The 72,089-nt window shown below is 41.3% G+C and overlaps 2 long non-coding RNA genes and 1 pseudogene across 2 annotated transcripts; 1 reads left to right on the forward strand and 2 right to left on the reverse strand.

Annotated features, from left to right (window-relative positions):
• The first annotated feature begins 8,658 nt into the window (after positions 1-8,658).
• On the forward strand, positions 8,659-22,405 carry LOC123594138. Its single transcript, XR_006710679.1, has 3 exons — positions 8,659-8,806; positions 9,743-11,204; positions 11,797-22,405. It is a non-coding gene; the product is annotated as an uncharacterized LOC123594138 (long non-coding RNA).
• Positions 19,628-21,059, reverse strand: LOC123594139. Its single transcript, XR_006710680.1, has 3 exons — positions 21,044-21,059; positions 20,975-20,980; positions 19,628-19,735 (listed from the first exon to the last, which is right to left on the reverse strand). It is a non-coding gene; the product is annotated as an uncharacterized LOC123594139 (long non-coding RNA).
• A 27,595-nt stretch (positions 22,406-50,000) lies between the features above and the next one.
• LOC123594054 lies at positions 50,001-53,035 on the reverse strand (annotated as a pseudogene).
• Positions 53,036-72,089: the final 19,054 nt, after the last annotated feature.

Here is a 72,089-nt window from a genome sequence, read left to right on the forward strand (position 1 = left end):
GCCAGAGTTTGAGAGCGCCACTATCTACAAATCACACTACCCGCAAAGCTCGAAAACGCTAGGGACTGCCTGTGGTTAAACTGAAGGTGGCGTGGAAAGTCTAGCGATACAAGTATTTAATTCCTATGTCCCAGGGGCCTTAGTTTTCATACTCCTACCCGAAGCCGAAAGTTCAGTATGAAGGAGTGGCTATTTGCAAGTAATCCTAAAGTGTTCGCACTGGGGGCAGGCTCACCAGAAACAGGCAGGGCCTGAGAACAGTGATCTGCAAAGTTGTGGAAACTGTTCTTTCTTGGGTTGATGCTTTGGGCATTTTTGGACACACTCAACACGTACAGCTGCATGTAGCAGGCGGCCCATGATTCCGTCCATTCGCACTGTATGCCCAGCTGTAAACCCAGCAGATGGGTGTCATCGCAAACGTGACTCTTTCTTACGGGTTGCCCTGACCTCTGGTGATTTAATCTGGTTCTTGGTCATCACTAAGCACACAGGCTGCTGTTCTAAGACAGAGGCACTTTAGTAGCTCCTGGAAGAGCCCACAAATCTCCCTTCTTACACTCTCAAAGCCATATGCAAACAACATTCTGTAGACCTAAAAGTAAGGGGATCGTATTGCACTGAAAGTGTTATTATTATATATCTTATATCTTAGTTATTATTATTATATAATCTTATACATCTTATGTATCTTATGTATATTAATATATATCTTATATGTTATATATATTAATATCTTAATTATATATCTTAAGGATTTAAAGGGGGCCAGTGTCTTCTGCCCACTTTTGGCACCTTCCATTTTCCATTAGAAAATGGATCTTAACTCATACCCTGTTTTTGATAAATACTAATTAAAAATTTGCCTGAAAAAAATTGCATTGGCCTTCTTTGAATTTTTTTTTTCTTGAGAAGGGATATTTTGGATGGGTCATGTTTGTTTTAAAAAACCATCCATGGAAGTTTCCTAAAATATATGTACTTGTGGCAAATAGAGACTTTCAAAATCATTCATAGAGTAGAGCTAGAAATGTAGAAACAAAGGAACTTAAATTCGGAAGGGTTAGGCTTAGCAAAAAGAATGTGGCACTTGGGTTTGAGCCCACCTGTATGACCCTGTAGAAGCTAATGTTCAGACTCAGTTTTTTCATCTGAAAAATAGGGCAAAGAAGATCTGCTTATAACACAGCACTTGTTCCGAGGGAGGATTAATTAAAATACTATACGGGAAAATGCTTTGTAAATGGCAAACTGCTGTTCAAATGTAAGGAATTGCTCTTATCATCACCGTTCAAGGTCCTAGAGGTTATATAGCTAGCCAGTCCGTTTGTCTAAATCAATCAATCAATCAATCAATCAATCAATCAATAATAATTCACTTACGTCTTCCCCCACTAGATGGCAGGCGAGCCACTTGGTAAAATACTGTCCAGGTTCGGGATCTAGGAACCGCAGCAATATTCGGATTTGCGAGGCAGTGAAGCAATGGACAAAGGGTGAATTAGACATTGTGAAAAGCGGAGACAGCCTATATTGTTAAAACAAATCTCATTGCAACGCCATTGGTTTTCAGTTCACCAAAATTTTAATCTATGGAAATAGGGTCCTTTTCTTTTCACTACGAGAAAAAGGACAGCTAAGCAAATAATTTCTACAAATAGGGAAATGTTTAGCCTGCTCAGAGTTGTAGCTAACAGACTTAATGATTATTTATAACACCGCTTTACAGGTAATGGTTTCATCCATATCAGGAGTTGACAAAGTGCTTCTCTAAAAGGGCCGGATAGTAAAAATTTCCGGCTTTGCAGGTCCGTCCATTTCTGTTGCATTGACTTGACTTTGCTTTTGCAGGCTACAAGCCTGAAGACAGACAGACAGTAAGAAAATTAGGGGGCGTGACTGGGTTACAATAAGCTTTAATTATGGATACTGAATTTTGAAATTCTTGTAACTTTTACTTACCACAAAATATTGTTCTTCTTTTGATTCTTTTTGACCATTTAAAAATGTAAAGCTCAAAGACCATTACAAAACATGGCAACAGGCCTGATTTATTCCCCAGGGAGTAGTTTGTAGCCCCTTAATAATCTTAACTATCAGATTGACAGTCTCCTCGGTTAACGTAAATAAACTTTTTACTATTTTCATAATAAATGTTTCAATGTGGGTTTTTTTTTTGCGTGTACAAATTACTAAGAAAACTTGTGATTTTTTTTTTTTTTTTTTTTTTGCCTACTTCTCAATATAGGCTTGTGTCTTGTTTGTTAGACTGACTATAAAAAAAGGACTTCAAGTAGCTGATGCATTATCAGACTTGCCAGGAAAAAAACCCAAACAAACAGGACACCTAGTTAATTTGAAGTTCACTTCTTTGAATTTCACTTAAAAACAATGAATAGCTTTTAATATCCAAGTTTTGTATATTGCATAGGACATAGTTACATTGACAAAGTATTTGTTGTTTACCTGAGATTTAGTTTTAACTGGGTGACTTGTGTTTTTATTGGTAAATCTGGCATTTGTCCTTGTACTTACGGACTTTGCCCATCACTTATATACTAAGGCCTTAAAAATAGCCAAACATCTGAAGGCAGAACTCCAGAAGTGAAGTACGTCTTTAGGGATCTGGGGGAAATGTGCATTTCCACCCGCCTGGTTGTTTTGAGTGTAACTTACCACACTAAAACAACCGTGTGGCATACCCATTTTTCGCATCCTTTTTCCAGGAGTATTTGTTTCCATTCTAGCTGCGGGTCTCACTTGAACAAGCCATGTTAATTGCTTCGGAAGAAACCCGAAGTAACCTGGTGAACTGACACTTGCTAAATCCTACCCCAAATCTGAAGTTCTTTCGGATTTGCCGCTTGCCCCAACGATCAGGCGGACCAGCGACTTTGACCGCTAAGGAATAACCCTGCGGAGTGTCATCACTGGCCTCGAGATGGTTAATCCAGAGTGCGTCTGGGCCGCCGCCACTGTTTCTGGGACGGAGCGGACTGACTGGGACGCGGGGAAGGGGATGGGGGCGGATTGAACCGCGTAACCGAGGAAACGTCCGGAGCCAGCGACCAGGTGGGAAGTGACAGCACGCGGTCTTCCCATCCCCGCGGGGGACGAGCCCACACAGCGCGGAGCGAGAGGACATCCGGCAGCGACTAGCAACGAGCGACGGGCGCGGCCGCAGGGGAGGGCAGGTCTCTCCTGGGAGCAGCAGGTGGACAAAGGCTGCGTCGCAGGGCACTGCTTCGGTCGGCACTGCTGCGGGGACCCGGCGCTCCGTCCCCACCGGGGAGCAGATTGGATCTTGACCGTCAGGAGAGGAGGTGGCGGGGCCCGAAGCAGCCAGAGCAGTTATAGCAGCGGCCTTCCGGCCTTCCGCTTTAACCCAGCCGATTCCCCGGGGGGCCGCCACGACGTGCCGGAGCCCGGGCCTCGGCTTCCAGCCCCGCCTCCGCCCCTCCCCCACGCCCAAACTGCAGCGGCCCAGGCTTCCGCTCCCATCCCCTGCTCGGGGCGGCCCTTTACCTCTTCTCCAGCTGCGACTAAGGCCATCTCATATCCCGCACTCCAGTCACCAGGCCCGGGCCAAGGGCAAAGCCGGGGAGGCACCTCGGGCGCGAAATTTAAGGCGGGGGGGGGGGGGGCGCACCAAGACACACGGTAATTAAGATAAAAATTTTAATGCGACATCTTTAAAAATTCAAAGTTAATGCAAAAAGAAAAATCCATGATGAACAAAACATCAACATGTGAAATAAAGACACGATCTGACCCCGACTCGGCAAGACTTAGCCACGCTGGCCTCATCCGAATCCTGGGCTTTGCGAATCAACTCCGAAGTGATCCGCCCCCCCCCCCCCCCCCCCCGTGGTCCCCAATCCTGGACCTCGGTCCTACTTCTCATTTGCTTTCTTTGCAGTGAGTTCGGTTTGGAGACACTGCGGCTTCATCACCTCGTGCCTCAAGGAGCAAAGCCCAGTTCTTGGCTCACCGAGGCCATTGGGGCGGTGCGACGTTTGGAGGAGACTGAAGGCCAGAGCTTATGCGAGACCCCCAGGTTGCAAAGCTCTGCCTTCCAATCGCCAAAACACTGCAGAAGTAGGACACAAGAGGAAGCTGTGCTCCCTTAATCGGGGCTTAGGAACCCATGCGGAATTGGGTTGAATATATGTGTTTTGAAGGAACCACGAGTAACTGGGAAGCGCTTTTGAAATTAATTTGCAGAAAGAGGGATGCTTCTATGCTCCGGGCCACCTTGTTCGGCTCAAGCCTGCCAGGAGCCTTTCCTGGTATTGCGATTCAGTCTGAATTTGCAATGATGCAGGCACCTTGAATGACGATGACACTCCATAATTTACAGTGCATCTCCCTTGTCATACCTCATATAACTCTTCTCAGCCAGGAACCAGACACAGTGCTGGGCACTGGCTCAAAGTGGCTTTCAGTTGTCATTATCCCTCAGAACCAGTTTCTGCCGAGCTCGTGTGGTTTGCGGTCGTTATGGCTGAGAGACAAATGGCATGTGTAGCCCAGGCCTAGGGGACGGCCCAGTTGTATTTCAGGTTGGGACGTGGCTGGCCACTAGGTCGGTGACTGCCGGATTCCTTGCTGGGTTCCCGAACTAAATGTTCCCTTTCGTCTCAGGCAGGCCGGTGAAAATGAGGTAAAGGGGAAGAGCAAATGAAAGAGATCAGGAAACTATTGTTCACATTTATGTGCCTTTTCCTAAAAAACAAGAAAAAGAAAAGAAATCTTTCGAAGCTTTGGGTGTGTCCAGTCCCTCAAAAGATCGGGGAAAAGGGGGAATTTGTCCCATCACTTGCCAGATTCCTGGCCTGTTAAGACAAGTTTGCTTACTTTGAGGAGCTATTAAGTCAACATTCTGCTTAATACAAAAGGGGAAGAAATTGAGAAAGGGCAGGCTTGTGGGGGAACCTTGTCCTGCGGGGGGCGCACCGCAGATGGGTGTTGGCGTTTCTTCCGTCTCGGTGTAGCTGTTCCACGCTGTAGCCAGCAGAGGGCACTGTTGCCACATGGACTCCATTTGATTTTTTTGGGGTGGGGAGAATTTTCAGAGCTATAAAAAATACTTGGATCCAGTAAGAAATATGCGTGATTTTCCATGGAATATTAATGTGAAAAATAGATTGTTATTAATAACTTGTGGATGTCTATTTGATTAATGACCCATCAAGCCATGGAAGGAAAGTGAAGATGTTTCCTAACTGTCGTTATCAAACATTAAAATAGCGAGAACAAAATAGCAACGTGATAATAAATATCAGCACGGTGCACATAAATTATTTAGGACACAAATAGGTCTTTTTCTTGTGGGAATGTGTGTGCTGAGACATAGTAACAAAGAAGAACAGGTCTGCTTCATCCTAAACATCTCCTTAATTTTTTATTTATTGCAAACAAAGCCTTTCGTTAATACCGAGACAGTTAAATGTAACTCCATCTCACAAAAGAAATCTGCCATCTGAGGCCCTCCGTGACTTGCCTCAACAGACTTTCAACTCTGTGTTTTACCATCCACTTCAGCTACCCTGTCTTTCAACCTCGTCTAATTTTCCCCAGCGTTTTCCTGCCTCTTACTTCCCACTCGCTTGCTCTCTTCTCCACATGCTGGAGATCCTACCCATTCTTCAAAGTCCGATTCAAATACTGACTTTTGCGTGTGTTGCAAGGCATCCACAGATGATGACACACACAGGGAACCAGATGGCAGCACGGTGAAATGTCATCAATGCTGCAATCGGAGTAAATTTGGGAAGGAGGCTCTGAGAGCTCCGATCCCTACTTCAGAGCCAGCCAGTGCTTCAGACACAGCCGGAGAGATCAGGGAAAGCTTCCTGGGAGAGGTGGTTCTTGACCTAGCGTTGAAGGTTAAGGAAATCCGGGTGATTGAAATAGCCCCTTAATGGCTACCGCGGAGATTACAGAGGCAGAAACGGAGAGGCAGTGAAAGATAAGCCTGGGAAAGTAGGCAGACAGCGCCACACACAGGGAGGTTGGACTTTATTCCAGAAGCCATGGAGACTCATGGAATGATTTCAAGTGGCGGCAGCACTGGCTTAGACACTTATATTAGAAACGTTGCTCTCTGGGGCGCCTGGGTGGCTCAGTCGGTTAAGCACCCAACTCTCGGTCTCAGCTCAGGGCGTGATCTCGTGGTTCACGTGTTCGAGCCTCGCATTGGGCTCTGTGCTGACAGTGTGGAGCCTGCCTGGGATTCTCTCTCTCTCTCTCTCCCTCTCTCTCTCTGCTCCTCCCCTCAAAATAAAGAAACTTCAAAAAAAAAAAAAGAAAGGTTACTCCGGAGGCAGTGCGGTCAGTAGGTTTGAATGGCAGGCGGACGACTTAGGAAGTCACATCTTTCTTCAGATGAGGAACGAGAAGGGCCCGAAGCAGGGTACATAAAGTAGAAATGGACAAAAACAGGATTAGGCCTCAATAACACATTGTTTGTAACTCTTAGGGAATGTGTGACTTTCTACCTCATAGCGCGTTATCTTCACCTTCCCCGGAACACTTAAGTTTCTTGAGATCAAGGTTTTTTCTCCATTCATTTCTGGATTCTTCACACTATGTGGCCCTTGTACGTGACAAGCACGAGCTGTCTGAGGAGAATGCATGTCAGAAACTTGTTATCATAAGGGTTTACTTTTGAAATGCTCTCTTAGGGTTCTTCGGTCTCAAAAGTCAGTTGCATGACAGCTTGGTTTATCCTCCTGGTAAACGTGTTGTGGGTAGTTTATCAATTTTGGAAGAAAATAAGATTTCTCATGGAAATCTCCCCATCGGTTGCCATTTATGGGTATTATACTCAAAAGGTGAAATGCTTCCGGGGCTCTGTACTTTTTGAGTTCACCACTTGAGTGTGTGTGTTTTAAGATTTTTGAAGGGGGAAGATGATAGTTCTGCACAGCTTGTATGAAAGCAGCAGCCCCCCCCCCCCCCCCCCCCGCCACCGAGAGACCAAATGTCCCTTCATAACAGAAGCTTCAAAGGAGCTCAATCCTGTTTGGCTGTTCAAATCCTCACAGGGTGTGGCACTTTTAGAAATCCTTTATTCTTCCCCGTTGTTGAAATGCTGACAGAATCAACATCCTGAGACGCTCCTGCCCTTTCGGGCACTTGAGCGACGTGAGCCTCAACTCAAAGCTCAATCGGGCTTTATTTCTCATTCGACAGCATATCAGGCCTCTTTGGACTCACAAGGGCTGGAAGCATGATGGTATGCCCTCAACCCTTTAGATAAATGTACTTTGGAATAATACCTTGAGAAGAGGAACACTTGGTTATACCGTTATTTGATAGCGTCCTAACCGCCTCGAAGCTCTGCACAACTCGCAGAACTGAAAGGTGACGGAGGACGTTTATTTCAGACGCTTTATTCTTCACACTGGCCTGGTGCCAGCGTCTTACAAAAGTGACATGTCCCTTAGCAAAAGGTCAAAGGACACAGGGTGAAAGGCTGACCCAAAGTGAATTTTGTGGGTAGAAATGTATTTTCTCATTTGAAAGTTGGTCGAATGAAGTTTTACCCAGTGATTCGGTTACGCACAGAAGTAGTCAGTCTCCCTACCCTGGGTTATCAGTTTTTATCCTCTTGTTTGCTCCTGATTTCCTTTCATAAATCTCCATCTCTTGTACGGTGTAGAAAAGAGTTGCTATTAGTATTATGAAGCTGAGCTGTCCCCAGGTTCAGATAATCTCCTTTTGGATAAAATTGCCATAAATCTTCTGTTCCAGTTTGGTAGGGAAAAAGGAGACCTGGAAATTGGTCTCATACCTTTAAATTGATACTGGGATTCAGGCTGTGTGATGCCTTAGTATTTAATCTATTGATTTAACGGGGGGAAAATACTTCATTAAAGTGATTCCCCTCCAGTGATCAGTTGTTCTTTAGTTGTATTTTTTAAAAAGTTTATTTAATTTTGAGAGAGAGTACGAGTGGTGGAGAGAGGGAGAGAATCCCAAGCAGGCTCCGTGCTGTCAATGCAGAGCCTGACGCGGGGCTTGATCCCACGACCATGAGATCGTGACCTGAGCTGAAATCAGGAGTCGGACGCTTAACCTGAGCCACCCAGGCGCCTCTCTGTAGTTGTAATTCTTAATCTTGTATTTAACCTGAAAAGTCACTGACAGAGACGTGATGGTACCTAAAATGTAGCCATGAAATACGAGATTATTACCTCATGCACACATGTGCATGCGCACACACACACTTTTTATTATGAGAGTGTTCAAATCTACAGAGAAATAAAGTAGTGAAGTGAATGCCCACTTGCCAAGCACCTGGATTTAACAATTGTTAACATTTTTGATAAAATAAGTGACTAGTTTATATGTGTATTTGCTTCAGTTCTCCACCCTCAAAAGTGAGTATTCGCCTATCTTACCGCGGTTCCGTTATTATACCTAATAAAGTCAAGGGCAGTCACCTATTCTAGCTGACAGCCTACTCATATCCAGATTCCTCCAGTCGTGCCCAAACTGTGATTGACTGTGAATTATGAGTGACGCGATTATTGGCAGATCAGAGATCTGAGAACTTGGTACTGTCCCTCAGCTGACAGAAGTCAGAAGTATAGACCGGTAGCAGAACAGAACTTAAGCCAGAAAAATATAGAGTAATTAATTATTCATTACTCTCCCCTCCTCGAGCTATAGTGACCTCCGGAGAAAGCTGAGCCATCAACTGGGAATCCGCGTGGGGCTCGGAGTCTACCAGAACTCCTGTCTCCCGTACAGAGGGGAAGTGCCATCGAGAGAGGCCTGACACTCTTGTAGCTGGATGGTCAGTCATTCCACCATCATTCGTCAAGGAATCCTTCCTTTCCTCAATACCTTGAAATAATACCACAGAACTATAAAAATATTGGAAGAAAATACGTGAACATATTTTTATCATCTTAGGGAGGCGAAGGCTTTTCAAAGCAAGGCATGAAACGTTTGATTACATAAATATCTGAACGTCTTTATGGCAAAAGACAAAATTAAAAAGTAAATGGCAGGCTTAAAGAAAATGTTTGCAGCATAGAGTTTAAAATAAGAGTTCCGTAGGGGCGCCTGGGTGGCTCAGTCGGTTAAGCATCTGACTCTTGATTTTGGCTCAGGTCATGACCTCATGGTTCATGGGTTTGAGCCCTGTGTCAGGCTGAGTACTGAGGGTCTGGAGCCTGCTGGAGCTTCTCCCTCCCTCTCTCTCTCTCTCTCTCTCTCTCTCTCTCTCTCTGCCCCTCCCCTGCTCACACACACACACACACACACACACACTCTCTCTCTCTCTCTCTCAAAATAAATAAACTTTTAAAAAAACGAAAAAGAAAGGAGAGTTCTCTAATATGCTAATAGTGCCTACAAATCAGTAGGAGAAAAATTTTTGAGTGGGCAAAGGATATAAATGGACAACTTAAAGATGGAGTAGAAATGGCTCACCATATGGAAAGATGACTAAAGAAATGAAAATTAAAACTGAGATACCTTGCTATTCACCTTCTGTTTGGTGCAAATGACAAAGATTGGTAATATTTCATGTTGGTGAACATATGGGAGAAGAGGGCTCTCCTCCACTGTTGGTAAGCATACAAATTGGTCCAGCCTCTGTAAGGGCAGGTTGGCATATATTATTATTATCCCAAGTTCATGTTCTCCTCGCTAATGTAAAAGCTACTTAGGCAATCTGCCTCTGTTCCTGACTTCATTTCCTATTTTTGTGTCTGCTCTCTCCTAGCTGGTGCTATTTGTGCTTCTCATCCCAGCCAGGCAGACTTGACCTTCACTCCTGACTTCCGCGATCCCTTCACAACTGCAAGTCATTTTCCTACAAAACTGGAGTTTGCCTACTCTGCGCCTTTGAGAGTTTTGGAACAGCATGCAAGTTCACGTCGCCATCACGTTATCCTGCTGACTGTCTCATGTGACGAGACCGACACCCGGGTCGCTTGCTTCTGCCCTTGTTCTTCTGCCTGTTGTCCCCTCTGCAGCCATTGAGCACACGCACGTGTTGTCACGCAAAAGCCGTTTTGCTGTTTTTATTTGTCTTGTGAATGTTGTCATTTGCTTCGTGCGTATCACGAATTAGTGTCGTGTACTGCTCAGTGATCTAAAACTGTCACTAATTAGAAATTTGCGTTGAGTCTGGGTAGGAATGGCACGCAAGCAGAAAAGCAAGAGTGCAGATGCTAGAAGAGCAAAGAGGGCAAGAAAAGTGATGTTTGCAGCAAACGAAATGAAAGTTCTCGAAATGCTCAATAATGGTGAAACCAAGACCTCTCTAGGGCCCTTTTTTTCCTTTTTTTGGCATTAATAAATCTATGATTTGCACAATAAAAATAAGAAGCTATTAGGGCCAATCAATCGAGGGGCACACTAGAATCATCAAGAACATCATACATAACGTGAAATGCCAACACAGAGACCATGGAAAAGATGTGCACGTGTGGCTTCTACCCCAGGGAGAGCTGCATAGGCCTCCTCCTGTATGCGTAATCTGCCAGCGAGCATCACAAAAACGCAAGTTTCAATTTTCATCTGGACAAAAGGTTACAACATTCACTGTGAGTAAAGGGTGGTTGGCTAGGTTTAAGAAATGCTGTGGTCTGTCTGAAAAGAAATGGTCGGCAGAGGAAGCAGATCGTGAGGCTGCTGCTGGCTACCCTGAATACCTGATGGAATGGATTGAGGGAAATGGCTATTTCTTCAGTGCTGACGAAATGGCCCTGTTCAGGAAGTACATGCCTACTTGCACACCTTTTGCAGAGGATGAGAAAAAGACCAGAGGCTTCAAGCCTGGAAAGGACAAGCTCAAAGTTCTGTTTTGTTCCAACGGTTCTGGTGATTGATTAAACCCACATTGCTTCACAGATTGCGAAGTCCTTGCCCTCTTAAAAGAGAATGCTAGAAACACTTTTCTGTTTACATGAAGGGAAACCATAAAGTAGGGATCACTGAGAAACTCTTTTTGGGCCAGTTTTTGAAGTCTTCATTCCTGAGGTTACACAATATTTAAACCAAAAAAAACAAAAACAAAACCAAAAAACCTTGAATTCAAAGTTGCTGCTTTTGGACACCTGCTCCTACTGCCAAAAGTGCAATAGTAAATGCTGATCCTTGTGTTCCAGTCACCTCCACCCCCCAGTACAACTCCACTCCTTCAACCCAAGCATCTGGGAGTGCTGAAAATTGTTTGTGACGTACTGTACTTGGCGTATATTTGATTACCTTGCAGATCGTATGAGAGAGACGCCAGAACTGACTGTGAAAGTAGCTTGACAAAATTTCCCCATTTGTAATGCTTTAACAATAGTGGAAGAATCAATGCGAGAAATAACACAGGCAACCCTTAATGGAGCCTGGCACAAACTTGGGAATGAGGTTGTAATGGACTCTGAAAGTTTTCTCCCAGTGGTAGACGAAATTGAAAAGGTTGTAGCATCTGCAAAACATTTGGGTGGTGAAGGATTTGAAGACATTGATTTAAGTGACATTTTGCTGAAGTGTTAGATTCTCACCCTCAGAAGATAGTTGAGAACTTTTTCAGAGATGTGATCACATCAAAAGTTGATACCACAGGTCAGCATAGGTTAACATCCAGAACTCAAAGAATGTAGGAGCAGCTGTTCCACAAGTCAAATTGCTGTGATGATTCAGAGGAAAGAGATCTTTCGATGGAATATTTATTGACTTGAAGGCAAGATTTAAACGATTACCCACAACCCTATAAAACAGTAATAAGAAACCTTCAAATGAAGGCCAATAAGTCTTTCTCTCTGTTTGCTTCAACAGGGAAGAAGAGGCTGGACCTTCGGGCCATGTCATTCAAACCCATTCTACAAACAGCAGGCAGAAAGGCCACACACAGATAGTCGAACCTTGGGGTTCAGACTCCAACAGCTCTGATGATGTGGTGATCCAAGTGCTGGAGGATGAAAGTAGAACGGAAGGTTGAGCTTACTTCTCTCCAGACAAAACCCAATTGTCTTGATTCTTTCCCTATCACTACTCTGATGACCAGCATTTTCGCTGACGCATGATTGTCCTGACTTTGAGATCAGAGAGAAACAGAAATCGGTTGCCCAGTCATCACTATTACTGATGTGAAATTGGTAAAATACCAACAAGATTCACTTTACTTAGTGTCTTATTTCAGCGAACAGACCAAGTGTCTGGGCTGTCATAATACCCACTTCCCTGCTGCAATTCCCCCCCGAGGCTCATAAGTCCCCCCAACACAGATTCCTCTACAGTGAGGGTTCCAGGAAGTCAACTCCAATACGTAGGGAGGGGGGACACTCTATGTGGTTGGACAACTTGATTTTGTACTCTTGATACTGACATTTATTTTAATCTTACTTAAGCCTAACTTGCCATCTTGACAGAAAGAATCTAGACTCATTCGTTTGGTATCAGTTAATTTGTTTTCCAGCAGTTGTAGATGTAGCCATTGGTCAGTCTTTAAGGCAGTGCGTTTAAAATGCATTCTGGGATTTACTCTTGGTATCTACTCAAGGAGTAAAACCTGCCAGAGTTCATCTCCATTGACCCTCTCTGTTGTCCTATCTGGTCTTCCCAGTGATTTGCATATTTAAATACCCTCTGGGAAAGGGATATCGAAACTTCTTCCCGAAAGGTGGTAGAAATCCAATGATCCACACCACCCTCGGCGGCTGAAGGTTTGAATGATAGCTTACCTATATCTGAGTTTGAAGTGGTCAGAGGAAAGGGAAGAAAATCCAAGAGTTAAAAGGGCTTGCTTGCATAGTTACAGTTGAGGTATCAGGCATTCCCCAACAGGTTCAAAAGAGGCAGATGAGAGTTGAAAACTCATTTTCAGGTGCTGTGGGTCTAGCGGCCCGCCACAGTGCCAGAGGAGCTCACTCCCTTGCCTTACAGTAGTTCTCGACACATCAAAATCACGTTGGGGGGCTTTGAAAAATACAGATTTCTGGGACCTGCCCCTGGATGTACTGAATCAGGGATGGGGTCAGCACCTGTATATTTTTAAAGCTCCTCAACCGATGTTTTATACAGCCATGGTTGTTAACTGCTGCTCTCAGTCTGAACAGAATTCTAGTAGAAAATGTAATACAAATGGTAGTGGGCCCAGCAGCCAGGAAACCCTGATCCTAAATTTCGGCTCCACCACTGACTCAATGGATGGTCTTATTCAAATCACCCTACTTTTCCCTTATCTGTCAAGTGAAAGAGTAGGACCACTTGGTCTCTAAGGTCCCTCTCTCTCTGCACCTCAAAAGAAAGGTGCATCAACCTCATTGGTTGATTGTGAGTGTGCCTGAGCCCTTTCATAGAGACCAAGGTAAGTAGCAGCATTACCGTACTGTGTTCCTGTTATTTTAAAAATCGTGCTTCTGGTTCAAGTTTTACCATGTTTTAGTGCCTTCCAGAAAAGAGAGTTAGGCATAGAAAAACGAGAAACAAACATGGCATCAACTTCCTGAAAAGAAAGACAGAGAGGACCTCCTATGAGTTTCTTATTTGTGTTAATGGCGATTTTTCTTCTTGAGTTACAGGGCTTGGGGAAAATAATAATGCATAGATATTATGAGTAAAACATCTTAACATGTTGTATCTATTGTTTTCATAAACCAAAGCAGAGAACTCTGTATGGTTACTGTTTCAAGGTTCCATGGATAATTGGTACATTCTGAATCATATCTAGAGGTAAATATTTTTAAGTCGATGACTATTTTACCAGTAGAATCAGTGGTTCCATATGCCTTTAGAGAATGTGGTTTCCTGAGAATTTTACCATTTCTTGAGATTACTGCCTTGCCATTTTATTTCTCTTAAATTTGACCAGAATTAGAGAAATCAAATTTAAGTTGAACAGCATCAACCAGGAACCATTACTATAAAAATAATGCAATGGGAAACCAACTATTATATCAGTTTAGTTGTCACAGAAATGCCTAGACTTTGGCTTGAGAGGTGGAAATGTTTGTCTAGGGACCAGGCCATTTGAAATAAAATAATTGAGATAAATCTAATTCTTGTTTAATGCAATATCCAGTTAACATAATCTAAGAAGTCTCATTGATGACGATAAAATCTAGAACATTTCAATATGGCTGAGTTTAACAAGTCAGCAGAACTTACAGGTGGATTTGAAAGTTGGTATAGACCTAAGCGGTAGAAATAGAAATGAATGACAACATTGCCATGCAAATGGTGTTTCTTTTTTCTTTTTAAAATTAAGAATAGTCCCCAAAATTGACAAGCTGAAATTTCTTTTAGAAGATTGTATGCACAGTTTGGGTGAAAAGAATCTTCCTCTTGTCAAATGGTTCAGGTAAATTGTTGTGTTCACTATTATGGAATGCATGGAGTTTTCCTTCTTTACAGACATATTTAACCACTGGAAAAAGAAAAGAAAAGGAAAAGGAGGTGGGGAGAAAGGGCAGCCCAGGTTGATGAAACTTGTAGAGAATATTAGAAAACTGGTATTACATTTAAAAAGAGCCCTTTGTTTGTTTAAAATCTTTTCCGTTCAAAATGCAGACAAGGCTCTTTAAACCACACATTTGGATTACACAGCTGCCACCACCTGAATGCTAATAAAGGGCTTCTACGGCGTGTATAGCCAAAGAGTGTGCGAACCACGTTTGTGCTATGGAATATATTGATCACTGAACTTTACATAGAGTTACCTTTTAATGGTCTTCATGTCAATGTGCTATGGTTGTTTATCTAAGAATTCAGAAATAAATTGTGGCATGAACAGAGTGTATATGTTCTTGGGAGCCATAAAATCACATAGAAAATAGATGAAAGCCCAGATAGGACATTTCACTAGCGCGAACAACAAACGTTGGGAAATTAAATAGGAATCTAGTGTGCTTGAGACATTGCACTTCATCCCGTGATATAATTAACCCATTTTTGCAAACACCTAGAATTAACTCCTGATTTCCTGGCAGGGGCATGAGGAAGGCCGTGATGAGAAGAACCCGGGACATAGATAAATGAGGGCTTTGCCATTGGCTTCTTGTCTGCGTGGGGTGGGGACTCCCTCTCTTTGCGTGAGTGGCGCTTGGTCCCCGCAGGATCACCCTTGAGCTATTGGGGTGCGGCAAGTCAGCGTGGGGCCTAGGTTTGGGGATCAGAGTTGCTTTCAATCCTGTCCCTGCCAATTACCAGCTATGTGACTGTGGGCATGCTTTTTAACCATTTCAGACTTGAGTTTCTAATCTGTAAAACGGGGTCGAAAAGTACCTGCCATTATAGGATTGCTATGAGATTATATGAAATGCCTAGTACAGTGCCTGGCACATAGTAAGCGCTCAATAAATTGTTGCTATTATTATTATAACAAGCATTATAGAACTAAAGATGATAGTTTACTCATGTTTTTGCAGTATTTTAATATTTTGATATTTTATCTAATTTCCTTCAAAAAATGGTATGCATGATGGTTTTAAGAAGAGAGAAGGAATAACAATTGATTTTCAATATTTTTCTTTGCTTGTGAAAGATACCTGAAATGATAATTCCTTTGCCCCTGTGGTGCTCCTTGACTGCAGCTCCATTTATATGTGCTTTATTTATCAAGTGGTTATCCTTGCATGATATTTATTCATATACGGATGACTTTTAATGACTTTTTTCACATGGATATATTCCTATTCTCTAGAAAATAATCCATCCACTTGGTTCCACTTTTAAGATAATTAAGTCACTCTGTGTTAATAGGAGCTAACAATAAAGCTCTATAGGACCTACTTTGCTTAAACCACCAAATTATTAGCTCAGCTGCCTTTGAGAGAAAATTGGATATCTAAGTACTCTTACGAGGGGAGGACAATTCCGCATAACTCGCTTCTGAACATCTTTGCTATTTCATGCATTCTGTGATGGCATTCAAGAAACTTAGCATCATGCTTTCCAGAATGCTGAGTATTCATCATCATCCAACTGCTGGAACTGTTGGGTAACAGAGCTGTCACTGCCTCAGTTCAAGCCCCCGTTACCACTTAGCCTGGATGATTATAGTGGCTTCATAACTCACATCCCAACTCTTTTAGTGTTTGAACCTGGGAGTCTTTGATGTTCTAGTATATTATGTCTGGTAGTCTTCGGCACTTGGCTGCTTGACACATTTTCCTCGTGTACAATTCGGATGCTGGTACTTCCTTGTTCAAAAATCTTCAGTGGCTGCCCATTGTCTATGTATTCCACTACTTAACCTTTAAATCATGACCCAGGCCCAGCGTATTGTAACCAGTTGTGCCGGCCGGTGTTCTCTTTCCTACAGTGTATGTGATCACCCGTGTCTTCCTCAGCCCTGCCTAAGTACTAAAGATCTTCAGCTTACAACTCAACCCTGATCTCTTACATTTGTTGCTTAAGCTCTGGTGGGTAAGAGCAGAAATTAGACTTATTACCTGAAGCCAGAGTGCCTGAGATGAGACTTCAAAGCTGTAGCCTCCTTCCTCTTCTCCCCCATTATTACGAACACCTAGACTTGGCTCTTGATTAATTGGCGGTGGCATGATGAGTGTCCTAATGAGAAGAATATGGGACACAGAGTGAAGGCTTTGCCACTTATTCTCTGCCCTGGGCTGGGGACTCCCTCTCTTTGGATGAATGGTGCTTAGTCCTGGAAGGATAAGCCCAGTGTGTAAAAGTGACTTTCTTCTTTAATATTCTTTTTAAGCTTCCAGCCTATCGAGTTAGGGTATCCTCACTGAACCCCAGCCCCGTTTGCCTGGGGTCCTGAATGCTACCCATTCAATTTTGGCTCTAAATACAAATATTCTTGTTGTGCCCCTGAAATAATTAAGTGGAGATCTAAACTCCATTCTCAGGTTCTTGCTAGCCACCTATCCTGAGCATCATCACATACATGGTATCTTTATTTACCACCGGGCTTCAAATTGCTCTACACACTCTTTTGCATGTGAATGCTAGCCTGGGATGTACTTAATATACTTACTATACCCTAGATTTGGCATCTAGAGCAGGAACTGGCAAACTAAGGCCTTTGGGTCAAAACTGGCCCAACTTTTTTTAAATAAAAGTTTTATTGCAACACAACCATGCCCACTCATTTATGTATCACCCATGGCTACATTATAATGATAGAATTGAGTAGTTGCAATAGAAACCATATGGCCCACAAAATCTTAACTATTTACAGAAAACATTGGCTGGCTGACTCCTATTTAAAGTCAAGTAGTTCTCCAAGCTGGATGTTCCTTCATCTTTGATAATTCCTCATTCACATCCTGTCAAACAATACAAGGCTAGTTCACTGGGACTATGAAAATAGGTTCCAACCCATTCAAACTACTTGCTTTCGCTTGAATTTCCCTGCTTCCTCTTTGTCATCTTCCTAAGATGTCCTTTCTCTGTGTTTTGCTTTTTAGTGAGAGATGCCATAGTTATAAAGACTACTAGAGTAGCCTTATCATATGTCTTTAAATGTCACATCAGGTCCATATGTGAAAGTCTTTCAACATTGCCAATATCTTTCAACACGACCTTCTAGTATCTCTAAGATTAGGCCTTTTGATTCGTTAGTATCTCTAACATCAGGTTTTCTGAGCTTCACAGTTTCCAACATCTCCAATTGCCAGATCTTCTAAATGTTACAATGCCCACATCTTCTACTCTCTGGCCTGAAGCATCTCCAATGCCAGGGTTTTCTAATCTCCTCATCATCGGGGACATTAAAACTCTAGGTCTTCTACTTTCTCCAATAATCAATCATCAAGTTCCAGGTCTTGTCTCAGGGTCCAGAGTTCTAAGTTCCAATTTCTCTATGTTCCCAATCCTCCAGTGTCCCATATATGCACGTCTTCTAGAGTCCACGTTTTATTGTGTCTTAGTGCAGCTCTTCTAATATCTTCTAGCTCTCACGTCATTTGGTTCCTACAATTTTTAGTGTCTCCTAAATTCTGATTTTACAATGTCTCATTATCACCAGTTCTTCCACTGCCCAAGTCTTTCAATATCTCTTAAGAACCAGATTTTCCAATGGTTAGGTGTTCCAACATCCCCAATGTCTGGATGACTTGGTCTTTTGACATCCTGACATCTTACTGTCCAAGTCTCTTAATGTCTAGGGCTGCCAACGTCCTTGACTTCCAGCATCATGAAAATTATAGCTTCCAAATTCTGTGTCTTAACATGAATGTGTCAATATCCAGGTTTCCCAAATATCTCCCAATACCCAGGGCTTCCAATTTTAGGATTTCTAAATGTCTAGATCTTCCATTGTCTATATCTTCCAATGTTTAGGGCTTCCAAGGTGCAGGACTTACAATGCCTCTAAGTATTCAGGGCTTCCAGTACCCATGAATTCCAAACATTTAGGGTCTCCAAAGTCTCCAACGTCCAGAATAACCAATGTCCACAAAATCTAAGGTTTCCAATGTCTCCAATATCCTGTGCTTCCAATGTCTCCAATGTCCAGGGTTTCCAATGGTGCCAGTGTCAAGGTCTTCCAACAACTCCAGGTCTTCCAGCAACTACAAGTCTTCCAACAAATTCTAAGTCTTCCAACAACATCAAGGTCTTCCAGATAATCCACGTCTTCCAGTAATTATAGGTCTTCCATAAAACCCATATCTTCCAGGAAAATCCACGTCTTCCAGGAAAATCCACGTCTTCCAGAAAATCCATGTCTTCCAATGGTTTCAAGGTCTTCCAGACAATCCACATCTTCCAGCAATTTCAAGGTCTTCCAGCCAATCCATGTCTTCCAGAAAAAAACTGTCTTCCAGCAAATCCAAGTCTTCCAATCAATCCAAGTCTTCCAGCTGACTTATGTCTTCCGGAAAATCCAGGTCTTCCAGTCAATTGATGTCTTCCAGAAAGAAATCCAGGTCTTCCACTCACTCCATGTCTTCCAGAAAAATACACGTCTTCCACCAAATCCGTATCTTCCAGAAAAGTCCAGATCTTCCAACCAATCCATGTCTTCCACCAAATCCAGTCTTCTAGTCAGTCGACGTCTTCCAAACAAAATTGATGTCTTCCACTAAATAAATCCAGGTCTTCTAATAAAGCCACGTCTTCCAGAAAATTGATGTCTTCCACTAGATTCAGGTCTTCCAACAAATATATGTCTTCCTAGAGATCCACGTCTTCCGGAAAAAAAATCCATGTCTTCCGGGAACCTCCAGGTCTTCCAGCAAATCTACGTCTTCCAAACAATCCAGGTCTTCCAGACAACTCGGGTCTTCCTGAAAATCCACGTCTTCCAGGAAATCCACGTCTTCCAGTGACCTCCAGGTCTTCCAGAAAATCGACGTCTTCCAGAAAATCGATGTCTTCCAGCAAATCCACGTCTTCCAACAAGGCTGTGTCTTCCATCAAATTCATGTCTTCCGGCCTACCCACGTCTTCCAACAAATTTGTCTTCCAGAAAATCCACGTCTTCCAACTAAACCGCGTCTTCCAGAAAATCCACGTCTTCCAACTAAACCACGTCTTCCAGAAAATCCACGTCTTCCTGCATCTCCAGGGCTTCCAGCATCTCCAGGGCTTCCAGCATCTGCTCGTCTTCCAGCATCTCTGTGTCTTCCAGCAACTCCACGTCTTCCAGCATCTCCACGTCTTCCGACAACTACCCAGTCTTCCAACAGGGGGCTCAATATCCACATCTTCCAACGTCTCCAGAGTGCCGGTCTTCTAACATTGGGTCTTCAGTGTCTACAATATCCAGGTATTCTAACATGTTCCATAGTCCAGGTCTTCTGACCTTTCCCCAGGTCCAGACCTTTTTAAAATTAGTCTTCCCAAGTCCAAGCCTTTCTGTGTTCAGAGCCTTCTACAGACAGGCCCTCCAACACAAGTAATCCTGCCTACAGTAGATTTAGCCTCAAAAAATTTAATAAGGTGTTCCTTCTTACAGACCAGATTTTATGGATTAACTGTATTGCAGCTTAATAGTGTTTTCTGCTATTAGTAAATATGTATTTATGCTTTACAACTTTTTAAGATAGTGTTCATAAAACAGCCTCTGGAAAATAAACACACTGATGGGATTGCTGTGAGAAATTTTGCTACTTCCCTAATGCTTATAGGTTTCATATAGTCAACTATGTTTAGGTGCAAGTGGAATTCTTATTTAATGAAAAAAAAATCCTGTTTAGAGACTGTTTATTAGAGTTAACATACAGTGTATTTATCCATTTCTTTTAACACCAGTTTTTGTTTGGTCTTATGTGACCAATTAATAATAATAGTAATCATAATAATAACACTTGACATAGCATTTGCTACGTCCAGGCACTGTTCTCAGGTTGTAACATGCATCAACTCATTTAATCTTCCCAAGAACCCATTGAGGTAGGTGCTGTCATCTCCGTTTTACAGATGAGGAAACTGACACACAGAAGTGAAGTAACTTGTCCAAAGGACACAACTAATAAGTGAAATGAGAAAGCTGGGATTTGGACTCAGCTAGCTTGTGACCAGAGCCCATGATCCTAACCGCTATGCTATAATATCTGCTGCTGAAAGTCAAGATGAGAATTATGGGATCCAAAGCGTGATTGCTCCCGTTTTATGTGCAGACTATTATCAGATCTTATGTCCAAATGGTCTCACTTTTTCCTGTCACTATCAGAACATATTTGTATCCACAGATCTCATTCCTCAACTATTTACTATTATTCCCTTGCCCATGTGTATGGAACTAGGCACAAACACTTCCTGATACCGTTTTCAATTTGGGCAGAAATAAGGAAGCACTGAGTTCAAGAGCCGTTTGCTTTAGAATCATATTCATAAGTCCATGCTTTGAATCCTGGTGCTTGGAATTTGGCCCTCCCATCAACTTCAATCTCTTACCACTGACCATTCTCCAGTTTTACCTTACTATATAGACCACTTATCATTAGTTTGTTTCTGACCTCCAGGATTTACCTGTTTCTTCACATATCATTGACCTCCTGGATTCCTGACTACTGTCTTGTGTTCAACTAATGGTAACTACAACTCCCTAACCCCCAGCATGCTGACCTAGAGAACTAACTACTTGGTTCTCCACGTCTCACCTCCTAACAGGTGCTTCCAGCAATATTGCTACCATGCCTCTGGGTGGCATGACAAGCATTAAAGCTACATAATGAAATTATGGTTGGTCAAGGGATCCCTAAAGATCTAGAATTGTCTACATGGTAATACAAATGAATAATAATTATTATTAAAATTGAAATACCTTCCAAATGTCTAATGATTTATTTTGCAAAGTGCTATCATTTCATCCATCATCCATGTCTTCATTCATTCAACAAATGTTTATTGAGCGCCAACTGTGTGCCAGGAATATTTTCATGGAGCTCAAAATCACCTAGGGGAAACCGACAGTGTACAAATAATTGAACAATTATCTATCAGTTGTTGCAAGACCATGAAGGAAAAGTAAGTATAGGATGTTGTGAGAGTCTGGAAAGTTAAGGAAAGCATTCCTGAGGAAGTAACATTTATGGTGACTGAAGGATCTATTTTCTCGTTTGATTAGTAAGATGGGTGTTTTATATCAGGTTAGACAGCAAGTACTAGCGATGGGCATGGGATCCATGTATTTTGACTTCTTTTTTTCCCTACTACTCCATGCTGCCTTAAAAAATGTATGTATAGTAAGTATAGTTTTGGCACTATATGTCAAGGGATATAAAAATGTTGGTCCTCTTTGACTTCATATTTTCATCTCAGTGAATCTATTCAAGATTTCATTTAAAATTATTTCATTTAAATGCGGATAATTCATGCACAAAGATGTTCCTCACGTAGTAGTTGGTATAGTGAAAAACAGAAAAACCTAAGGGTCTCACTTTAAGGGCATGATTAGGTAAATGTGCTATTTCCATGTGATGGAATATTCTTTCATTAAAATATCTGTGGTATGTTGATATTATATAATGTTAAGTGAAAAATCAGCACACAAGATTATATAAAGTGTGACTGCAATTATCTTGAGTATATATAATCAGAGAAACGACTAGAAGTAAACATATTGGAGATTGTGAACTAATTATCTCTAGGTGGGTACGTTTATGTGTGACTTGTGTGTACTTCTTGGTGTTCTTTTTTTTTTCTCCCAAAGTTCTTACAGTGTGAAAGTATTTTATATTCAGGAAAAATATTTAAATGATTGTGCATAAACGTTCATTACTTATTCATCTTATTATACATGTAATCAAGTTTTACTGTTGAAAACACTTCAAAATGAAAGAAACCAAATTGAAAAAAATTAAGATCTCAAATAAACTCAATACTTAGAGATAATTTCTATAAGGTTTTTGGTGTCTATTTTTCCACCCTCTTTCACAGGTATGCTTATTCTCTTTTACAAAATGGAATCATACTTATATTTAACCCAGTTTTCCCCTTAACAATAAATTATAAACGTCTTCCCATGTCAGTGACTGTGAGTCTATGTTCTAATTTTAATATGTAACTTTAGTATCTCCTATTGGCGGGCATCAGGTTCTTTCTAGTTGTCTTGTATTCTAAAAACTGCTGTGCAGAACACAAACTGTGTCGTCTTCCATGGTGGCCCTGTACGTGCTTGTGTGCAAATTTTTTCAGGTATCACTTAGGATAAATTCTTAAAGGAGAGTTGCCGAGTTAAGGGATATGTACATCACAATGCTTATCAGAGCAAAAAGCCCATAAGCAGTCAAGATGTCCAAGAATCGGGGGTGGTTAAATAAAATTATATGGTAACTCTATGACGGAGTACTATGCAGCCATTTAAGTTTCTACCACAGAAGAATATTCACTGAAATAGGAATATGTTGACAAGATCTCATTAGTGAGAGGAACAGGTCACATGGAAGTATGTATAACAGTCAAATCTTTAGAAAGCAAACTATATAAATGTCCTCTGAAAAATGACCAGAAGAATATACACTACTATGTCAGTGGTAAAAGTCCCAAGGGGAAAATGGGTAAATTGTGGTATATTTACACAGTGTAATATTATACAACAGAGAAATGAACTACTGCTGAACATAATAATATGGGTAGATTGTACTTCTATAATGTTAAATTAAGGTATCAAGTCCCGGAAGAGCACATATAATAGGATGTCCTTCCTATATTATTCAAAAACAAGTGAAACTAAACACTGTGTTATTTAGGTACACATATATACTTGGGATTTAAAATATTTTATTAAAAAGCAAAGGAGAATCGATAAAAACTTCGGGATAATGGTCATTGGGACTGAGGAAAGGGGCTGGAATAGGAGAAGATCATCGAAGTGGATTGAAGTTATCGTCTGTATTCTAGCACTCAGGTTCAAGGGGTGGGTGGGTGTTCCTTATATAATTAAAAGCATACCATTGACTATTTAAGAATTGTACGATTATGAAAATTAAATCCAATAAGTTAATGGATAAAAATAAAAGCGGGCCATGCATAGATCGATGAGACACTGAGCGTTGATTACTCATAATACAATTCGGTGAATTCAAATTGCATGGTATTTCTTAAGCAGTCATCTCTGGGTGGCTGGAATACATGGGCTTTTTATTCTCTTGTAGTTCTTTATTCTCTAAATTTCCTATAGGGAAAATACAATTTAACAATAATTGAAAGACAAGCCCCAAACTACATAGAGGAAGATCTCAGATATGTTTAATGTGCATACCAGACACTGAAAAAGTGTTGACAGGTTAATAATAATTGCCTTTGTCTAGTGACATTTCGCATCATTTTTTTCTGTTTCCTTACAGTTGTTTTTTTAATCCAAATGTTACAGAGTGAGCTTATTTTTTTGTTGCTACAAAAGTAATATATGCTTACTGTAAATGCAGTAGTATATAGAGTAACAAGTGACAGTTCCACTGTCCAGAGACAGCCATGATTACTTTTTCTCTGTATGTGCATGTGTTCTTGATGTTTCACAAAATGAAGTCATCCTGTACATATTATTCTACAACTTGCCCTCCCCAGCTGCGCTCAACAGAAAGTCATTAAAATATTTTTTAATGTTTATTTATTTTTGAGAGAGAGAGAGAGAGAGAGACAGAGGGTGAGCAGGGGTGGGGGAGGGGCACAGAGAGGGAGACCCAGAGCTCAAAGCCCGCTCCAGGCTCCACGCTGTCAGCACAGAGCCCGATGCAGGGCTCGAACTCATGAACTGTGAGATCATGACCTGAGCCGAAGTCAGAAGCCCAACCGACTGAGCCACCCATGTGCCCCAATAGAAGTCATTTTGTTGTAATAGCTGAGGGAATTCTATAGTAAGGTGTACTATATAATTTATTCAACTCTTCCCACATAAATCTTGAGATTGTTAACAGTTGTTTTTTTCTTCTTTACCATTACAGATAATGCTATAAAAACATTCTTTTTAATCTATCTTTTGCACATTTACAAGTATTTTTACAGGCTGGTACCTTAGAAGTATGATGGCTAGATCAAAGGGTGTGAGCTAACTTGACCCCTGGCATGCTGGACCCTGTCATTCTTTTTAATTTTCGTCAGCATTTTGGATGAAAAATCCAATCTCATTCCATTAAGTTATTTTCCCCTGATCACTAGTAAAGTTAAGCACCTTTTAATATTTTTATTAGTTATTTGTATTTCTCCTGTTGGAGATTGCTCGTTCATATCCTTGCCTTATTTTTCTGTTGAATCATTTGTCTTTTTCCTTGTTGATTTGTACGAGGTCTCTGGATATCAGAGCTGGTATCCTTTTGTCTGCCGTATACCACAAATGTCTGTCATTTGTCTTTTTCAACATTTATTTATGGTGGTATTGCCCTAACAATCTAATTCTAGAAATGGGCAAACATATTAATCTTTCTTTTATAGTTTCTTGGTTTTGTCTCATACTTAGGTAGGTGTCTGTATCTCAACATTATAAAAGTATTATCTTATGTTTTCTTCTAATACGTTATTTATTTTTTATTATGTAGTGCCTTAATCCACATGTCCATATGGAATTGATTTTGTGTGTGTGTATGGTGGAAAGTAAGGGACCTATGTTTATTTTTTCCTATGTTATTTATGGAATTACGTCTGCACTAATTTGGAATTCTTGTTTTTTTTATCAGGAAGTATATGGGTATACTTATGCTTCTTTTCTGTCCAGTTTTGTCTTTTACTGAGCTGGTTCCTTTCTGCTTTAATTACTATAGCACTATAATATGTTTTGAAAACTGATGGGGCTGCTTTTCTTCCTCCATTATTCTGTTTGATTTTTCAGGATTTACTTAGCTATTCTTGTACATTTTCTTCAGATGAATTTTAGAATCAGCTCATCAACTTCTGTTAAGAAAAAAAAAAAATCCCTTGAATTGCCTCAGGCCTTTTGAGTAATGTGTCAAGAACTGATATCTTTATGACACCAAGTTTTGCATTTATCCTGTATCCAGGCATCATATTAAACTCTGTTCTTAGCCCTATGTTATTTTTCCAGTTAATTATCCTGAATTCCTAGGTACAGGAGCATGTCAGTTGTAAACAATGGCACATTTGTCTTTTCTTTGCTAATGTTTGGATCTCATTTTTTTCCCCTTGTACAACATCGATAAAGATCTTATGACTTCTAGGACAATGCAGATTTATACTGATTCATAAAGAGCAAGCATCCTTCTCTTGTTTTTGACTTGAACACAAATACCTTTTTTCACTTTAAAACATGATGGTTGCCGTTGTTTATGATAGATAACCTTTTTCCAGTTATGGGAATACTCTTCTAGTCTTGATTCCTGATTGACTTCTAGTTCTGTCAGGAACAGACAAAGAATGGTATAAAGTCTCTTCTGGCATCTGCCAGGGCGATAATATGGTTGTTCTCTTTAATCCCTTAATGTAGTTAATTACACTGATAGGTTTCCTGATGTTGAGAAATTCTTGCATTCTTGGAATCCAATTGACTTAGTAGTGTTGTTTTGGTTCTGTCAGTATTTGATTTCGGATGTAAAGCTCTATATTAACAAGTGCCTACAGCGCCGCCTCCTTACCTTTTTCACATGTTGGCACACTGGGGCAGATGGACAGGACTGCTCAGGACAGAGGCAGCTGGCTTCTCAGGCTCTGCCTGTTTGCCCCCAAGGCCTTAGAAGGTAAATTACACACACGCTTGTTGGGAAAGTCTCATTTATTGTTTTCCTTTGTGTGATGTCCTTTTCCTGCTTTAATATCATGATTGTGTGTACTTGTGAATGAACTGGAATTTTTTTCTTATTTTGCAGTGTGCCTTAGACACAAGCTGTTCCCTTGAAAAGTTGGTAATACCCATAAAACCATTTATTTCGTCCTGGTGCTTATATGGGAAGTGGGAGGGCAGAAATGCAGATCTCTCAGTTTCTTCCTTATGTGTGTGAATTTTTAGTTTTAAAATTTCATTTATATTTTTTTATTGAATTAACATGCGGTTTATATTAGTTTCAGGTGGACAATAGAAGGATTCAACAATTCTATACATTTCTCAGTGCTCATTGAGATAAGTGTACTCTTAATTTCCTTTATTTCACCCATTCCCCCACCCCCCACCCATCTGGCAACCGATCTGTTCTCTGTATTTAGAAGTCTTTTTCCTGCCCTGATCATCAGTTTATGCAAGTTTTCCACCTCTCCTTGGGGCAATTTGTGAAACTCTCCCATTTCATTTAGATTTTCAGATGTATTGATTAGAAGTTGTACATAATCGTCTAATGTGTCTTAACTTGCATATATGTGGTGATATCCTCCTTTTTTTCTTTAATAGAACTGTTCATAGATTTGTGTATTTTATTTTCAGTTTAACTATTTTTAAAAGTTGTTCCTTAATATCACTTTCTGCTTTTGTTAATACTTCTTTCTATATTCTTTGGTTCTGTTTGGTCTCTTTCTAGAATAATTAAGTGAATGCTTAGTTTATTTTTCAGTCTTTCTTACTTTATACTTAATGCATTTAAATGAGAAATTTTCCTCTGGATGTGTTTGACCGTGCCCCCAGTTTCCACATAAACAGTGTTACCATAAACAGCAGTAGCCAAAACAGTGTGACCTTTTTTTTTGGGGGGGGGTCACTTCATCTGTAGTTAGTTTTGTTTTCCTTTTTAGTCCAAGAGTTATTTAGAAGTATTTATCTATTTCAGCATGGTTAGATTTTAGTTGACATTTTGTTTTTCTACCCTTTTTCCCCTCTTATTACTAATCCTACTGTCTCATGGATGGAGAATGTTTCCTGTGTGGATTATACATTTTGGAAATTTTTTGTGTCCTAATGTAATAAACTTTTATAAATATTCCATGGGCAATTGAAGCAAATGTATGTTTCCTTTTTGTTTGGGTAATATTATATCATATTTCTACATATTAAATTGAATTGTCACTCATATTTTCCCTTTTGATGTGCTCAATCTAAATTTTTGATGAGAGTATGTAAAATCTCCCACTTATTTTATCATAGTCTTCTATTTCTAGCCTTTTCTGCTTTGCACATTTGAAATTCTTTTTCAGTGCATTAAATTTCATGATTATCTTCATTGGATTGTGTTAGTTCACAACATAAAGGTACCTTCTTTGACCCATTTGATGCTTTTTGCCGTGATGTTTCTTTGCCACCTTTACTTGATTTTTGTTAGCACTTGTCCGGTGTAACTTTATCCATTTCAGGATCTGCAGTTGTTCTGCACTGTTTTGTTTTAGGTGTGTCTTTATCTTTTCAAAACGGTACATGATGATTTTTTCTTTTACTCCATCTGGAATGTTTGCCTTTTAATTCATAATTAAAATTTTCACATTTATTACAATTATGTAATCTTTATTTATAATTCTGTCATTATTTGAATTTGTTTCTCTTTTTGCTAAGCTTGTCAAGGCGCATGTCCTCCTTTCCTATAGTGGCTTAGGAGTTAGAAATATCACTTCTAATAGTGGTTGCATATATACATATATGTGCGTATATGTCTTCTTTTTACCTCGTGTACTTTTGTATCATTAAAACTTCTAAAGTGAGCACATAATACCTTTGTAATGAAAAAATAAAACAACACTGCTTTTAAGTGTGCCTAGAATATATTTGTTCATTCTTTACCGGTCTCCCGTCCCTCGCTCAGGCTGTCATCATTGAGATTATATATATCCTTCCACTGACCTCACGACCCCTCATTACTCCTGTCCATCCCGTTAATTGCTGCCAGATTATTGACTTAAAATACCATTTCCTTCCTAGAACTCAATTCCTTTTTTTTTTTTTTTTCAACGTTTATTTATTTTTGGGACAGAGAGAGACAGAGCATGAACGGGGGAGGGGCAGAGAGAGAGGGAGACACAGAATCAGAAACAGGCTCCAGGCTCTGAGCCATCAGCCCAGAGCCCGACGCGGGGCTCGAACTCACGGACCGCGAGATCGTGACCTGGTTGAAGTCGGACGCTTAACCGACTGCGCCACCCAGGCGCCCCTAGAACTCAATTCCTAATGAAAGCTGAACCTCTGCGCCATGACTCCCCCATGGAGCCATTCCCGTTCTCCACTTGCCCGTGGACCTACTACAGCCACACTGCTTCCCTCGCCCCATTTGTCAGCATTGGTTCCTTCTTTTGCTTTTGGTTATTTTGTCCTTGACTTTCCCTCTATATTTTCAGAGTCCTGCCCAACCACAAAGAGTCTAGATAACCTGTCTCAGAAGATAGGTTATTCTTCTGTCCTAATAGTTTTCCATTATGGGAAGACATGCCTCTTCAGGGAGCAGGAATATTCTGGTCACAGAACTGTGGGAAAAGTCTTCATTTTTGACCATGAAGCCTTAAAGCATTTGATGTTTATTGAAAAGGGACATTTGGACCATGTCCTAAAATGACTTAACTTTGAGACTGATATTAACCCCTCACCCCAAACCAAAGGTTTCTTTACGCTGTTTCCTCAATGACGATGCCGGTTAACATCACCTCGATTCAAACCTTTCCCCGGTTTCTGAATCCTCTCTGGCAGAGGATAGTCAATCTTCTATTTCCTTGAGAATTGTTTGGGGCCTATCAGAATTTAGTCGGTGACTTGAGCTTCTCTGGAAGTTTCCATGAACTGCTCTGGGCCTGATGCCTCAGCAGAACCTGTGCTTGCATTTCAGTCAGTGTGGCCCTTCCTACCCTAGAGTGGAAGCTAAGAATGGGATGTAAGAACTCTAGGCACTGAGGAAGTATATTTTCGCCTCAATGCCAAAAAATAATTAGTTCTCTATTGCACTCCTACCCCAACAAGACAAGGTCTTTAGCATACTTTTTACTTTTATTTCCCCTACCATTTCTTCCAGATAACTCTGCCCCCAGAGTGCCTAGAAGGGAGTACAGCTGCAAGCAATATTTGCCTCATGAGATAGAGTTCCATTGGATCAACAAAGCTGAATTCTTGACGAACCACTGCCCCTTATCTAGACTTCAAAATATTTTTGGTTGCTTACACTATGCCTATATTTCTATTTTTAGGACATAAGCACATTACCAGTAATTATGGAGACAATATGTTTTTCTGGTTTCATGGCACCAAGTCTTCTCCTTTCCTGTATGCATTTCTTATTTTTACTGAATAAAACATGTTTTCTCCTCCTAAAATGAGGAATAAAGTTCTTTTCCGTATCTCAGCACAGCTTCTCCTGCATATGTAGGGTCCTTGGGAACATGTAACTGCAAAAATCCACTACAGGATGGGGTCTTGGCGCATCTGAACTCATGGTACCACCAGGAGTACCACGGCACCATATTTAGATATGGGTGTTACGTCATTCCGGAAAAACTCACCAAAACACATGCCTCTCTTTTGAGCCAAACTCAGCCTCAAAAAGGTCCTGTCCTCGTCAGCAAGGGTGAAACCAGATGCTCATGCAATATCTGCCCCCAAGTTCCTAGGTGAGAAAACTCACAGAGCTAACACCCAGACTCAGGTGGTCCTGCTCCAGAGTTTGTCTCAGGATGGGAGTCACGCGTGCGTTTTACACAACTTGTATCTTGCTCGCTTCATGTTGTCCCTCTGAGCATCATCACAGACATTTGGCCTTTCATAGACTCTACTGGTTCTACGGAACCATAATCACTTTTTTTTTTTAACTTAAAATAGTTTTATTGAGGTAAAAGTGACACACGATTGCACATATTAAAGGTGTACAATTTTGATATGTTTTGATGTAATCACTTTTTTAATGTTCAAATTTTCACGGACCGTTAGGAATGATTTTACGCCAACTCTTATGTCACAGCCCAGGCGGCTTCCTCCCAAAAACAGAAGGTTCCAGGCTGATTTTAATGTATGCTACTCTGTAAGGACCCCAATTTCTTTTTAGTGAAAAGTTGAGAGAGCCATCCCAGGAAGCTGCAAGTGGAAAGGATTTCACATGAGTGCTTGAGGTGAAGCAGGTTAACACGGTGGTTGCTATATCCATTCATGAAGAATCAAAAGGATTCCTCTTTTCAAAACATACTGCAAGTTCACATTATTGCTTTTAAGTCACTGTTTCTTTTTACTTGGTTTAATGAGGGCTTTATTAATCCAATTTTTCTTTTGTGTTTTTGTGCAGCCAATTTTTTCCGCCTTTTCTAATGACTTTATTAAACCATGTTATGTGTTATGAAACCATGTCCTAGTCTCCCAATTGAGCAGCCTTTGTTTTTCTATTAGCATATATTTCTTAAAATGGCTGCAAACTGTATAGCTCCAATCTCCATCACTATTCCTCAAAGCCCAGCTATCTGCAAAGAAAACTCTCCATCCATGGAATTCAAAAGTGCAGGACATAAGTAGTTCGAATAGAATATTGGGAAGTTATCTCAAAATTACCGTTAACGCTTTATTGTTATGGGAGCTAGTGTTTTTTTCCTACTGTTGAGGACAACTTTAATGTTGAATCCCAGTTTATTAAAGACCTTTACATAAATATAGATATTTATTATCTTAGTACTATGCCAGTTTACCTTTGGAAATAGCAATTAAGAATATCAGAAAGTGTAGCCAGTGTCAAAAATCGTCAGACTTAAATTTTTATTCAGGAAGTTCAGTGGGTTTATTTCTGTACACATGTATAATTAATTTTTTTTTACCATAGGCATCAACACAAAACACCAGAAAACTAAGATAACAAACTTCAATTGCAATTTTATGTTCAAGTTACACTTATTTACTATTCTTTTTCTCACCCTCCTTCCTGCTCTCCCACTCTCATCCAGGGGCTGACATTATTTGCATGTTTTCTTATTTAAAAAAGCCATTTAAAATTTTAAGTCAAAGATCAACATGGATTAAGATGTCCCATCTCTGGAAGACCAATTTTGAATTTCATAGTAATTTAATGCCTGCCCAGAAAAGATACACAAAAGTCACTTCCTTCCAGGTTACTTTGTTGACAGGGCCTGTGCTGCTTCCCTATTGTGCTGTATCAAACCGCTTCAAAATTCACTGGTCTGAGTCAATAACCTTTCATTTTCGTGAGCCTATGAGTTAGCTGGACATTTCTTCTCATTTTTTGCTAGACTCCCTTATGTGTCTATGGTCAGCGGTGGGTAAATTAGAAAGCTCTGTTGATCTTGGCAGGGCTCTCTCACATATTTGGGGGTTTGCTGGGATAAGCTGGCTCCCGATCACATGGCCTTTCATCTTCCATCAGACGAGCCCAGGCACGTTCTCATTGCATGGCAGAGTTCCGAGAGGGAGAGTAGAAGTGTGCAAAGCCACTCAAGGCCTATCGATGGTGGATTCAAGACGTGGGGGGAAAAAACCCTTCATCTTTTATGGGAAGAGCTACAAAGGTACATTGCAACAGGTATGGAGATAGGGCATCCATTAATGGTGGCCATCAGCTGTGGGTCACGCACATAACTGTGCTGCTCTTGACTGATCTCTCACATATTTGGGGGACACTAGCACTATGCTGCCCTTGGACAGCCCAGCTGGGACAAGTGGGGTCTGTTCCACATGTTCTCTTGCTTCCCAGCAGCCTTATTCTTCCCACACAGCAGGAATTGAAGAGAAGATTTAGAAAGGACCATGATCTTGCGGCCTAGAGATGGAGCTGGCACATCATCACTTCCGCCACATTCTGTTGGCCAAAGTTATAGCGTGTAAGGAATGAAACTTTCCCCCAAAAGTCCTATGTTGAAACCAGATCCCCAGTGTGAGGGTATTCAGAGGTGGGGCATTTAGGAAGTGATTAGGTCATGAGGGTGGAGGCCTCATGAATGACTGTTTCCATTCCTTCTATTTTCAATAGTCTCTGAGTTAATGATAATTGTCTCTATTCTCATGTTAGCAAGATGGCAAACTAGGAAGTCCCAATGCTCATCTCTCCCACAAAACCAACAAAAACAATGAATAAACATCTATATGGCAATAAGACTAGCTCTAAGAGAGCTCCAGTGTACAATAGAGAAGTGCAATAAAGAAGCTGAAAAAGAGGAAGAAAACAACTACAAGACAAACAAAGCAGTGAACAAAATGGCAGCAGTAAGTTCTCACTTCTCACTAATTACTTTGAATGTAAACACATTAAACTTACCAATTAAAAAGCATAGAATGGATAAATAAACATGCTCTAGTGATATGCTATCTGCAAGAGAGACTGTATTTATTTATTTTTATTTTTTATTTTTAGAGGGATAGGGAGCACGAGTGTGGGGCAGGGTCAGAGGGAGAGAGAGACAGAGTGCCAAATAGGCTCCGTGCTCAGCACAGAGCCTGACAAGGAGCTCGATCCCATGACTCTGGGACCATGACCTGAGCCCAAACCAAGAGTCAGATGCCCAAATGACTGAGCCACCCAGGTACCCCCGACAAATTTTTAAAATATCCATTTGGGGGCACCTGGGTGGCTCAGTCAGTTAAGCCTCTGACTTTGGCTCAGGTCATGATCTCATGGTTCATGAGTTTGAGCCCCGCATCGGGCTCGGTGCTGACAGCTCAGAGCCTGGAGCCTGCTACGGATTCTGTGTCTCCCTCTCTCTCTGCTCTCTCTGCTCCTCCCCTCCTCACACACACTCTCTCACTGTCTCTCAAAAATAAACAATAAAAAAATAAATAAAATATCCATTTGATTCTTTTTAAAAAGCAACAACATAAATATACATGTTTAAATAAACATGTTTTCAAACTTATTTTTGTAAATAGTAAGTATAAATTCCAAGACAAAAAAAATAGAGTGGCATTGTCTCACATTTTTGTGAATGTATTTGTAAAAAGTTTCAACTAAGAGAGACTCACTTTAGAATTAAACATACATAGGCTAAGAGAACAAGTCCTTTCATGCAAATGGTAACCACGAGAAAGCAGAGGTGGCTAGATTTATATTATACAAAATAGACTTTAAGTCCCAAACGGTCGGTCTCTAGAGACAAAGAAGGTCATTATATAATGATAAAAGTGTCAATTCAAAAGGAAGATGTAACAATTATAAATATATAAACACCCAACATCAGAGCACCTGAATTAGTTAATTAGTTAATTATCCATATAAATATGCAAAACAGAGCTGAAGGCAGAAATTGACAGCAATAAATAATAGTAAAGGACTTCAATACCCGCACTTAGAAAACCCAGACAGAAAGCCAATAGAGAAACAGCTGGCTTGGACAACACTGTATACCACATGGCGGGGGTGGGGGAGGGGGTGGCTAGGTGTTGTGTTGATGATGAGTGTGACGGGTCTCAATCCAGCAGAATAACCTGGACCTGCGTGGCAGTCAGGGGTTTCAGGAATAGCAAGAGAGCAAGCCTTGATGTGCAAGTGCTTTTCAAGCCTCTGCTAATATTTGCTGACGTCCCATTGGTCAAAGCAAACAACATGGCCAACCCGGATGCAAGGAGTGGAAGGACAGAGTCCACTTCTTGACGGGAGGGTCTGTGGTATCCCACTGCAAGAGCAAGCGTGCAGAAAGGAAAATGAGATGTGGTCACATTTGTACAATCGCCACACTCCTCCTCTCATTTCATCCCCTATCCCTCTCCCTTCATCGCTTACTCTACTCCAGACAAACCAACCTCTTCCCCTTTCCTCAGAAATGGCAGACATGCTCTCACCTCAGGACCTTTGCATATGCTGATCTTACCCAAAATATCCTTCCATCAGATATCCATATAGCTAGTTCCTTTGGCTCCTTCAGGCTACTGGGTTGGCAATTTGGCCTGGACCCAGCCGGGCAATTTTTCTGTTCTTGGCTGAGATCCCTCATGTGTCTGTGATGATCTGGTAGGTCAGCAGGGTGCTAGGAAGGCTTCAGCTCTAATGTCTTGGGTCTGCTCTGCATTACTTCTCACCCACCAGCAAACAAGACTGGGCTTGTTCACATATTAATCATAGGGTTGGTTCCATGACAGTGTAGAAGCACCGTCAAGGCCTCTAGAGACTTAGCTTGGAACTAACACAATGTTACTTCCATCGCATTCTGTTGGCCAAAGCAAGTCAGAAGGCCACATTATCAGACTCAAGAGGTGAGGAAATAGATTCCACTCCTTAACGGGAGGAGCTTCAGAGTCACATTGCAAAGGGGCAGGAATACAGGGAGGGGAATAAATGTAGCCATTCTGGCAAGCAATGCACCATAATGTGCCATTTTCTGTATTTTTCTTCAAAACAATAGTCTCCAGCTTAAAGGAGTGTATCTCTCATTACTCCCGCAATTAGGTTTGCCCGTGTCTCCTTTCTCTTATCATTTGGAAGTTCTATCAGACAGACCTTGACTCGCCTTTATGTGTTCTCCATACCTCACAACGTTTCTTTCCTAGCTTTGCTCTCTCTCCCAACACCCATCCCCAGTACGTTCTGAAAGTGTACTTTGTCATCTTCCAGACCTCTAATTTGCTTTCCTGCTGTGTTCCTTCTGCTACTTAGACTTTCGTTTGAGGGAATATTTTCTTTTTTAATCTGGCAATTATATTTATAATGTTCACAAACTGTTTCCTTTCCAATATACTTTTTTTTTTTTCATGGTCGCTTGTTCTATTCCTTTACGGATACAAATCCCCCCCCTCCACTTTTTTTTTTAGTTTTGAAGTTTGTATTTAAATTCCATTTTGTTAACATACAGTATAATATCAGTTTCAGGTGTAGAGTTTAGTGATTCACCACTTATGTACAACAGCTGGTGCTCATCACAAGTGCCCTTCCTAGTACCCATCAGCCGTACAGCCCAGCCCTTGCCCACCTCCCCTCCAGCAACGCTCAGTTTGTTCTCTACAGTTATGAGTGTGTTTTATGATTTGTCTCTCTCTTTTTTCCCCTATGTTCATTTGTTTTCTTTTTTTAATGTTTATTTATTTTTGAGAGAGACAGAGAGAGAGAGAGAGAGAGAGAGAGAGAGAGAGCAGGGGAAGGGCAGAGAGAGAGGGAGATACTGAATACGAAGGAGGCTCCAGGCTCCGAGCTGTCAGTACGGAGCCCGATGCAGGGCTCAAACCCACAAAGTACAAGATCTTGACCTGAGCCAAAGTTGGACGCTTAACTGACTGAGCCAGCCAGGGGCCCCACATTTGTTTTGTTTCTTAAATTCCACATATGAGTGAAATCGTACGGTATTTGTCTTTCTCTGACTTATTTTGCTTAGCATAATACACTCTAGCTCCACCCATGCCATTGCAAATAGGAAGATTTCATTCTTTTTGGTGGCTGAATACTATTCCATCATATATATATATATATATATATATATATATATATGATGAAATACCACATTTTTATCCATTCATCAGCCGATGAACATTTGGGCTCTTTATTTAGCTATTGTTGATAATGCTGCTATAGGTGCATGTATCCCTTCGAATCAGTATGTTTGTATCCTTTGGGTAAACACCAAATAGTGCAATTGCTGGATCACAGGGTAGATTTTGTTTGTTTGTTTTTGTTTTTTTACCTTTTTTTGAGGAACCTCCATACTGTTTTCCAGAGTGGCTGCACCAATTTGCATTCCCACCAACAGTGTAAGTAAGAGGGTTCTCCTTTCTCTGTATCCTGGCCAATATCTGTTGTTTCCTGTGTTGTTCATTTTCAAAATCCTCTTGAATCTGTCTCTTGAGGACATTTTCCAAAGTTTTCTTCTGTTTCCTGCGTTCAGCCTCTGGAGTCAGTTCCTCTGTTCAGCCTTGTATCACTTTTTCATGCTGTTCATCATCTTCAGGTAATGGGCAATTATTTTTCAGCTGCCCTCTTCTGAGCTGTTCAAGTTAATTATTAATGATCCTAATGTGAATACTGTCTCTGTTGTTACTCTGGATCACATAATGTTGAGTTATCTATTAGAGAAACAATTCAGTAGAAAATCCGTTATTGTAATTTGGAGTATCTGCTCTTGTGACTTTCAGAAAGGGGTTTCTGCTCAAGCGCTGTGTGATTTGTGTCTCCTTGGCATCTTAATGCATATGGGAGGGCTTTCCTGATTAGCAGTCTTAAAGGGCTCTCACTGAACCCCTGCTACAGCTGCTTTGAAGCAGATTTTTGTGAAGGTTTCCCTCCTGGTCCCCAAAGTGAAGCTCCTGCATTTCAAAAAGACCACTTTTTTTTTTTTTTTTTTTTTTTGAGCCAGACTATTGTAAACACACCTTACAAATTCGGTGAAAATTCATTCAGCCATTTTCATGTGATAGTGATATGTGGTGATAAATACTCAGCACTGCATTGGTTATAATTGCAAGTAATTGAAAACCTATTTGAAAATCATTTGGCTATATGGTGCACCATTACACTGTTTGAATTTTCTAACCACGTATAGGGTTTTAAAAAATGTCATCTGGAGTTAACCGGTAGTAGGGTTACATGGAATTTTTGTTTCCTTCCTTATACATTTAAAAAAATTTTTTTAATGTTTATTTATTTTTGACAGAGAGAGAGAGCATGAGGGGGGAAGGGCAGAGAGAGAGGGAGACACAGAATCTGAAGCAGGCTCCAGGATTCCAGCCGTCAACACAGAGCTCCTTCCTTATACATTTTAAACTAAGAGGAAAAAGTTACTTAAAAAGCAAATTATGCAATATTAGCTCAACAATGTAAAAATGCATAGAAAAAAATAGCAGAAAAGAATGCCAAAATGTTAATGGTGGTTATCCTGAGGTTATGGATGGTTTTTAAAGTATTTTCTGTATTCTTCAAATTTCTTTACTGAATATGTAGTGTTTCTTAAGCAGAAAACAGTTGAACAAAAGTAAATTTCACAAGATGAACAAACACATAGGATTTATGTATTATGCTATTACAGCGTAAGTCATGAGTTTTTATCACTATAATGTTGGTGCCTAAAATCATTTAAATAAGGAATGGCTGGTATATTTCTGGAATCGTTAGGGAAGACAACTGTGGCTTTGCTAAAACATATTGAGGCTTCAATGGAGACAATATATAGGTCCACACTCTGGCCCCAGGTCTCTCTTCTGAACTCTCAGAAGGTTTATTGAGCATATTACTCACTATGCACATGTCCTTTACTTCAGTATTCCCACGTAAGTGGTTTCCTGAAAGAAGGTTCATGTCTTAAAAGTCACTGTATTGTCTAGAATGCCTAGCACAAAGCTGTCCTTAAGTAAGTGTTTACTGATATACACTATGTCAAACAGCTTGACAGATTCAGCAGGTAAAAAAAACAATTAGCCCAGACAGATGTGAACAGTGTATTACTTACACAGACAGCAAAAGCAAGATCTTTATCCTGTCAGCTCCCCATGTCACTTGTCCCACAGGGGGACCCTGAAATAAAAAGGGCCAGATAACACACAATATGAGTAGTGGGGTACCTTGTTGCTGAGCGGCCAACACAACACCATAGCCAGGACGTGTTTATAGCCTGCGGCTAATCTCTACTCTCTAGATAAAACCTGGTGAGCGGGCGAGTCAAGCTCATTAGAGTAAGTGGGAGATGTAAGCGAAGAAATAGCAACAACTTCAGGTTTAGCTGGTAAGGCTAAGAGGCAAAATGCCCTGATGATGTGGGTGAGGAGTTTGGTCTCAGTTTATGGAGCATCATGTAAAGTTTTAAGGGAGCATTATGTCAGAATAGCTGTTGAGCCCAAATCAGAGGAAAAGTTTAAATGGTTATTATAGGATTATATTATCTGCTTTTGAGGGTTGAGGAGGATATATTGTAGCAATGGGCGTCTATGAAGTCACTAAAAAGACCCACGCCTTTATTGCTTTGAAATTCCATTTCGAGATGATTTCTCCATTTACCTAGTTTCTTAGTTTGCCTAAAATAAATTAACTGGTCCAATTATCTTTAGAATGCAAGAATGAGTCTATAGATAATTTCTTAATATATAATATTGTAATATAAATCTAAGAAGCCACATGTGAAAAATTAAGTTTATAAATCATGGAAAATGCCTATCATGTGGAAGTTCTCTCTGATTGTATTTTTCTTGCAAATATGAATGTCATGGCTGAAGACCTAACATAAGTTAATATTCATAAGTGGGAAATTCTTGCAATGAAACCTGGTTAGATTATGATTTGCTTCAGAGAAAAGCCTTGGAATTAACCGACCTCAAACAGGGACAGTATATACTGAAGTGCGTGCGCGCACGCACACACACACACACATACACACACACACACACACACGCAAAATCCTAACCTTAGAAGAGTACTAGACAAGGATCCAGAAGCCTCCTGACTCTAAGACTAACTCACTGACCTGAACCATTTCCTTGCCTTTGTGGGGGTTTAACTACTCGGTTTCTAACACATTTTCCAATTCTGACACACTGAATCTAAGACTTTCATAATGTACCATGGTTCATTAACTTGTTTTTTTCTAATAATTCTTTAGAACAGTAACATATTCATTACATAATGTCCTACTGATATCTCCTTGTTGAACTGTAGTTGTTTATTGTTCTAATAGTGTCAAATATTGAGGATTATGAGACCCATAGAAGGAAATGCACGATTTGTGCAATTCACACGCTTGGGTAAATCTCAGTCACTGCTTCCTAGGAAGCAATAATGGCTGTGACAAGCTAATAGGACTTTAGTCCAAACAGAGAATCACGGTCTGTAATGAAATTATGTAAAGACTCCAATTAATGAGTTTGTTATTAAACATTTCATGTTTACAGATGTTAGCTCCCTGGGTTTTTATCAGTGATAAATATAAAAGTAAAGGTGAATTTGAAAAGTGCTAGGTTTTCACTTTAGGAGGCATCTCCAAATCTCTGCTTTGCTTTTCAACAAATGAGTCTTGTAAGAGCTCTCTGGGTATTAGGAATACAGTATATGGATTCAAAATCCTGACTTTTAAGAAATGTCTTTTTAAAAACTGTAAGGCCAAGCTCTTCACTTATTTTTATTTTCTTTTTAATTGACAAAGGAATTAAGAAGCAATTTCTGGTTTTATACTTCATTGCCTCTGAGCTGGCTTTCCTGTTTAATTCTTGTGCTGTATACATTCTTAATAATTTAATATTTGAAGTATAATAAAGCTAAAAAGATGCAGACATCCTGATATGGGAAATCAAAATTGCAATTAAACTATCGTCTGAGTCACTCATTAGGGAGAGATCTTTTGAAGTGTTATTGTAAGTAATAAAATTGCCTTAGGGGTTTTCTTACAACAGGTTCAGTTTATTTGACTACAAAGGCATTGGTTTTGAATGTGTAATTGCTTTTAACTGAATATTTGTGTCCCCTCAAAGCTCCCATGTTGAAACCTAATCCCCGACGTGAAGGTATTTGGAGGTGGGGTCTTTGGGAGGTGATGAGGTCGTGAGGGTGTAGCCCTCCTGCATGGTAATAATGCCCCAGAGAGCTCCCTTGCCTCTTCTGCCATGTGAGGACACCTTGAAAAGATCGCAGTCCACGAACCAGGAAGCGAGTGACCCTGAATCTGCTGGTACCCTGACCTTGGACCTCTGGGCCTCCAAAACTGTGAGAAATCAATGTCTGTTGTTTATAAGTTACCTAGTCTATGGCATTTCGTTACAGCAGCCTGAACGGATTAAGGCAGTAACAGAAGGAAATATTAATCTTGGTACTTAATTTAGTCACATGACAGAGAGAACCATATGGGGAAAAGATTTGTGAAATAAGCAATATCAATGACGCTGAGAACCACAGTCTCACACATAACGTGTGACTCTTGTATGGCAAGCACACAATTTATTTATTTTTTTTTTCAACGTTTATTTATTTTTGGGACAGAGAGAGACAGAGCATGAACGGGGGAGGGGCAGAGAGAGAGGGAGACACAGAATCGGAAACAGGCTCCAGGCTCTGAGCCATCAGCCCAGAGCCTGACGCGGGGCTCGAACTCACGGACTGCGAGATCGTGACCTGGCTGAAGTCGGCCGCTTAACCGACTGCGCCACCCAGGCGCCCCCACACAATTTATTTTTAATGTTACTGCAAATACCATCTTTACTAGTATTATTATTATTATTTTGATCAATAATAAGTATCTCTCCCAAGATCTATTTGAAACTCAACCTTAGGAAGGCAGAGAGGCAGCTGGTAAGAACAGCAGTGACTTGGCTTCCATTTCTAACTCTGCCACATTTTCAGAATTGTTCCTTTGGTCAAATGCTATCCCTGCCGTGGTCCTTCGTTAACTCATTTGTAACATGAGTAGGTTAGACTGGAGGCCCTTAAAAGATTCTCAAAATATGGTCCCAGACTTACTGCTGGGCAATAAGTTTTCACCTGATGGGTTATAAATGAATCTAAAAGTATGAGTCCTTTCCCTGCATATTGCTGACAATAGGCACATAGTTCCAGAGACTACCATTTTATGTTCAATGAGAACCTTCTTGTTTAACACTCACAGAGCTTCCTCTGTATCTGGCACTGCCCTAAGACATTTTTTAAAATTTATTTTTGAGAGAGAGAGAGACAGAGAGAGAACACATGAGTGGGGAGGGGCAGAGAGAGAGGGCGACAGAATTCCAAGCAGGCTCCTTGCTGACACAGCTCAGAGCCCGACACGGGTCTGGAACCCACGAACTGTGAGATCCTGACCTGAGCCAAAATCAGAGTCAGATCCTCAACCGACTGAGCCACGCAGGTGTCCCTGTTTTAAGAAATTTTTAGGGGCGCCTGGGTGGCGCAGTCGGTTAAGCGTCCGACTTCAGCCAGGTCACGATCTCGCGGTCCGTGAGTTCGAGCCCCGCGTCGGGCTCTGGACTGATGGCTCAGAGCCTAGAGCCTGGAGCCTGTTTCCGATTCTGTGTCTCCCTCTCTCTCTGCCCCTCCCCCGTTCATGCTGTGTCTCTCTCTGTCCCAAAAATAAATAAAACGTTGAAAAAAAAAATTTTAAATAAAAAAAAAAAAAAAAGAAATTTTTAAATACTGGTTAAGTGTGTTTAATCCTCCTAACAACACTGTGGGTTGATGATGCTTTTATTGTCCCCAATTTATGGGTGGAAAACTGAGGTGCAAAAAAGTTGGGTAATTTGCTCAAGGACATGCTGCTAATAAGTTGCAGGGTTGGGATTCAAATCTAGACAATCTGGCTCCAGAGTCCATGCTCTCGAACATTATCATGTACAACTAACTCATGAAGAGAGTGATTAAAGGTTTGTAAAGCTTGATATTCATAAGCTAAAATCAGCATACTGCTTAAGTTAATGAAAACTCAAATTTAGGATTCTAAGTCTCCCACAGTGCATGCTCACACAACAGCTTGCTGCTGGAGTCCTCGTGGTTGCTGGAAGGATATTTAAACAGCAGCCCATTTTCAAAGCTGTCTTGAGTGGTTTGTATTTACCAGGGCCGTTTCTTTGCATTTTAATTTTAAATTACCATTGGTGTTTTGCGGTAAATATTTTCATAAGGAGTGTGCCTTCCTCCGTTCTTAGCTTTCATATTATTCCTCTTTAGGCTTTACCAACAGGAAGAAAGAGGCCCACTACTGAGCCATATAGGTCTTGATGACCTCTCTCTCAGCTATCGAAGACTGTTAAAGCTTTGAGGTTACTCACTTCTTGTAAGGGCTCAGTTTAGTGCTCTCATTCCCGTGAGGTCCTGTATTGGCAGAGTTAGGAGGATGGGGGAGGTGTAATTTTTCCAGCTTCAATTTATTCCTCCAGTGACTTGTAGGCAATTTTAGGAAGACCCCGTGGAGCGTAAGGTAGGCTGGGGAGGTAAACTACTATACGGTGCCATATTTTTACTGCTCAAGAAACAGTGCGGGTTGCTATTTGAAAATTCAGGTTCTCATTTTAGTGACAGAAAAAGAAATATGGTTCAGTTTATGCTTTTGGGGTCTCTAGCCATTATAAAGGTCTTCACCAAATCTATGACTTTCTACAACAAAATTTGTAGCTCCTATGAAGCCACATGTCTTAGATTTAGGGACATGTGGCAGGTACAGAAATGAAATATTGATATATCTAGTAAGTCTCAAATTAGAACAATTGCCATGACAACTTATTCAGTCTTCTTTAATAAAACATTTGCACAGTTCAAATACAGAATCAACATTCTGTTGTTTGGCTCCCAGTGTATTATTTTGTGTATGAGATGTCATATGTTTCAATTATGGTATCACATGCTGGTATTTTTAGATATAACGAAACACTGCTATTGCTTGACCATAAAATAACTGTTGCGTGCCTGTCTCAGCCTATTGGTAACCAGTGTCGTGGCTGGACCGGCCCTTGTGACATCCTCAGCAATAACCATTATGAAACTTTGAAGAAAAAAGACTAATTACAAGTCCTAGAAATTACATGGCACAGTTGGGGCCACATGATGAGGCTGAGGGGTGTTGAGAATTGGGGAGTGGAATTCTACTTTATCGGGGTTGAGGGTGGGGCCTAGGATTTTGCTGTTTCATTCTTTATTGGTGAATTTAAAACATAAGAGCAGGAATTTAAATTTGGGAAGAGAAAGCACAAGAGACCCAAATCGTCAGCCACTGAAATCAACCAAGTTCTCTAAAACAAAGGAGCCTGCGGGGAAATGGGAGGACTGGCTCTTCATCTAGTCCTGTGGCTGGCAATGTGTTTTATTCAGGACAGTCATCTTGTTATTTATTTATTTACTTGAATCCAAGTTAGTTAACACACAGTTTAGTATCGGTTTCAGTAGTAGAACCGAGTGATTCATCACTTGCACATAATACCCAGTACTCATCCCAACAACTGCCCTCCTTAATGCCCATCACCCATTTAGCCCATCCCCCCACCCACGTCCCCTCTAGCAACCCCCTAGTCTGTTCTCTGTATTTAAGAGTCTCTTATGGTTTGCCTCCCTCTCTGTTTTTATCTTATTTTTCCTTCCCTTCCCCTATGTTCATCTGTGGTGTTTCTTAAATTCCACACATGAGTGAAATCATGTGATATCTTTCTCTGACTGACTTATTTCACTTAGCATAATACGCTCTAGTTCCATCCACATTGCTGCAAATGGCAAGATTTCATTCTTTTTGATTGCTGAGTAGTACTCTATTGTATATGTGTACACACACACACACACACACACACACACACCACATCTTTATCCTTTAATTAGTGCTTGGATGGGAGATAGCCATCTTTGAAGTGGATGCCTCGGCAATTAAAGCTTAAGTCAGGCACTTGCATTACAAAAAAGAAAAACACAATTGTCAGGGCTTACACTCTAGTAACTCATAAGGAAATTAGGTCATTGGTCTTATCATTAACAAAAATATACCCATAGATTAATTTGCTTATGTATGCCCCTACTGTAGGCAGTCATACCTACAGTATGCCAAATCAGCCCTTGAGGGCCAAGGAGGTGCCATCCAGTTGGGAAAAGAGGGTATATATATATGAAGCAAGTCCGAGATACCAGGGGTCCAGAGCAGTGACGCAAGCAGTAAGTGATAAAGGAATTCAGAGGAGTGACTGGTTGTTGGGGATGGGGTGCTTGACAATGACCATGAGGAGGAGGTAACCCTTGAACCAGATGCAGAATTTTTCCTGCTTCTCCTACCTAAACCTATGGAAAGTGCCATATTAGGGTAGGAGCTCTGCTAGTAGGATCCCCAGACCAACACTGGGCCATAAGGATCCTTCTCATAGGATCTGAATGAATTCTCATTACAAATCCTCCCTTTGGTTGCTATAGACAAATGATAGCAAATTCCAAAACTTTCATTTTATGTATAACCAGAGGCAACCTATGCTAACTTCCTAAGTGTGATGTTAAAAGATTATCAAAGCTTGGTATTCATAAACTAAAATGAGTGCATTGCTGATGTGTCCTGAGGACTTAACTTTGGGATTCTACCAAGAAGTCTGGTAGGTGTTGAGCAACACTGTAAAGCCCCCACTGGGCATGCTCACAAGAAGATGTTGGAGTGCCCTTGGCTCTCAGGAGTATGCCTGGTCGGCAAACCATCTGCATTTTCATTATTGTCTGAGTTGATTCTAGTTTTCTATGGTTGTTTTCTCGCTTTTTAATTTTAAAATGCACTTGGTTTAGCCCCATTATTATCTATTTAATTTGTTGTGCATGGTTTTGTTAATCTTTGAAGTGTTAATGGTACATGGTTGCATTAAGTGTTTGTGCCAACGTTTTGCAATAACTAGGCTTTAAAATATGCATGTGATACAATCCAAATATGATTACTCATACTCTAATGGTTATAGTAGGTATGTACGTAACTTCCTCCCAAATGTGTTTATATAATAAAGCTTCATTATTAAAATATTTAATCTTTCATCCTGTAAATATTTACTGAAACCCTACTATTGATCCCCTCACCACAAATGCACCCCAACAAGGTTTTTCATCCTACAAAATGACTTCACAATCTACTCAATGCTCAGGCTAAAAACTTAGGAATCAGCCTTGAATTCCCCCTTTCTCCTTATATGTCACATTCCACCCATCTATGTAAGTCTTGTGACTTCTCTCTATCTGCAAAATATATTCTAAATTCAATTGCTTCTCATTATCTTCACTCTTACTCCCATAGTCCAAGCCATCAGGTCTCTTGCCTGAGTTATTGCAATAGCCTCAAAATTAGTGTCCTTGTCTCCTCACATGACCTTCCCTCCCATGAAGTTCATCCTACACATAGCAAAATGAATGTCTTAAAACATAAATCAGATATACCACTCTACCACTTAAAATCCTTTAAGCACATCTCATTCACAACCAAAGGAGTGTCCATTCTCTCTTTCTGGCCTTTCTTCCAAAGGCTTTCCATGGTCTGACCTCTGCCTTACATGCTCACCTCATCTTCTGCTGCCCCCCCCCCCATTTACTTTGTTCCAGCCACAATAGCTTTCTCCTTCACTGTCCAACATGCCAATATTTCCACCTCAGGGCCTTTCAACTTGCTGTTCTTTCTACTTGGTATGCATTATTCTTCATTTTTTCATATGGGTGACCCTCATCATCCACGTCTCAAGACAAGCATTTCCCCCTCCTTAGACAAGCCTTCCCTGACCACGTAAGTTAAAGCAGCCCTTCCAGTCACTCTCCACAGCACCCCATTTTTGTTTTCCTCAGAGCATGCATCAAGACCCGAATTTGTCTAATCTCTTCATGTACACATGTGTATTCCTGTCTCTCCTCAATGGAGTCTAAGCAGCAACTGTCCTTTTCACGGCTCTATAAGTTAGGAGGCTTTTAAATCAAGCAACAGAAGGCCTGATTCAAACTACCTTAAACCATAAGGAGATATATTTTTTTAATAATTTTTTTAATGTTTATTTATTTTTGAGACAGAGAGAGAGAGAGAGAAACAGAGCACAAGCAGGGGAGGGGCAGAGAGAGAGGGAGACACAGAATCTGAAGCAGGCTCCAGGCTCTGAGCCACCAGCACAAAGCCTGAAGCGAGGCTCGAACTCATGAACTGCAAGATCATGACCTGAGCCGAAGTTGGATGCTTAACCGACTGAGCCACCCAGGCACCCCATAAGGAGATTTCTTATTGCATATTACACAGAGTCCAGAAGCAGAGTGGTTATAGCATTGGTTAAATCAGTGATTTAGCAATACTGTCAAGGACCCGGGTTCTTTCCACTTATGTACATTTGACCATCGTCAGCCTCAGACTTACCTTCTCATGGTGGAAAGGTGGCTTCAGTGGCTCTACAAAAAGCAGCCTCACAAGGCACTACCCAAAAGTCTGAGGAGACAACTTCCCTTTCTTGTGTCTCTTTTCAAGGGTGAGGAAGTCTTTCTCAGAAGCCTCCCAGTACCTTTCCCCTGCATTTCACTGGCCAATAAACTTATTGACTGACCTCCTCTACTAGATACACATAGCTGAGAAAACAAGCAAAATCCTTAGTCTTATGTAGTGGTGTTTCCTGGAATTACTGAGGAGACACCCTTCTTCCCAACCAGGTTTGGAACAATTCGAGAAAGCAAAGAAATGACATGTGGACTCAGATCATCTTTTGAACCTTAAGAGGCCAACTTGGAGCATGTGGCCTTAGGTCTGTTAGCTAACTGGGCTTGCTAATACAGAACCCTGAAGTAGGCAAGTCTGCTCACCCAGTCGCAGCAGCACTGAGCTGGAAAAGCTCCCCTAAGCCTCTCATAGAGGCAGACTTCCTGGAGTAGCAGACAGAAGATAGAAGCAAAGAGAAGGAGGCCAGAGCTAAGCTTGATCTTTCCAAATTGACCAATTGGATAAATCACTCTTCCTCTCCAAGGTAGACTGAGTAAAGGAATGGAGAGAGACCAGGTGACCAGGAATGTACTTAGGGAAAATCCTTCCACACTGAAATCAGAAGTGGGGAAAAAGTATTCCCTATTTAACAGAGCTTGCTTAATTATTATTGAATTTCTCTTCCATTGGAAAAGCGGAATAAGTAAGGTAGGCAGGCCACGGTGTTCTTTGTTCATCCTAAGAAGGCTTTGGAAAATAGTGTTTTGGAATTGCTTTCTAGAAAACGTTCTTTGTTACATAAAGCCATACTGTAATAGAGTGTGAGCCAATGCATGATGCAATTGTATTTTGTTTGCACAAATGTATGCATGTTACATACAAATTGTCCACTTTTTCTTGGCCCTCAGTGTTTGTTGTCTCTCCCATGTTTCACTTGTGGGGCCTCCACATGTGACAGTTTGGGCCAAGATAAACCAGGTTGGTACCCAGAGCTTCTGAAGTAGCATCAGAGGGTATAGCCAAATCATAGCTGAGAAAAGCACAACCAAGACTTCAGTGTTGGAAAAACAGTATGAAGTTTTAGGTCCAAGATGTGAGGTGAGGCTGTAAATAGCATAACAAGTCATAAAGGTCAATGTTAGGATGAAAAGGATTGCTTAGGACACTGAATAAAAGGTAGGTTGTGAAGCAGATCAGAACAGAGATTGTAGATAAAAGTAAGGGTGCCCCTACATTGTGGGTGACGGTGGAGGTGGCCTGAATCCATGCTGTGGATGTGATTTTCAAAGGAGCTTTGCAGGGCTAGATGTCAACTGTATTCAACGCATGCTCTATGAAATCTTGGGAAGGACTGGATCCATCATCCTTCCACAGTCCCTTGTATTGTCTGTTTAAGCCAGGTGCGTGTAGAGTTGGGTAGGAAATGGATTGCTTACATGCTACAGTGGTTAGAGCAAACTTGTAAGCAGCTTTCACAACCACGTTGGGAGCTATGGAACAGTAGTGTTGCCCTGGAGGTTCCTAGGTTAACTATGTTAGCATCTTGTTCAGACTGGGCTCTAGCATTATGGGGTAAAGTGTAAGGGGATTCTGTCAGTTTCTCTTCATGACGAGGGCTTGGAAATAAGGCTCATGCGTTTTTTTAAATGTTTATTATTATTATTATTATTTATTTTTGAGAGAGAAACAGAGCATGAGCAGGGGAGGGACAGAAAGAGAGAGAGAGAGAGAGAGAGAGAGAGAATCCAAAGCAGGCTCCAGGCTCTGAGCTGTCAGCACAGAGCCTTACATGGGGTTTGAACCCACAAACTATGAGATCATGACCTGAGCTGAAGGGGGACACTCAACCGACTGAGCCTCTACGCCCCACCCCCTTTTTAATTTGAGTATAATTGACACACACTGTTACATTAGTTGCAGGTATAGTTATCCAACAACTCTATACAGGTTCATGTATTTTTTACCATCATTACATATCATATCAAAAAAAGCACTTAGGTGAGTTTGCAACAAGTGCCCATTACTTCTACCCTAGTGAGTTTCTGTTAAAAATGTTCACTCAGATTTATGTGCAACTACATACAGGAATGTTCACTCCCCTCCAAATGTTTCTGTTGAAGTCTCCAATAAGAATTACCTTTCAGAAATGTCACGCAATAAGTTTTTGATTAAGATTGTGATTTTCTTTAGGTGCAATCAAATAAATTTGTTATTTAGAACTGGCCATCCAAAGGGACATTTTTTTGATCAAAAGTTTGATAGCTGAATTGGGAGAGTTAAACGGTTAAGACCTACATGTGTTTCACTTCCTGCAAATTTTATTTTTTATTTTCATTGATGAGAAATTAGGCAAAATTATTGAAGTGCTAGCATTTTAATTTTAATTCCTTTGTTAAATAAATAATACATTAGCTATCCTGCCCCACAGGGAAGAATATAATTGAAATACCGAACTCATTTCTTTGATACAGAAATAGTAAGAGGTAATGGCATACATACTCTGACACTTTAGCCACTTTCTGGAATCCCTGGGAGACTGGGTGGGTTGATGTAACAATGTCACATTTTTGGTAGAAACAAACAGCTTCCTCCAGTTATTTCTGTACCAAAATCTATTCATTTCCACGGTAGTTTGTTTCAGAAGTTTCTATATCTAGCTAATGTAAGAGTATCTTTGAAGTCTCTTGTGAAGCTTTGTATTACATATGGAGATTTAAAAATTAATATTATATATTACATATGGATATTTAAAAATTAATATTATATCATACTTTGCTTTATAAAACGATGTGGTCCTCTAATGAAACTGAACACTTTGAGAGTCTAGGAGTGGTTCATTGAGGAGTAGTTCAGGAAAGGAATGGATAGACACAAAATAGAACAATCTTAGTTATGAGATGGTAATGTCAATGGTGTATCTACAACATGGCCCCACTAATTCCTTACTAAATATAGTAGTGACAACTGCTATTATGGGGCCATTCGTCCATGTATCACACTATCCTGTAATTATTTATGTGTCTACTTCCCTCTCTGCAGTGTGAGTTTTCAGGGCCACAGTCCATGACTCATTCATTTCTCTATTCCCTGCAGTGTTCAACTCTGTGCCAGGCCAAACACAGTTGCTCTGTTGCTTGCTGTTTGCTTTGTAAAAGAAAATAGAACTGTATCGATTTTTCTTCTTTTTTTAATTTAGAAATTTACTCTGTTTAATCCACAAGCTTTATATAGCTTTAGTTTAAAAACAACAACAAAACAAAACAAAACAGAAACAGTGAAAACAGCACGCTATTTCAAAGTCTGGGCCCTTCCAGCCTTCCAAATATGAGAGCTCTGAAAGTTGTATATACCAGTTGGAAGAACAAGACAAAATTATGAATGGAGCTGTGACATTTCATAAAACAAACTTTTATATAACTGAAGGATCCTTCCTGGAACTAGTTAATTGCCTTTACAAAAAAAAACCCACAACAGAATAGAATGAAATTGCAGTGTTCCAAACCAACTTGTAACACATCCATATAAACCCACAGTGTCCTGGCAAACAACATGCTTTCATTTTCTGTCTCATCCTAGAGCTCAAATCCGGATTCATTTCACCAGGGACTCCACAGGCAACAGGAAAGATTGTGGCATTAAAATAGTCATTTATACTTCTGTGGTAGTTCAACAGTGGTCTGGGCTAGCTTGCAAACCATATAAGGTTGGAAGCATTATAACTTAAATGGGTGCTAAGATTCAAATAAGAAAAAATAAAGAAAAAAAATGAAAAGAAAGAAAAACCTCTGGGAATAGCCAAGGCCTTTAACCATAAGAATGCCAACAATATTTAAACCCCATTTTTAAAAAAGGGGATTTTTTGGGGGCTAAAATATTTCACTGTAAATGAATTTATGTCAGCTGTCAACAAAAGAATGTCACTAACACACTGTGGACACTTTTCACAGTGTAAATCCGTGCCCTTTTTTTATACAGTGAACTTCAATCTAGCAATTATTACAACAAATGTTATATAGTTTAAAGCTCAAACACACTCTAGCAATTTTGAAATTGAATTGCATACAAACCGAATAAAATGTACATCGTGACACACATTCCCACGTAAGACTGTGGGGACACTTGAGCCTTCCGCATCGACCTAGCACCTTTTCGCGCAGGTGGTTTTCTAAGTCGTCGAGGTTGTCTTTGGGCTCACTTTTGGTCTCCTTCTTAGGCTCAGGCTCTGCCTCTGATTCCTGCTGTACTGTTGTGGTTGTGGGAGCAGCAACGGCTGCAGGGTTACAGCAGCCGCAGCTGCAGTGGCTGAGGCCACGGCCTTTTCCTTCTTGTGTTTCTTGTCCCTCTTTTTCTTCTTTTTCTTTCCACCTCCTTTGGGGTCCGAGTTCCTCGCCAGAGATGGGCTTGGTGTTGGGCTTTTAGCCTTTTTGACCGGTACTGCTGGTGACCAGTTGGTAGAGGGTGACAGACTGGACAGGAGACTGAGGTGCTGGGGTTTTTTAACTGCTGGCTCAGGAGATCTTGAGACAAATCAGGAGGGTGAGACCTTCCTTACAGACTGAGGGCTTGGTGAGGGAGCTTTTTTTGTCTTTTTGGTTTTTCAGAGTTCTGGAGACGCTCCTAATGGGCCTCATATGTGGAGACGGGGACTGCCTTCTTTGGGCTGATGATGATGCTCCTCTTTGAATGGGTGGAGGACTTCAGGAAGTCTGAGGAGCTCGAGGCCATGGTGAGGACGAATGCCGTTTGTTTGGTTGTGGTGACTGGGGCTCCGAGGTAGATTAGCTCAGGGAAGACACTTTTCTATGCTTTTATGATAATGAAGGTGAATGTCTCTTGGCGACTGGGGAGCTTCTTCGGGAGGTGGAGAATGGGAGACCTGACAGTTTGGTGGTGAAGATGGCAATTTCCTGCATTTAGGAGGGGAGGGGGAGAAGTCATTTTTCCCTTTGGAGGCAGAGAAGGAGAGTATCTCTGCTGTACTGGAGGAGAGTATCTTCTTGGGGAGGGTGAGTGCTGATGGTGGGGGGGGGGGGTGGAGAAAAGGAGTCCTTTGTCAAGGTGGCAGCATGGGAGACCTGCGCCTATGAAGAGGGGGGGCAGGAGAAGGAGAACGGAGCCTTCTGGTGGATGGTGGGAAGGGGCTCCCCCTCCATCTACCACGAGGAGAAGTCTCTTTCCGGTGCTTTCAAGGTGATGGAGAGGTACTCCCAGAAGGGGAATGTCTCCACCACCTGCCTACCTCACTATTCTTCACATGGGCCCTCTTGGGTCACTCATCTTCTGAGGAAGAAGAGGAACGAGAATCAGATGAATACTGCTGGTTCTGTCATCTGTACTGATGTTTCTGCTGCACAGAATCTGCTACAGCTATTTTGCCACATTTATTTTCTTCCAATTCAGTATTTTAGTCTACTTTTCTAGGCTTAGGTGCTGCTGAAGGGGAGTCTTTTTTCTTGGTACCTTTGTGTTTTGTTGCTGAAGTTCTCCCTGGAGAGACAGAACCAGGACTCTTTCTTGTACGGTTTGACTGCTGAGGTGTTTGGGAATGATGAGTTTTAGGCGGTGGAGTTGCTGGAGGTGATGGCCTATGCCTTCACCTCAGAGGACTTGCTGAAGGAGATAGCCTACCACTTTTTTGAGGGGGGCTGGATGTCCTCTCAGGAGGATTCTTTGGCGGTGACCAGAAACCAGATGAAGAGTATGATGAACTACTTCCAGACAAGGACGCCGATGAATGAACGCCTTCGCCTCACTGGAGATCTACTCCTCCTATACCTGGGTGGAGGCGGCATTCCTCTTGGTGGAGTTCTTCTTCGAGGAGATGGCCACCTTCGAGGTGAGTTTGATCCTGATCGGGATCTATGACACCGTCTAGGTTGAGTATGAGAAGGAGAGCAGACGGTGTCTGGGATCTTGATTTTGAATGTGACTGAGATCTTGGTCAGGTTTCTCCTTCTCTTTCTTTTTTGGAGTTTTTCTCCAGAGAAGATTCTTTAGACTCTGGTACAGGTTCAGGTTTGGGAACTTTCAGGATGTTACTGGTAGAAATGGCCTCTTGTACTGAAGGTCCTTTTACTTTCACTGATGGTTCTGGGAGCTCTGGAGTTTTTTCCTTCTTTTCTGGAGCAGGGGAAGGACTCTGGCTCTTGGTTCTGTGGTGGGGACACTGAGAATAACTGCGCTCTCTCTCTCTCCTGACAGGGGAAACTCATCTTCTAGGGGAAGGAGACCTGAATTTGCATCTTCTTGGGCTTCCAGACCTCTCCCTTTTTTTCTCTGCTGCTTTCTTTTTCTTCCTTATCCCTCTTATCCTTGTATTCATCTTGCTTTTTCAAAGATGCCAACTTTTCTCCTTTAATTTGTCTCTGTTTTATTTCTTCTTTCTTCAGTTCTAGAGAAGCAGAAGGGATTCCAGCAATGTTTTCTTGTGCACTTAAGAGCTGGGGCCACAGTTCTCCCATAAATTCTCTGGCATTTTTTCCATTCAAAAGCCCAGTCAGGTTGATTTGCATTATTTTTGAGACTGGATTCTTCACTTCCAGATCATTGAATATAAACTCAATCACAACATCATCCTCAAACCCACGGATTTCTATTACTCGTTTTGTTACCCAAGGCTTTATAACCTCCAAATTTATTTTGCTCATATCCACCTTTTTTTCCAGGCATGCTGCAAATTTCAGCTGCTTCAGTAGCTTCTTCTGTTTGTTGCTGAACCGACTGTCCTTTTCTGCACTTGTTCCAGAATACTGTGTCCATCTTGCTGCCTCTGTATTGATTTTTCTCATTGTGATGTCAGAGTTTTCATACCCCAAGCTCCAAACTAAGACTGAGATATTAAAAATTTGTACTGTCTTCTTTCCCCCATGCCTATTTTCTTTTTCTAGTAGATGCATACCCTCGATCTCAGCTCTTAGATCCACCCTAATGTAAACTTTATGTAGTCAGGGTAGAGGTGCACGCTTGTATATGTTTTTAACTTGTGTATATATTGGGCTGATATTTGAAGGCCATAATAAGATGGATCATGTTTAGATCTTCTAGATCCTCCATGGGAAAGACTGGCGAAAGCAACCAGCTGTCAGCTCATCAAGTTCTTCCTGCTCCTTCTGGCTCTCAGAGCACAAGGCGGCTGGTTTGCTGAGGCTTATGCTCTACGCTTGCTAAAAATGATTTCCAGCCTAAATCCCATTTTGTTAATTAGTGAATCAAATGTCAGTTGTGCTTTCTATGAAGTTTTTCTGTATTTTGAAATACAAGTATATGTGATGGGGGTGGGAACGGGGTGATATTTTATGTGTTCCAATAGCATAAGTATAACAGTTTTCCGAATGTCTGGTTTTGGCAATTTCATAACTAACAGAGGCTACCTGATATAGAACCTGGTGTGAGGCTCTTTGCCTTGAATACTTTGCTATTCTTCTGGCATCACTGCCAGTACCCAGCACCAGGGGATCCCCTCTCATCTTCAGAGCCTTCATGAGTTATCTACAAATAGTAGTGCAATCGACAATTCAAGATACATGACGCCCAGAAAATAAACATAGCAGAACTTAGACATATACAAATATTCACTTCATCCTAAAGATCCTAGGGGCGCCTGGGTGGCGCAGTCGGTTAAGCGTCCGACTTCAGCCAGGTCACGATCTCGCGGTCCGGGAGTTCGAGCCCCGCGTCAGGCTCTGGGCTGATGGCTCAGAGCCTGGAGCCTGTTTCCGATTCTGTGTCTCCCTCTCTCTCTGCCCCTCCCCCGTTCATGCTCTGTCTCTCTCTGTCCCAAAAATAAATAAACGTTGGAAAAAACTAAAAAAAAAAAAAAAAAAAAAAAAAAAAAAGATCCTGCCATTGCTCAAAATATGTCCAGAATTCTTTTTGCTTGTAGAGGCAGTCATCCAGCTGAATGAAGACATTTTTCTTATAACTTTACTTTAAAATAGGGGCGCCTGGGTGCCTCAGTCGGTTAAGTGTCCAACTGTGGCTCAGGTCATGATCTTGTGGTTTGTGAGTTTGAGCCCCACATCAAGCTCTGTGCTGACAGCTCAGAGCCTGGAGCCTGCTTCAGATTCTGTGTCTCACGCTCTCTGCCCCTCCCCCACTCACACTCTGTCTCTCCTTCAAAAATAAATAAACATTAAAAAAAATTAAAAAATAAATAAAAAATATCTTGGGCTGAGGACATTATTACCTACCTGATTCAGTGGTTTGGTTGGGTCACTTTTAAATATACCCCCAAATCAAAAATGGGTTCACAGAATAAAGAGTTCCCACCATTGAGGAGAAACAAATGAACTAACCAACAAACCCTGTGAAAGTTCATCCAAATGAGTGGCAAACACATTTGGAGCTCTGGAAACATCACTAGAATCACTGTATGGCCTCCTAGGAGACAGACAGATTTAGAGGTAACAGCAATCACGTCCCAAACTGGATACTAGGGGAGAACGAAGCTCTGACACCAGGAAAACTGTGGTATGAGATTTATATAACTAGCTTATTAACCAGGCTGGACTCAGTGGGGTGAAATTATGAAATTAATTTGTCGCAAGTGACTTTCTTTCTTCTTAATTTTTCAGAGAGAGAGAGAGAGAGAGAGAGAGAGAGAGAACATACAGGCAGGGGAGAGGGGCAGAGGGAGAGAGAGAGAATATTAAGCAGGGGCTTGATCCCACGACCCTGGGATCATGACTTGAGCCGAAATCAAGAATCGGTGGCTCAACTGACTGAGCCACCCGGGCGCCCCTGTCACAAGTGACTTTCAAATCCATTCCATAAGTTCTCCCTTCTTGCTCTTGTACAGAATCTCTGGCAGATTCCATCACTTTTTCAGTCATGTATAGTTTTTAATGAACAATCTCAATCTCAGGGATTAAAAAGCTCAGTCGGATAAAAATCAGAACTTGAGTCTCTTTCAATTTGAAGCTGCTCTCTGGCCTCAGAAGCTTCTAAATAGCAAAGTTGGAGCTGTTGCAGGTTGTGTTCCTGGGAAGCAGAGTCTGCGAGGGTGCTCTTGGGATCGGCACCTGTGGATAGGAAAGGAGGGGAGAGATGCAGGATTGGGTAGGGGAAAAAGTTGAGCTGCAATGCATTGCAGTGGTTTTGGCCAACGTTCTGGGGAGCTGTGAAGCGGAGATGACCCTTCAGAGTTGTCCTGCGTTGGGTGAGGGGACCAGGCCTTTATACCCTGCCTTGATCAGCCATCGCACGAGGGCCACCCTTGAAAGAGCACGTGACCTGAGACAAGGTGGCTTTTTTTCAGCTGAGGCACTCTCCTAAAGGGGCTGAGAGCTGAGGGCTGTCAAGTGGCGGCACTGCAGGGGTAAGGGAGTGGGTCCTGCATTCCCGCATGAGGAGATGGGCAGCATGTCATGGAGTCCACCAAAGGGGCATAGTCTTTCTTCCATGCCTTTCAGCTCTTGCCCTCCTACTCTTCCACCCATGATGCTGTTTCTGGCTTCACTTGGGCCTCTAGATCTGATGGATGGAAGGAAATGGATGAGATCCTACTTGAGTGGTGCAGTGTGAATCCTGCATTGGCACGCTCTGGGTCTGGTGCACGCTCCAGTGCTGCCTCTTTTGCTTGTGAAGTGCTTTTAAGGACTCTCTGGAGTTACCCGCCACGGTGACATTGCACTGCACCATCTTTACCTGGGTGACACATCCTCAGAATTGACTACTTTTGACTCCTCCCACCACTCTCCTTCTGCTTCTGGCAGTACACCCAATGCTCATTTTCTTTGGAGATATCCCTGCCTTGGTAGCCAGATCTCTTGGGTTGGGTTGTTTCAGGGTGGCTCACACCCATCGACCTTCCCCAGTGTTTCTTGTTCACTGTGGAAAACACCTTTTCCCATTAAACTCTGGCCATGCCAGCAGATCCCTCTAGAGCCCACGCTACCCTGTCTTTCATCTTTAGACTTCCAGGTGATAGGAGGAACCAGCTCCTATGTTCTCCAGGAGATATATGTCACGACCTCCAGGTGGTTTTCTTGAAGTCTTTGTACTCGGCTTGTGACTACTATGTCCTTGGTTCTGGTCACTGTGCTTGGAGTAATATAGGGTGACACGGGGCTTCTTTTTGAGTAGTTAATGCATTCAATCCCGATGAGCTTTCAATTCAGCCAAATCCCCAAGTTTTGAGGGAACGTGTAATCTCTAGTGCATTCCTTAAATAATTGAGCACCATCGCCACTGGAGGTACCTCCTATGCAGGCCAGGCCTCGTGTATGCTAGGGACGGCGATAAGGCTGGAGGCTTCGCATGTCACAAAGAAGGCACTTGTACTCTGCCATCCATTTCCAATTGGGAGTCTAGGAAGGCCTGGCTTTGTATGTGTATGAAGTAGACGCTGCCTGTACTGTGTGATCTCACCATCTCTTAAAGGCACTTGTAGGGAGCTGGAGTGGCTACAGCTTGTCAGTTACATAATCAGTGGTGTCTTGAGCGGTGAGGAGAAGTGAGTAGTTAGAGCTTAGGGATATATGTCCTAACTGTGGCAGTCCAAAAGGTTTCAGAAACTCTGATACAGTCAAATGAACATGCTTTTTACTGTCAGAAGATTTGGGTTTAAGCTCTAATGGTATGCTTTGGGCGAAATTGCACGACTTCCCTGAAAACCGTTTTCTTCATCTGTAAAGCTGAATAAATAATAGCAACTCTATGAAGCTTCGCAGGATGTTTTGAGGACCAAATGCAATGACACACGTGCAAGTAATACAGTAGAGATAGAAAAATATTATAATTTAAAGTGTTTAAAGGTTGAACCTGCTTTGCACAAAGGATGAGAAAGAAGCCTCTTATCTATTGTTATACTTTTTTCATGTTATTCTGGCTAAAACGTAGAAACTCAGATGGTTACGTACTTACACACTCTGACCACACTGACAACATTCTTTACATAGAAACGGGGTAATTTTTCAGGAAGGTGTAGAAAATGCAACCAGTTTGGCAACCCGTGGCACGATTTGCAACTAATAAGACCCTGCATTATCTTAAAAAGTTACTTATTTGGAACAGTGCTCCGGGAAATCTAATTTGAGATCATTTAAATGTCAGTAAATTAAGGGGCCCAGATGATTAAATATAGTGTACAGATATTAAAAGCTGCAGGGATGAAGCGTAAGAACATTATTCTCACTCTGATTAAGAACTGCTACAGACAGTTCTTTTTCTAGTGTAGTAGTTATTAAAAGCTATACCTTTTATTATACATTTCTGGAAACTCAAGAGTGGATAATCGGAAATGTGGAGAGAAAGGAGAATGATGCATTTTGAAATCCTTGAGATCTCTGAGTGCTTTCCCTTGTCTTCAAAGTAAAATTCACTGAAAGCAAACCTGTAGAAGGTGTTGTGGAACTCTTGAAAATTGCAGCCATGGCTTCCGTTCCAAGATGCCCTGGTGCCCACATTAAATTAGGTTTAAAACCTTTACTGAAGGATTCCTATATCATGGGCAACAGATATGAAGGGAGAACGAATCCACAGAAGAGTGAGGCATGATTCTTTTGGAGGGGTGTCTCAGTCTTGGGCAAATGTTCCAGAACTTAATTAGGCCTAAGAATTGCCTGCAGAGCTTGTGAAAATGCAGATTTTTGGCATTCAATGGCAGAGCTTCTGATTCCACAGGGTTGAAGTGGAGCCCCGGAGTCTGAATTGCGACCAAGAACTCCAGGTGATGCTGATCTACACTCTAAAAAGCAGTGGTCTGGAAGGAACAGCAGGTGTGTACAGAGAACTGTGGTAAAATAGAATACAGAGCCCAGTGGGAGTATAGGGGATGGGTAGATGGCACGTGACTGGTAAAATCTAGGGAAGTCTGCAAAAGGAAGAGTGATTTGAGCTGGGCAATGAGGAACGGGCAGGACTGCTACAGGTGGATATAGTGAGGTGGGGGCGGGGAGAATCAGGAGGTGAGAGGAGGCATTCCAGGTGGAAGGTTAGGGAGCAAAAAGGTAGGCATGTGAAAGCGCGTGGGGAATGGCACAGTCCGATGAAGCTGGATTGTAAGATGCCTGTAGGATTGAGGTGCAGGGTACAATAAAGAGGGCCGAGTATAGACTGTGGAGTTCTTTGAAGGAGTCTGACTTCATTTTATTTATTTATGACAAATGTTTAAAAAAATTTTTTTAAGTAAGCTCCACTGGCAACGTGGGGCTCGAGACCACGACCCTGAGATCAAGAGTTCTATGTTCTACTGACTGAGCCTGGCAGAAACACCAAAGGAGCCCGACTCCATTTTAAAGGCAATGGGAGCCTTTGAGGTCCTTTATGGCAGAGCATCGCATTTGTTACCTTTGCTTTCACTAGTAACTCCTTCCTTCCTCACAACCTTTTTAAGAATGATAGTATTACCTGCATTTTACAGCTGAGGAAACGGAGGCTCAGAGAGTTGTTTTGAGGTCCTAATCCTGTAGCTGGTGCCTGACAGTCAGAATTCGAACTCAAGTTCCTAAGCGAGGTCGTTAGGTGGTTCTTTCAGTGGTAGAGGTAACAGGCGACGTGGGTGCTGCTCGCTCACTACAGTGGGAAACACGTCCATCATTCATCCGGTAGTAAAAGGTTGTTGCGTACAATGTTAGGTGCTCCCGTTTGTTTCATAATTTGTTTTTTAATATTAGAGAGACAGCAAGTGGGGGAGAGGGGCGGAAGGAGAGAGAGAATTTTAAGCAGGCTCTATACTCAGCACAGAGCCCAATGTGGAGCTCGATCCCATGACCCTGGGATCATCACCTGAGCCAAAATCGAGAGTCCCAGGCTCAACTGACTGAGCCACCCACACGCCCCCATAAATTTTTTTTTTAGAAATCAGATCACACAGTTTAAAAAGGTAAATTGTGTTACATGTCTTGACAAGAACAACAGGAGTCCCCTACCCTCAACCTTACTCCAGTCCTGTTCTCCAGAGGCAACCACATTAACCTTTTTCAGCTTTTTTCTTGGTCTGGAGTATGGAATATTTCCACATTGCTTAGTAATATGCTTCTACAGTTATTACTTGTTTTTGACATTTTACACATCATCCGTTAAGTTGCAACTTATGGAACTTGATTTATTTGTTCCATAAGCTGCAACTTAACGGATGATGTGTAAAATTTGTTAAATGGAAACAGTCTCCCTCTCTCTGCCCCTCCCCTGTTCACACTCGGTCTCTCTCAAAAACAAATAAACGTTGAAAAAATAATGAATTAAAAATCAGTATTATCTGTGCAAACATTATTTTGATTATGTAAATACTGTACATAGCTGCCAGTTTACTCTCCATAGAATAACAATTCCCTTGTTTGCTGTTTCTTTGTTTTATTTATACACTGCTCCCTACAATTTCCTTAGACCGCAAAAACCGCTTGTTACAATCACACACATCAGGTGTTCTTCCATCCCTTCCTCCCTTCCTTCACTCTTCCCCCCACCTCTTCCGGTCCTTCACCCTGACCTTCCCCACTCCAATCTGGACTGCTTGCTCTCTAAGCCAGTTCCACAACTGCCATCGTGGGGGCTCTCCTTCACCATTGCCTGGGGGAATCTTCTTCCCTTCTTTCTTCTGTCGATCCCCAGTTTCCTGGGTTCCACCTTATTCATTCTTGGTTTACTTTTTTGTTTTGGTGCAGACCAACTGCAAAGAGCTTGCTAAAAAGGTGTGATATTGCGATGTATAATAAGAAATGTGTATTTGGTCTGGTCCCAAGCACGGAACTCCTAGAACCCTTGTAATTTCCTAAGTGATGAGAGCAACAAAGGTGTCTTTTGTTATGTTAATGACGTAACTTTTGGAAGAGCCCCTAGGTAATGTAACTTTGGGGGCTGGTAGCCAGGGGAACCAACCCAGCAAACCCTGGGTTGGAATTTTCAGTCCCACCCCCTGACCTCCGGGCAGGGGAAAGGGGCTGAAGATTGAGTTCAATCACCTACGGCCAATGATTTAATCAATCACGACTGTGTAACTGGGTAAAAACCCAAAAGGACAGTTCCGTAGCGTTTCTGGGTTACTGAACCAGGATGCATCCACGTGCCGCCCAGTGGGGCCCCAACCTCCACAGGGACTTCTAGAAGCTCCTTTGTTCAGGACCTCGCCAGATGTATGTCTTCATTTGGCTGTTGATTCATATCTTCTAATATCCTTTGTAATAAAGCAGTAATCTAGTAAGTAAAATGTTTCTCTGAGTTCTGTGAGCCCCTGCAGCAAGTTAATTCAACCCCTGGTCGTTGGGACCTCTGATCTATAGCTAGGCAGCCAGAGGCACAGGTGACAACCTGGACTTGGAAACTGGCATCTGAAGTAGGGGATGGAGGGCAGTGTTGGGGGACTGAGCCACTAACCTGCAGGATCTGACGCTATCTCGGGTGGATAGTATCAGAATTGGGTTGAATGGTAGGACACCCAGCCCACGTAGGAGAACTGCTTGGTGGTGTGGGGAAAACGCACACATGTGGTGTCCAAAGTGTTGTGAGTGTGGCAGTAGTGGGAGAGTAAACGAGAAACACAGGAGGGAAGAGACTGAGGTTCTCCAACCTGGGAGGATTCCTGGGAGATAGATGTTTGCAATACCCTGAATCTTGAAAAAGTCTTTTATTCTGCTTTAACACTTGGTAATGATGCTTTGTGCTGAGCACGAGTGTGCCCTCTTAATATGCAAACATACCCTTCTGTTTCAGGAAGTTTTCTTGTTTTATTTCTTTGATTTTCTACCCCTTTGCTTTCCTTGTTCTCTATTTCTGAAACCTCTCTTATTTGGGCATGGGTTCTCCTCAATTGAGTCTTTGATTTTCTTACATTTAATCACTTTATTCTCTTTGTCTTTAGCTCTACTTTTGGGAAATAGTCTCCACTTTATCCCCTACCACCTCTAATGGATTTTAAAATTTGGCCAGCATGCTTTAAATTTTCAAGAGCTCTTTCTTATTCTAAATATGATTGTTTTTCTTTTGAAAAATATCCTCGATTTAATATTTTCATAGGTTTGACATTTCTAATCTTAAAACAACCAATTATAAATATTTTGAAGTTTTTCTACTTTATGGATTGTCTAGTTCCACTGAGTTGTTTCATTTTGGTTTTTTCTTTCATGTTGGAGGCTTTCTTTAGATTTGCTCTCCATTGTATTTAATGGCCATGCACAAACAAACCGATAAGCTTCTGTTTATGAGTAGTGTTTTTGATTGGTAGCCTTGGAGGGCAATTAATAAGGGACTAGCTGTCAGTATCTCTCTCTCTTACTCTGGAGAGAAATGCTCCATTCTTCCTGGGTGATAGGAACTTGGCTAACAGCATTTTGGGAGCCAAGCAGGGAAAGGGGACTACTGAGGCTCCTTGCCATTCGGCATTTAGACTTTCATGTACGTCCTTTGTTTTCAGCCTGGTGTCCCTAAGTTGACTTCCTCAAAAGTATAAATATAAACTTCCCTTGTGTCTACACAGAGGGGAGAGAGCCTGGATTTGCAAGGAGGGAAGGGAGATCTGTGAGCGTAGGTGCTTATGCAGGTTTTCAGCCCCAAAGTTCACCTCCTGAAAAAGAACGGGATCTGTCTTTGCTGACCTCTGCCTCTTGTTTCCACACGTGTTTATTGAGTGGCTGGTATGTTACAGATGCCACCATCCACCTAGAATAAAATGATGAATAAAGACAAATGTAGTCTTTGCCCTTGTGGAGCTTATAAACAAAGTGACCCTAATTATAACTAAGACAAGTGCCAAGAAAGAAAAGGAAGAGGTAAAAAATCCAGCAATAATAACCATAACCACTAATAGCCTCTTAGTCCCTATACTGCCGAGCATGTACTGAGATTTGACCTACTTAGGGAGTTCTGAAGTTATGGCTGAGATCTGAAGGGAGAGGAGTTAATCAGGGGCCAGTGGGGTGGGAGTATAGATGGCCTCAAGGAAGAAGGAACAACTTGGGGCAAACACCTGTGGTGGGAAGCAGCCTAGAGAGGCCTGGAAAAAGTCTAGTGTGACCGGGGTGTGGTGAGGGTGAAGCTGCATTCAGTTGTGATCACATTAATGTTCACTAATCAGAGCTCTAAACTGAAAATCAAATTTGTCTTTAAGCCTTTAAGTTCAACATTCTAGTCATAAATCTAGTATTTCTGTACAAAAATTTAAAAAAATCACTTCACTTGTTCTCTGAGTTAACTCTCAATAGACTTTCCCTTAAATGTCTACCCTAAATACATTTAGAAATTGAATAAATTCGATTCCCATAAACCTTCCCAATGCTTGACAGGGTAATCTTACATACCCCATAAGCAAAATGTTTCTAAGTCCTATAATAATGCTTACAAATGTAATTAGTCACAATTATAATGGTAATAAGTCACATTCTGCTAAGCTTTCTCGAGTTTTGTATATACACATAACAAAATCTTACCCTTTCAATAGTTTAATGATAATTAAACATTTCAAATTAAAGCTATCATTTTAGAATCTTTAAAGGTCCATTTCTATCAAATGTTTCAAATACAGTACCTTAAATTATAAACACATACACAGATCATAATAACAAAATGTATTCCTAAAATAAGTTATTTACTGAGCGTTTGATTTGCTTCAATACTTACATATACCTACTGCTAGATTTTACTACCTGGGTCGCCAGATTTAGCTGATAAAACATAAGGTACCTAGTTAGTTTGAATTTCAGATGAACAACGAATAACATTTTAGAAACTGAAATTCAACTGGGCACCCTGTGTTCGATCTGGCAACTCTCCTGAGTTTGCAAAATCACTTCTCCAACTAGGAGAGCTGAGTCACCATCTTTGATGGGCTCTACTTGTTTGCTCAAAGATTTGTGGCCATAATATTGTTAGAGGGTCAAAGACTTGTGACCACAGTATGGTTACAGGTTAGGGATCTTCGTCAAAAGTTAGAGAACTGGGTGCTACTTCATGGATGATTCTACCTAAGTCACAGCTTAACATGCTAATTAACTCTAATTACCTCAGTTTGACCTGCTAGGTCACTGGTGGCCCCAAGCCCATGCATTTTACCTGGGATATAGTTCTGCATCCCTGGATATCATGGATTATTTGGATACCTTCTAGGTTTTGTCATTACCTAATTTTTATTGTACCTGGGTCAAACATTTAATATCATTTGAGTTGATGGAATCATATGATTTGAAGCGATGGAATTCTGTACTACTCAGGCACACTCTGTCCCAAAGACCTTAAGACCTTAGAAGCCATTGGAATAATTTGGCTCTCCCCCCCCCCGCCCCCCGCTAAGAGCAATGGGGAGCCATCAAGGAGTTTAAGCAACAGGGTGACATGGCCAGATTTTTGTCTTTGGGGGGAAAAATCAGTCTGGTTGCTGCACAGAGAATAAATAGGAAAGGTTTGAAGTGAATGACAGAGACCACTTAGGAGGCTTTTGCAGTAAAGGAACTGAGAGATGATGATAAACTTGGCTGATGCTGATGGAGAAACAGGTCAAACTTAATCTATTTTGTAGGCAGAATCAATCGGACACGATGGACTGAATACAGGCAGTGCGAGGGAGGTGTTAAGCATGGCTCGCGGGTGTCTGGTGGCAGTGACTGGATGAACACGGACACCATTCCTAGATAAGAAAATGAGGAGGAGAAAAGTAGTTTGCTTTAAGTTTTTGTTTGCTTTGCTTTTTTGTTTGTTTTTGGCAAGGTAGGGAAGAAGCCATGAGTCTCATCTGGGCATACTGAATCGAAGATACATACGGGGCACACGGTGGGTATGGTCAGCAAACAGCTGGAAATGCATTTCTCGATCATCCAACTATGGCTGCAGAATCCAGAACTTCCCATGGCAACACAATTACAACCTGTGCTTTTGGAGGCTTTCTACTATGGCCATATTTCACAAAAGAAACCTGTAATGTGCAATGTGTCCAAAATAAATTTCAGCATTAGAGCCGCTATTCTGACCTTGGACATTCTGCTCTCTTGTTGGTTGGTGATGGTATTTAAAAAACTCTTACTTCATCAATAGATTCAGGGTAGTACCCGTATTTTGGGAATCAAGTGTATTTGAAGCAATATCCAGGAGGACACTATTTATATGACTTAATTTAGTCTTGAATTTTTTGCCTTGTTACTCTGTTTAAAGATGCTAAACTATTTAGAAGAAGGAGGTAAATAATAAATCTCTAAGCTTGAATGGCCTGTTTACAGTCAATTAACTTCTACCTTCAGGAGACGGGAAATTAATGAACTTTGTCCTTTCTGTGACAACAGATTTTACTCAGTTATTTTCAAATTGTTGTGAGCAATTCTTGTACCTTTTTCAATTAGCCAGGACTTCCTGACTATGTTTTCAGCACCAGGGAGTGGATCCCTGCTCTTCAGGACATGGGTCTGTAGTTTGTCCACTTTGCTGGTGTTTTGTTTTTAAAGTTTTTATTTATTTTGAGAGAGAAAGAGAGAGAGACAGAGAGAGAGAGAGAGAGAGAGAGAGAGAATGAACAAGTAGAGGAGGGCCAGAGAGAAAGGGAGAGAGAAAGTTCCAAGCAGGGTCCGCAATGACAGCACGGAGCTCGATGTGGGGCTCGAACTCACGAACTGTGTGAGATCATGACCTGAGCCAAAACCAAGAGTTGGACGCTTAACTGACTGAGCCACCCAGGCACCCTTTGCTGGTGTGTTTTATGTGGACGACATTTTGGTCTGTTTCTCACTTTGTTTTTCCAAGTCCAAGCATCTTTCATTCTTATTCAGAATAAGTCACTGGAGCTGTTCATGGCAGTTTTCCTTCTTTCTTCTTTTATTTATTTTGTGTAGGGTATCTTAGGATATTTGCAAGGATAGAGTCCTAAAAATAGCTTGTCTCTAAAGTGAACTTTTATGATACTATGCTAATTATTTTGATTTTTATTCAGCTGTGGGAAACCACTCATCTGTTCTATTCACACTATTTTTCAGATTACTGAAAATGAGGATATAATTATTATTTATTAACTACCACCAGTACTTTTTCTGGAATACAAAGTATTGCTATTTCTATACAACTTTTGACTAATTAATTAGAATGTATGCTCATATTATCAAGAATGTTTATCTCTATATTTGGAAAGGGAACAAGAACACTTTTAGACTTCTTAACATAGAAATTCTTTGCAGGCTTGGTTCCATAGTTAGTCTGGGACCTTAACAAATCGTCTTGAGAGTAAATTGCTCACTGATAATAGATGTGGAATAAGTATTCAGTGTCCGGGAACCTGAGTTCTCTTCCTAAATGATGAGTGGTTAGCAGAAAATGAAAGATAATCCATGATATCATTAAACAGTTTATCAAATGAGTTGTGATATAGTTTTCAGGAACCAGGAGAGTATATAGCAAGGAGCCTTTCCAACCTTGTGGTTCAATTTTAGAGTGCACTGTTGGTTACAGCAGGATCAGGGGTAAGAGGATTCCAATCGAGTTTCAATGATCTACAAAGAATCAAGCCAGGAAGGGGTGAGAGTTGGGATCAGAGACAGAAGAAAAATGAAAAAAAAAACAACAAAAACCAGGTCTTGAGAACAGCAATCCAGTGGGAGGCTAAAATCCAGTGGCAGAGGCAACTAATACCAGATGTAAATAATAACAGAGAGGTCTCAGGAAGAAGGGGGGCAGGTCTAAGAGAAGTTGTTATACTGTAAGAGACCACTTTGGGGCCAGCATGTGCATCTTGGGCTTAAATCTTCCCTTTATTCACCTGGTCACAGAAACATCCCCATGAGATCATAGGTGTAGGTTGAGGGAAACCTAGCAGTATGATAGGAGGGAGATCAAGACCATTACCACTCTGGGGCGCCTGGGCAGCTCATTCAGTTAAGTATCCAGCTCTTGATTTCGGCTCAGGTCATGATCTTGTGGTTCATGGGACTGAGCCCCCGTGAGCCTGCTTGGGATTCTGTGTCTCCGTCTCTCTCTCTGCCCCTCCCCTGCTCGTGCTCACTCAAAATAAATAAATAAACATTAAAAAATAAGACTGTTACCACTCTGTTCACGCAACTTGTGCCTTCAGTGGCTGGAGGTTGACACCTGGGAATTTGGGGCCCACTAGGCAACCAGTGGGACAAAAAATTAGGCTATTTTGGGGGGGATGATTGACCTTATATAGGAGAATAAGGGAGCTGCAACATGGTGGGACAGAGAAGCTCTCCTATCATAAGCTGATGGCAGACATCACTAATCAATTATGACATGCTTTCCCATCCAGCTAGACTGGCTACACACTCCTCAACACAGTGCTCCAACAGATGTAAATTGTTTGCCTTAGAACTTGAGATGAAACCTATGTGATGTCTTGGGTCTATAGTATCAGGACAAAGAATCAGAAACAACTATAGGAAGGCCTGATCACCTGCTCACGGGTTTCTTTGTATGCTGACAGTTAAAAGTATAAGAACAAACAGTCGTGTCTATATAGTCTGATGCTAGGAGACCAAAGAAAAACCTGTGGAGTCAGAGCAATAGAGCAGAGAGCGAAATCAGCCATTAACTAAATGAGGACCCAGTATTAGGAAGGATTGCTTAAAAAGCAACCATGATGTTAAATCATAGCTTATTACTCATTTGATATCAGTGACCAATTAAAAAGTACTAGGACCTGTATGGACACTCATCACCCAGAGAAGAGGTAGGGTGATTATAAGCATAAAAGAAAACCTACTAAAGCATACTTAGAAAGCAGTTCAATTATACTATGGGATTACAATACAAACAACTAATAATAAAAATACACTATTAGGAATACTAGAAGCCAAAAGAAAAACAACTCGACAATTTCCTTTAATGTCAACCCTAACTAAACTTTCTTCTCCCCTTACTAAACTACAGCAATGATGGCACTAACCATCAGTATCAATGGAATCAAGACCCTTCAGCCCCAGGTGTCTTTTCCAGCTCCACCAGACTTAACAGCCCACACTTTCTGAAGGGAGAAAACTCTCTATACTGACATCTGATAGGAATCAAGAGCTGAATTTTGCTAGACTATCTAAATTCAGTGGATGTCATTATCTTGGCAATGTTGCAAAGGATGAATGCGGTGCTTAAAAAAAATCCGAACCCTTAACTTCAGAAATGTTCCATTAGAAAACCACATACCAATTTAAACTTTGCAGCAGGCAGATGAAATGTTTTTGGAACTCCTTCCCGAGAACGGCTTTATAACAGGCCTATGAGCCAAAGAATTAAACATGATCTTGTAATATCAAAATTTATTTTTCAATGTAAAATGATAATGTCCAATTTGTTCACCTTCTGTTTTGACTATCCTTGGCTCTGAGAGACTTCTGGTAGTCTCCAAAAGGTAAATTCATCCTTAAGGACAAAGACCGTCAGACCATGTCCCTAGTATCTGAAGACAATCCTAATTAAGATCTCCCTCAAAATGTGTTTTTTCATTTTTCTCCCCACCCCCAAATATTTTGTGCAATGGCTGCTTCCCTGATGTGTGTAGCTTCCTCATATAAGAAATTTGTAGTATTTATTTATTCATCCCCTTAGTCATTTGAGAAAAGTGTATAACGATCCCTACTCTCCAGGTAGGTCCCACGTAGAGGCTGGGGGTGTAGGAGTAAGCCAAAAGAAAAAAAGCTTCTGCCTTCATGTAACTTACAGCCAAGAGAGCAGAGACAGACAATAGGCAATAAACATAACAAGTCAATAATATAGAATATGTCAGAAGGTGATATGTGCTTCAAACAAAGCAAAAGAAAGGCAAGGGTAAGGGGAACGGGGGTGGGGTAGAAAGTTGTAATGAAAAGGTGACCTGTGAGCTGAGATTTAAAGTAGGGAGAGTATGCCATCTCCATACCTGGGGTAACTGCTACAAGTGGGGTGTGGGGAGAGGTGGGGGAAGTAGAGAAATGCCTGATAAAGCAAAGGAATGACAAGATGAGTGAGGATGAAATGGGGTGAATAAAGGGGAGAGTAAATGGAAATGGAGGCAGAGTAGTAATAGGGCCAGATGACAGAGCGTTATGTGAGTCCCTTGGCTTTTATTGGGAATGATATGGGGAGCTCTTGCATGGTTTTGAGTAGAGGTGTTTCTTGACCTGATTTGCATTTAAAAGAATCACCTTGGGGGGGCGGGTGCCTGGGTGGCTCAGGGTGTTAAGCCTATGATTTCATGACATGGGGCGAGATTCCCATTCTCTGAAATCCACAGGGTGAGGAGGGAGAAGACCTGTGACGGCTGGAGAGGGTGGGGAAACAGAAGTCCAGGCTTTGGCAGCACCATGGCCAGAAACTCAGAGGCACAAATAAGCCTGGTGTTTCCCAGGAAATGAAGGGAGACCAAATGTGGAATATAGCAGTGGGGGAGGGGGCAAATTTATAGTAAAACAATAAATGCCCTAAACATTTATTATGCACCATCTCTACAAAGAGCTAAAGGAAAAGCATTGAAGTTGATCTCTATCTTCAAGGAGCTTGTATCGGGGAGACAAAACTGCTAATGTCAACAAAACAACCAAACTTCAACCTGAGACAGCCTGCAGTTGGCCAATGCTTTGAATTTCCGAATCACGTCTGCATGAATCTTCTGACTTGACCCTCGTGATAGCCTGATGGCATCTCCCTGATGGCAGAGAGAATTACTGCTGCTGTGCTCAATCAACCTGTTTATTCTCTCTCTTCCCTCTGATGATAAGCCTCATGAGGGCAGGGGCCATGCCTGTTCTACCATTGTACCCCCACACCAGGCACAGCTCCGAGTTAAGAGAGGTGCTCAGGAAATCTTTGCTAAATGCATGCATTTCACAGATTGGAGACTCAAGGCCTTGAGGGGGAAGGACTTAAATGTTCAAGGGAACACAGCATGTCCGAGAAAGAATCAACTAGAATTCATGGCTCTAGTTTCCCAGGCCAGTGTTATAACTTGGCCAGTGATGTCCAAATCTCCCTTCTTTCTCTTCTTTCTCTCCTCCTTTCCTCTTCTTCTTTTCCTCTTTTCCTTCCTTCCTTTTTCCTTCAAGTAGCAGAACCCTATGTTCTTAAACAAAATTTCATTCATGATGTGAAAAACAGACAAAAACCTGTTATAAATGCATTATGTATATTTTTATAAATTCAATGTCCTAACATTCATTACATCCCTCACTGAGAATGATGAAAGTTGTTTTGATGGACATAGAAATTAGGTAGCTAGGCATCTGGATGACCGTGGCATTCATATAAAAGTCTTATTGTCTACTTTTATTAATGGATTTTGTGTTGAATGCCCACATGAAAATCCAGATGAATCATAGGAAGTGTAGTAGTTGCAAATGGTAACAGGTGTTAAATAGCCTGCCAACAATCTCAGGACACTTAAACTTGACTGATCCTGAAACACAAAAGAGGATTAGGAGAGAACATCTTTATTTTAAATCTGAATCACTAACAAACTCTGTTAACTCCCATGCCGCATCGTTAATAGGGTCTGACAAGAAGCCCCTACAGAAAGCCTGCTGGAATACTTTAGAGTGTGATAATATCCTCATAATGCCACATATTATATGTACCTTTGTAATCCTACAACTGACTATCATGCAGAAATTAGGCAGAAGTGGTGATCATGTGATGACTGTGCCTTATCTTGCATTTCACTGGGCCCAATATTTGTATTCTGTGACCCTCTTCTCGTGCACAATTTTATAGGAGTGGACCAGTACGGGCCTACATCAAAAACGTGACTGAAAACCTAGAATTCCTCCAGTCAGTGACGTATGTCCAAGAAGTTCAAATCCATATTGGATCTGACAGGAAGAACTATATTTTGAGATCTGCCCCAAACCTGTTCTGCGCTACATAAAGAAATACACCTATGGCTTTCATTGTGCTCACACATGGTGCATTTGTGTGAGCATATTATGTTTACTATAGTTTTAACAAAGAGTTTAGAGTGGTTTTCTAAAATTAAATTCAATCCAATATATTTGCACCCTTGAAGCACTTCAAGGTGGTCCAGGAGTTCTAGAGAACTCTGTAATCCAGGCCCGATAGCAGTATTCTTTACTCTAAGCTGCTGCAAACTTCGTTAGGCTGACTTTGTGGTGGATAGGAAGATATGGTCAGGCTAGCACTAGCAATGGGGTGTTCATGGGGATTTTCCCGTGGTGTTCAAGGCACAGATGTGCATTTGGCCTACTGTCTCAAGCACAGCCCCCTAGAAACAAAGCAATAGCCTTTTGTTCTCCAGTTGAAATAGAATTGCTCTGTGTATAAAAATTTAGTTGGGGGAACTGAAGGAATATTTGAATTTTTATAGTGTTGTTACTATTTCCCTTTCTAGTCAGTTTATCATCGATTTGTAAAGAGATATTCTGGGATTTCGGAGTTGAAGGCTATGGGATCAAATGAGGTCATTTGGTTTCATTAACTTAATGTTGCATACATAATTTCTCAGAAAGATTTGTCACTAATGCTTATTCGCCTTTAGAGTAACGTTTTTTTCAATAAAATAAAGCTGTTTCTACTGTTGTGGAATGTACAAGTTCAGGTTTACAAGTAAAGACAGTCACACCTATTTCGTGGGGAAGGGTGAATGTGTGAGGGAGACAGACACACAAAGGAGCTGAACTGTAATTAGGTGGCTTGCCTTTTCCTGCTTCAACAGACCTGAGGTACAACACTTCCCTCAGTAAGGGTGGTTCACACTGCAGTGATTCTCAGAGTGGGAATGGGGCCAGAGCAAATTCTGAAGGGCCTTCTGTGTGTAGCTCCAAAAGCCCCCGCCCCACACCTCCCCAGGGAATTTTAATATGAATGTTCTCTCATTGTTTCTCAGCCTTCTGGAATCCTTCCTAGCTTTCTGGAGAGTGTGCCTCCATAAAGATTTCTCTGACCTTTCTCATTCTTTTATTTTTAAGTTTTTTTTATGTTTATTATTTTTGAGAGAGAGACAGAGAGAGAGAGCAGAGGAGGGGCAGAGAGAGAGAGAGAGAGGGAGACACAGAATCCGAAGCAGGCTCCAGGCTCTGAGCTGTCAGCACAGAGCCCAATGCAGGGCTCGAACCCACGAACCATGAGCTCATGACCTGAGCCGAAGTCGGACGCTTAACTGACTGAGCCACCCAGGTGCCCCTGACCCTTCTCATTCCTTTTCATCGATCATTCATCCCTTCTCTGAACTTCTACAGAACTTCTGAGCCCATACCATTTAACATAGCTGAGTGAGTAGACCAAATAGTATGATAAAGAAAGTGTCCTTTATTAAGTGTTAGAAGACACAGATTTTGGTTTGTGTCCATTGCCCCCATTGGGCAAATAACTCAGTTATTCTGATTCCCATCTGTTAGATGAGCATGGTAGTAATAATTCCACCTGCCTCATCAGGCCATCGTGAGGGACAAACAGGATTCTTACAAACATTTTGGAAACTCTAGTGTTGAAGTTTAGTTTTTTTATTGACGTTAGCAGTTTTATCTGTCTGACATGATTGTAAGCACCTTGAGGATAGAGATCAACTTTAATGTTTTTCTTTATGTCTTTATAGTGCTGTATATACAACAAATGTTTAGAGCATTTGTTTTTACAGTTATCACATACACATAAATAGTGCTTCCCAGTTGCCAAAGCGTTTTCACATACATTATAACCTATGGTGTACCTCCATTTTTATATGTCAGAAGACTGAGATTTCAGAAGTCACAGTGACTTTCCCAAGGCCACACAGAGTTCCTGGAACCGTCACACAGGTCTGCAGATTTGCAGTCTGTGGCTCTTTTCACTGTAGGATCAGACCTTTTGTACCTGGCTACTACCAAAGAGGTACTTTATTCTAGGTAGCTCATGAAGTTCTCGTTATGGAAGGAACTTGACTTTGTAAACCATGTAAATCCTCTGGGAGTGACATTGATTCTCTACAGCTGGCTGCACCGGTGCCTTTGAGCTTTATTTTCTTTCATTATAACAGCAAGGGTAGTTAGTGCATGGCACATGAACAGAGTGATGCATGGTTTGGGGCTTCTCCATTTCAACGCAGCCAATTCTTAATTTTTGAGATTGTGGATTTTCCAAGGCCTCTACTGGGCTGTTTTTTTCTTCTGCTGCCCACTGTTTGTACAGTGTGAGCTTCAATTCCAATCAGAAGGTAACCAAGTAAGGATGAGAGAGGGTGACTGATTTCAGTCCAAAATGTGATCTTTTTCCACCACCCTACACAAAATTTTTTAAAGAAG

This window comes from Leopardus geoffroyi, chromosome X (assembly GCF_018350155.1).
Source record: "Leopardus geoffroyi isolate Oge1 chromosome X, O.geoffroyi_Oge1_pat1.0, whole genome shotgun sequence".
NCBI classification, from domain to species: domain Eukaryota; kingdom Metazoa; phylum Chordata; class Mammalia; order Carnivora; family Felidae; genus Leopardus; species Leopardus geoffroyi.